Source organism: Aegilops tauschii, chromosome 5 (genome assembly GCF_002575655.3).
Source record: "Aegilops tauschii subsp. strangulata cultivar AL8/78 chromosome 5, Aet v6.0, whole genome shotgun sequence".
Taxonomy (NCBI): Eukaryota; Viridiplantae; Streptophyta; class Magnoliopsida; order Poales; family Poaceae; genus Aegilops; species Aegilops tauschii.
In genome coordinates, this window is record NC_053039.3 from 130,203,494 (window position 1) to 130,275,582 (window position 72,089).

Genomic DNA, 72,089 nt, shown 5'->3' on the forward strand with positions numbered 1-72,089 from the left:
GCACCATTTTCATTAGAGGTCATCTTGATGCCCAAATCTTCGTTGGAAGAGGGCTAGTTGCTGTTAATCTCTGGTTCTTATCAGAACTTGGAGATTTGTCATTTTTGTATCATTTATTCTGTGCATCTTTTGAGCATGAGCTTTACATGTGTTTTGAAGTATGCCATGCCATCTTTCCAGTGGTATAGCCCGTGTATTTTTGTGATCTTTGTGGTGACTAGCACAAGCATGCAAAGTAGGTCCCGTAATAATTCTGATTTCAGGGACAGTGATTTCTCTAAGTCTTTGTCTGCTGTAATTTTGTTGCCATGTAAACTTGATGCTACAGAGAGATCCATGCATATTTTGGAGATGTTCAGTAAGGATGTTTTGTAGCTATATTTTTAGTTGATCCATTCCTGCAATTGTTTGCAATTTTAGAGTACCATAGCATGACTCAATCTTGCTCTACTTTTGCTATAAAATATTTCTGGCAGATTCTTAACATGATTTGCAATCTTGCCAAGCTTATTGTAGTTGATCCATACATGCTATGCAATTGTTCTTGCCATGGATAGCTTCATAAACATGCCATCTTGCTGTATGTATGCTTGGTTTGTCTTCTCTTGCTCTGTAGTGAGTGCATCAAGCTCACAAAGAGGCCTACATATTAACATTTCTGCCATGCTCTGTTTTCTGCTAAGTCTGGAAACCTGATAACGAAACTTGCTATGTTTACCTGCTTGCCATCATATCTTCTGGTCCTTTTTGGCTTATGGTCAGTAAGGTACTTTTGTCATGTGCATTTAGTAGAACACTACCATGCCTTGTTTGGCTATGTTAAGTTCCTGTAGCATGTTGATTTCGTGCTCTCAACATTGCTACCTGATGCTGATTTCTGCCATGTCCAGTTTTTCACTAAGTCTGTGAACCTGTAATCTTTTGCACTTTTGCCATGCTTTTTTGAGCTTGATATGTTGTGAACTAGCCGTAGCTCAGTGTTCATCTTTTTTCAAGCATCTCCTGTAGATTACTGTCATGTGCTTTGTTGCTATATTGGGGTGCTGTAGCATTGTTGCTTGTTGCATTTTAAGTGCTATCTTGCTGTTTATCGCAGATTAGTGTCATTCTTGTTTTGCTTGCCATTTGCAAACCGTGCATCCGATTCCGGTGATCTTTATATCGATTTCGACCGAAATCATCTCATCTTTCCAGTGGCATGCTTGGTTTGCCAAGTTACTGCCATGTTCATCATTTTCCTTCCGGAGCACGCATACGCATCGCATATCACATCTTGCATATCATACATGTTTTGCATCATGTTGCTTGTGCATTTCTCGTGATTGATTGTGGTTCCGTTTGCTTGTGTTCTTGTCTTGGGTAGAGCCGGGAGACGAGTTCGTGAACGAGGAACCTGTCGAGTACGCTTACGAGGATCAAGCTTTCGACAACTCTGAGAATCTTGCAGGCAAGATGACCACCCCTCGAAATCACTTCTATCTTTGCTATGCTAGTTGTTCGCTCTATTGCCATGCTCGCTACCTATCTCTTGCTATATCATGTCTCCTATTTTAGCCATGTCAGCCCCTAACCATCCTTTCCTAGCAAACCGTTGTTTGGCTATGTTACCGCTTTTGCTCAGCCCCTCTTATAGCGTTGCTAGTTGCAGGTGAAGTTGAAGTTTGTTCCATGTTGGAACATGGATATGTTGGGATATCACAGTATCTCTTGTTTAATTAATGCATCTATATATATTTTGGTAAAGGGTGGAAGGCTCGGCCTTATGCCTGGTGTTTTGTTCCACTCTTGCCGCCCTAGTTACTGTTATACCGGGATTATGTTCCTTGAGTTTGCGTTCCTTACAGGGTCGGGTGATTTATGGGACCCCCTTGACAGTTCGCCTTGAATAAAACTCCTCCAGCATGGCCCAACCTTGGTTTTACCAGTTGCTACCTAATCCTTTTCCCCCGGGTTTTCGCGAGCCCGAGGGTCATCTTATTTTAACCCCCCCCCCCCCCCCCCCCGGGCCAGTGCTCCTTCGAGTGTTGGTCCAAACTGAGCAGACTGCGGGGCCACCTCCTGGAAACTCGAGGTCTGGTTTTACTCGTAGGATGTCTCATCCGGTGTGCCCTGAGAACGAGATATGTGCAGCTCCTATCGGGATTTGTCGGCACATTCGGGCGGCTTTGCTGGTCTTGTTTTACCATTGTCGAGATGTCTTGTAAACCGGGATTCCGAGACTGATCGGGTCTTTCCGGGAGAAGGTTTATCCTTCGTTGACCGTGAGAGCTTATGATGGGCTAAGTTGGGACACCCCTGCAGGGTATTATCTTTCGAAAGCCGTGCCCGCGGTTATGAGGCAGATGGGAATTTGTTAATGTCCGGTTGTAGATAACTTGTCACTTGACCCAATTAAAATACACCAAGTGCGTGTGTAGCCGTGATGGTCTCATCTCGGCGGAGTCCGGGAAGTGAACACGGTCTGTGTTATGTATGACGTAAGTAGGTGTTCAGGACCTCTTCTTGGTCATTGCTAGATGACGTTCGTTCCATTGCTTCTCTTCTCGCTCTCATTTGCGTAAGTTAGCCACCATACATGCTTTTGCCGCTGCAGCTCCACCTCTTTGCACCTCTTTGTCCTACAAGCTTAAATAGTCTTGATCTCGCGGGCGTGAGATTGCTGAGTCCTCGTGACTCACAGATACTTCCAAACAGTTGCAGGTGCCGACGATGCCAGTGCAGTCGATGGCGTCGATCTCAAGTGGGAGTTCGACGAGGAACGTGGTCGTTATTATGTGTCTTTTCCTGATGATCAGTAGTGGAGCCCAGTTGGGACGATCGGGGATCTTGCATTTGGGGTTGTCTTATTTTCATCTGGATTTTGACCGTAGTCGGTCTATATGATTGTATTTTGGATGATGAATGATGATATTTATTATGTTTTGTGTGAAGTGGCGATTGTAAGCCAACTCTTTATCCCATTCTTGTTCATTACATGGGATTGTGTGAAGATGACCCTTCTTGCGACAAAACCACTATGCGGTTATGCCTCTAAGTCGTGCCTCGACACGTGGGAGATATAGCCGCATCGTGGGCGTTACAAGTTGGTAATCAGAGCCATCCCCGACTTAGGAGCCCCCTGCTTGATCGAATCGCTGACGTTGTTGAGTCTAGAATAAAAATGTTTTGAGTCTTAGGATTATATATATCGGAGAGTAGGATTCTTTTTACTCCTCGGTCCCTTCGTCGCTCTGGTGAGGTCTCCTGACGTAGAAGTTTTGACTGTTCTCTCCTCAAATTTCACTAAAAAAAAATTTAGGATCACGCGGGTATCTTGGAATCGTTCCGATCGATTTGTGACGAGAACATTGTTCTTGGTGCCTCCTGTCTTTTAGGGGTTGTGGCAGTGTCCCGGGGAGTTGAGCTCCGAGGTGTTGTCGTCACAATTTTATCGTTGCAGTTCTGGAATACCTGAGTTTCGCCGACATCGAAATCTCTTTTATGCAGTTGTTGGTGAGATCACCTCAACGCCACCCAGTACTGGGGCGGGAGTTCGGGAGTATTGCCATAACTTGTATAACGGATGTTTTTCGAAGGTTGAGGTAAACGATTTCCGAAGGTTTCTTGGTTATGTGTTGACGGATGGATACAGCTGGATCTAGGGATTGTTAGTTTGGGTGATATATATTTGTGTCCCCTGTATCCCCTACACCAGATTGCATAACCAGAAAGTTTCAGGAGTTTATAAGTGGGAATTCAAGTAGCCTTAGGATTTCTTTCCGACAGATGCATGATATGAGATTGGGGTTCGACGTCTAGTGGTCCGCCTGTATACGGTTGATTTTACAGTGGTCTCGTTGTGTCTTAAAGAGTCCATGGCTTTGCCGACTCGGGGACGCTTCGTATGTCATGTGCACAGCCTTGTACATGATGGTGCTGTACGATTGAGCCCGTGTGGGCCCCACCACGAAAACTTCGGATGAAATATCTATCATATGTTTGTTCCGGCTTATTCTGCAAGCCAATACTTTGTTTTATTTTGTTCATTCCATATCTTTTTCAAGTGGCTTCTCAACTTATGGAAGTGTGATGATTTACTACGGAATTCATTCGTTCATCTTCGTTCGAATGTTTATTGTGAAGACTATATGTTGCAATTTCTGTCCGTTGATTCTACTTATCTTTTGTCTATCAAGATGCTAACGGATGTCACCCTCTTCAGGATGGCTCCGCCAACGCGTCAGAATCCGGATCGCAATGAAGGGAGTCAAGTGAACCCTCCGCCACCACCTCCACCTCCGGAGGCATGGCAAGCAATCATGGCAGCCACCAACGCCAATGCTCAGATGATTCTGCAACTCTTGCAAGAACGTACTCAAGGGCAAGGCAATCAAGGTCAAGGCAACAATCAGTTTCACTTTGCCACTCTCAACCAGTTTCTCGCAAATCAGCCCAAGTCTTTCAGCTACTGTGCCGAGGCCACGGATGTCGATGATTGGCTCGTGGACATCAACAAGCATTTTGAATGTAGCAATGTCAGGCCTGAGGACTTTGTCAAGTTCGTTTCTTTCCAGCTCAAGGACCAAGCTGCTGATTGGTTTCAACAATACAAAGATTCCAGAGGAGGTCGTGTGATCACTTGGACTGACTTCTGTCGGGACTTCAAAGCGCACCACATTCCACAAAGTGTTGTTGAGAGCAAGCGTGAGGAGTTCCGCAATCTCAAGCAAGGGAACATGTCTGTGTATCAATACAACATTCAGTTTCAGAAACTTGCTCACTTCGCTAAACAAGACGTTCCTGATGAGAAGAGTATGATCTATCACTTCAGAGGTGGCCTTAAAGAGGATCTGCAGTTAGCTCTCGTTCTTGTTGAGCCTACTCACTTTGATCAATTCTACAATATGGCACTGAAGCAAGAGGCTGCCCAGCTCAAGTGTGAGGCTTCTAAGAAAAGAGTCAGGGACGCAGTTCAGTCTTCTTCTTCCTCACTTGTGTCAGCTAAGCAACAGAAGTTCTGGTTGCCTCCTCCTCCTCCTCCGTTTCGTCAACCTTACCAGCAGAAGAACAAAGGTGGCCATGGTTCTTCAAATTCTTCCAACTCTGGTTATCAGAACAAGTCTCAGAATCAAGCTCCAAAGTCCAATGCTCCTTATCACCGTCCACTCTCAGAGGTGACTTGCAACAAATGTCAGCAGAAAGGTCACTATGCTAACAAGTGCTTCAACCAGAGGCGTCTTCCTCCTCCTCCTCCTGTCAGATCTTCCAGCAATGCAGTGGTCAAGCATAATCCAAAGTCTGCTAAGGTGAACATGATGAATGCAGCTCAAGCGGAGGAATCTACTGACGTGATTATGGGTAATCTCTCAGTTAATGATATTCCTGCAAAAGTTCTTTTTGATACTGGTGCATCGCATTCTTTCTTGTCATACCCATTTGCATCGAAGCACAATGTTGACACAGAGATTTTATCCAAAGTTATGCAAGTTGTTTCTCCGGGAAAGCTTTTGTCGTCTAGTTTGGTTGCTCCCGATGTTTCCATCAAGATGGGCGACTATAGATTTCAGTCTTCTCCAATTGTCCTTGGTGACTCGGATATTGATCTTATTCTCGGGATGGACTGGCTTTCTAAGCACAAGGCTCAACTTGATTGTGCTGCCAGAGAAATTCAATTGACACACTCGTCTGAGGATGTGATTGTTTTTGCCGCTCGTAATGAAACCATTCGGTTTTTCTCTCTCAATGAGAAGGGCGAATTGGATGCCATCTCTCAAATTCCAGTCATTTGCGAGTATCAAGATGTCTTTCCAGAAGAGCTTCCGGGTATGCCTCCGCACCGGCCAGTTGAGTTCGTTATCGAACTAGAGCCTGGTACTGTACCCGTTTGCAAGCGTCCATACAAGCTTGGACCAAACGAGCTGAAGGAATTGAAGAAGCAGCTCGATGAACAAGAACGTCTGGGTTTGATCAGACCGAGTTCTTCTCCATGGGGTTGTGGTGTTCTTTTTGTCAAGAAGAAGGATGGCACGGACCGACTTTGTGTCGACTACCGTCCATTGAACAAGAAGACAATCAAGAACAAGTATCCACTTCCCAACATCAATGAGCTATTTGAGCAACTCAAAGGCGCTAAAGTTTTCTCGAAGCTTGACCTTCGTATGGGTTATCATCAGATTCGCATTCGTGAAGAAGATATTCCTAAGACAGCATTCAGAAGAAGCTTTGGTTCTTATGAATATACTGTCGTGTCTTTCGGCCTTGTCAATGCTCCTCCGGTGTTCTCTCGGATGATGAATTTCATCTTCAACCCCTATACCAATGAATTCGTTCTGGTGTATCTCGATGATATCTTGGTCTTCTCCAAGAATAAGCAGGATCATGCCAAACATTTGCGATTGGTGCTCGACAAGCTCAAAGAGTATCAATTCTATGCGAAGTTCGCCAAATGTGAGTTTTGGCTCGATGAAGTTCTTTTCCTTGGTCACATCATCTCTGCCAAAGGCATCGCTGTTAACCCCGAGAAGGTGTCCGCAGTTCTGGATTGGGAACCTCCTCAAAATGTCAAGCAGCTCCGCAGTTTCCTGGGTCTTGCAAGTTATTGCCGAAGATTCGTTGAGAATTTTTCCAAAATTGCAAAGCCTCTTTCCAACCTCCTACAGAAGCATGTGAAGTATGTCTGGTCTCCTGAGTGTGACGTCGCTTTCAACACTCTCAAACAGAAACTAGTCACAGCTCCTGTCTTGACTCCTCCTGATGAATCCAAGCCGTATGAAGTTTTCTGTGATGCTTCTCTCCAAGGTCTCGGTGCTGTGTTAATGCAAGAGAAGAAAGTTGTGGCTTATACCTCTCGGCAGTTGAAGCCCAACGAGAAGAACTACCCCACTCACGATCTTGAGTTGGCGGCAGTTGTCCATGCATTGATTACGTGGAGACATCTCTTGTTGGGGAGACAAGTGGACATTTTCACTGATCACAAGAGTCTCAAGTATATCTTCACTCAGCCCAACCTCAACCTCAGGCAGACTCGATGGGTCGAAATGATTCAAGAGTACAATCCGAGTATCGAATATACTCCAGGCAAGGCAAATGTCATTGCAGATGCTTTAAGCAGGAAAGCTTATTGCAACAGCTTAATCCTCAAGCCTTTCCAACCGGATCTTTGTGAAGCTTTCCGCAAGCTGAATCTCCAAGTTGTTCCTCAAGGCTTTCTTGCCAACCTCATAGTATCTCCTACTTTGGAAGATCAAATTCGTGAGGCACAACTCCTTGATGCCATGGTGAAGAAGGTGAAACGTGGTATCGACAAGGGTCTTTCCAAATACAAGTGCTATCGCATTGATGACAGAGACACTTTGCTCTTCGAGGACCGGATTACGGCGGAGCAGTGGATTGGCAGGTGGTTTGAGCGGCCAGGCAGCATCAGTGGAGGTTACTGGAGTCGTTTCACAGCTAAACGGAGATGGTCTTGGCGTAATGGCGTCGGTCCACGGTGAGGTGACCGCACGGGCTCAACGGCGGCAGAGAGCGCGCTCCGCGCCCTGCGGTTCACGACGAGAGCGGAAGCGTATTCGGGGGAGTGGAAGGCCACGCGGCGGGCTCCGGTGGTTTGGGCGGCGCTGGGTGGCGTCGTCGGCGCCGTGTCTCCCGCTGGCGCCCGCAAAGCCGCCGCCGGCGTCGGTCACGGGGCGGCGCACCTTCTGCTGCTCGTCGCCGACGCCCGCAAGGCGCCAGGCGTTCGTGCGGTGCAGGAACAAGAGGGCGGGGACGAGGAGCAAGGCGACGCAGTGGTACTGGCGAGATCGATTCCCTTCTCTGAAGAAAACGACAGCAAGCCACTGCAGTGTTCTCTGCACTTTCTGAACTTGACATAGACAGTGCACTGCAGGTGTTCGACAGAAGGTTTTGGCTATGAGATAAATTTTTCTGGAGCTGTAACTTGGTGAGATGACCACTCAAAGCACCCAGGGGCTGCCTGATTTTACTTGGAATTTTTGGAGAAGGTTTTGAATGAATTTCACCAAATTTGTCAAATCTGGTCCAAACTTGCAGCAGGTGTAGTTTGAAAATTTTGAACTGAAGACCAGTGGATCTTCATGGTTCTAGGTTGAGGGTTCAAAGGACTAGGAGGGGAAAAAGGTTTGGTGGCAAAAATCAAGACAGAAAGTGGAGTTCCTTTGTAAATCTCCAAGTGCTAGAAAAGAAGGCAGAAATTTATTTGAATAGAATTTGAATGGAAATAATCACATGGGGAGGTTCAACTTGCTGGATTTGATGCAAATCATGATCCAAAGGTGAGGAAGTGGTTAGGAGAGGGGATTTGCACTAATGCCATGGCAAGAAGGAATTGTTGAAAGTGGCAAAGGACTTTCCAAAAGCCATAGTGCAAATTCAAAAAGATTTTCAAAAGTTATTTTCCCAAATGAAAAACATTTTGTCTTGAGTCCAAATGAAAAGCAAGAACTTCCAAGACCAAAGGCAGATCTTGGGTGAATCCAAACAAAACTTTTGCCATAAAGAAAAATATATGAGAGGGAGAGTTCTCTTGAAGAAAAATTTAAATCACTCCCCTCAAGTCAAATAAAATCTTTTGAAAAATCCAAATAAAAACTTGGGTGTCACAGTTCGCCGGGTCAAAGAGATAATACATTCATCTGATAAGATGGATGCCGGCTTTGTGGTCTTAATGTTGGAGCAGAATTGTCGTTTCCTGCCCCTGAAGATGAAACTCGGGCGGCTCAAGCGCGACTGCAATGATATGGGTACGCTGATGGCGGCTCTCGTCAAGTACGCCGACTCTGATAGTACCAAGGACCCCGCGTCAGATGATGAAAGGACAGGGAAGGGAAAGAAGAATGGCAATGGCAAGGGTCCTCAGCATAACCCAGCAAACCAAAGAGGTAACAAGCGTAAGGCTGATGGCAGCATGGAGTTTGTGGCCAATGCCAGCTCACAGGGTAACAACCAGCGACGTAAAGGGAGGCCGCCTCCCCGAGCCGGCGGCTCAGGCCCAACGCTTGAGCAGTTGTTGAATGAGCCTTGTCCAAGGCATGGCTCTAGGGAGAAGCCAGCTACTCATCTATGGAAAGATTGCGCAATCATGAAGGCCTTTAAGAATTCCAATGTCTTTAATGGCAACAGTGGCTCGGGCGGCGGCTCAGGCGCCGGCGGCTTTCATGGCCCGGGCGGCGGCTCAAATTCCAATCCTCAGAATGTTCAAGGGGGCTTTAATCAGCAGTCCGGCCAGGGTCATCAACAGCAACAGGGGGGATACCAGGCCAATCCAAAGCAGCTCAATGGTGGACAGTATCATGTGTTTACCACCAGTCTGTGTAAGCGAGATCAGAAGCTTCATAAGAGGGCTGTGAATGCTGTTGAGCCGGCGGTTCCATGCTATTTAAGATGGTCTGAGCAGCCTATTGTGTGGAGTAGGGAGGATCACCCTCCCCGGGTTGATAATCCGGGTCACTTAGCCCTGGTGGTGGCTCCTCAGGTGGGAGGATATAAATTCACTAAGGTGCTCATGGATGGAGGCAGCAGCATCAACATCCTCTATTATGAGACCTTCCGTCGTATGGGGTTGATTGATAAGAACCTCAGCCAGTCCAATACTGTTTTCCATGGTGTGGTGCCTGGTAAGTCGGCTTATCCAGTTGGTAAGATTGAACTGGAAGTGGCCTTTGGAGATGAATACAACTACAGGGTGGAAAAATTGACCTTTGAGGTGGTCAAGATACGAAGTCCGTATCATGCCATATTTGGGCGGCCGGCTTACGCCAAGTTCATGGCACGGCCGTGTTACGTATACTTACAGCTCAAGATGCCGGGTCACAATGGGACCATTACGGTTCATGGCAGCCGAAAGATAGCCTTGGAGTGTGAGGAAGGTGACGCGGCTTATGCAGAATCTGTTTGTGCAAGAGAGGAGCTGAAGTTTTACAAGGATAATGTCGACCCAACAGATATGACATCTCTGAAAAAGCCGACCACGGAGCATGAGCCGGCAACGAAATTTAAGTCGGCTGATGAGACTAAACTTGTTGATTTCGTCCCAGGTGACTCGTCTCAGCAGTTTAGCATCAGCGCCAATCTGGATCCAAAATAGGAAAGCGCGCTCATCGAGTTCATCCGTGAGAATAGGGACATTTTTGCATGGAAACCTTCTGGCATGCCAGGTGTACCTAGAGAACTCGCTGAGCACACTCTCAATGTGGATCCGAAATTTAAGCCGGTCAGGCAATTCCTTCGGCGGTTTAATGAGGAGAGGCGGAAAGCCATTGGTGAAGAGGTGGCCCGGCTCTTGGCGGCCGGGTTTATTGTTGAAGTCTTTCACCCAGAGTGGTTAGCTAACCCGGTGCTCGTGCTCAAGAAGAATGGTACCTGGCGGATGTGTGTGGACTACACGGACTTAAACAAGGCATGTCCGGCTGATCCTTTTGCCCTCCCCCGTATTGATCAAATCATTGATGCTACGGCGGGTTGCGAGCATTTATGTTTCTTGGATGCTTATTCTGGATACCATCAAATTAAAATGGCAGTTAAAGACCAGGAGAAAACGGCGTTCATCACTCCCTTTGGAGCCTTCTGTTATGTGTCTATGCCTTTTGGTCTCAAGAGTGCACAGGCGACTTATCAGCGTTGCGTGCAGAACTGTCTTCATAACCAGATTGGGCGCAATGTTCATGCCTATGTGGATGATATTGTGGTTAAGTCCAGGGAGAAGGAAACCTTGATAGATGATCTGAGAGAAACCTTTGATAATCTCCGGGTCTACAAGATGATGCTTAACCCGGCCAAGTGTGTTTTTGGTGTTCCTGCAAGCAAGCTCTTGGGTTTTCTGGTTTCCCATAGAGGCATTGAAGCTAACCCAGAGAAGATCAAGGCAATCACCTCTCTGGCTAAGCCGGCGTGTATAAACGACGTCCAGCGCCTGGCGGGTCGTATCGCTGCTTTAAGCCGGTTTATAAGCCGTTTGGGTGAGAAGGCCATGCCACTGTACCAGTTGATGAAGAAAACTGATGACTTTATCTGGAATGATGCTGCTAATGCTGCTTTTGAAGATTTGAAGAGACAGCTGGCTGAGCCCCCAGTCCTTGCTGCTCCAGTTGATAAGGAGCCCTTATTACTGTATGTAGCTGCTAACACACGAGCCGTCAGTGTGGCTGTGGTGGTGGAGCGCAAGGAAGAGGGTAAGGAGTATCCGGTTCAGTGGCCGGTTTATTACGTCAGTGAAGTGCTCATCGAGTCCAAACAGCGGTATCCGCATTGGCAGAAGCTTGTTTATGGTGTGTTTATGGCAAGCCGGAAGCTTAAGCATTATTTCCAAGGTCACCCCATCACTGTGGTTAGTTCTGCTCCCCTTGGAGATATCATCCAAAACAGAGAAGCCACAGGAAGAGTGGCTAAGTGGGCAATAGAGCTCGGGCCTCATGGTCTGAAATACGTACCGCGCACTGCTGTTAAATCTCAAGCTTTGGTGGATTTCATCAATGATTGGACAGAGCTACAAGTGCCTAAAGGAAAGCCAGATAATACCTATTGGACTATTCACTTTGATGGGTCTAGGCAATTGGAGGGCTCGGGGGCTGGAGTTGTATTGGCTTCCCCTAAAGGTGACAAGTTTCATTATGTGCTACGGTTGATGTTTCCTTGTACTAACAATGCGGCTGAGTACGAGGCCTTGCTCCATGGTCTTCGGATGGCTAAGGAGATGAGCTTGAGCCGGGTAAGATGCTTCGGCGACTCAGACTTAGTGGCTCAACAAGTGTCAGGCAAGTGGGATTCCAAGGACCCTCTCATGGCGGCTTATCGCCGTGAAGTTGATGTCATTGCTGGACACTTTCGGGGTTACCAAGTAGAGCACATCGATCGCAGGAAGAACGAGGCGGCTGATGCATTAAGCCGGCTGGGCTCTCAGCGAAAGCCGGTGCCGCCTAATACTTTCTTGGACATCCTGCATAACCCTTTTGTCAAGTTACCTACAGAAGAAGACTTGGCTGTCCCTGACCCGGAGGTACAGTTGGTGGCGGCTCTCCACATCACCCCAGACTGGACAGTACCATACTTGGCATACATGACCCGGGGAGATTTGCCTGAGGACGAAACTCTGGCCAGACAAATAACCCGGCGGTCTAAGTCAATGGTCGTCATCAATGGTGAGCTGCATCGCCGCAGTGTTACTGGAATGTTCCAGCGTGAGGAGGGTCAAGAAATCTTACGTGAGATTCACGAAGGGGATTGTGGCCATCATGCCGGCTCAAAATCCCTTGTGGCCAAGGCTTTTCGTCATGGTTTTTACTGGTTGACGGCTCATGCTGATGCGGAGGACTTGGTCAGTAAATGTGACGGTTGTCAGAGGTTCTCACGACGGGCTCACGTGCCGGCTCAGGAGCTGAGGATGATTCCAATTACCTGGCCATTTGCGGTCTGGGGGCTTGATATGGTTGGGCCTTTTAAAAGGTCCAAGGATAAAAAGACCCACCTTTTGGTGGCATTTGACAAGTTCACAAAGTGGGTTGAGGCAGAGCCAGTTAGCAAGTGTGACGCGGCCACGGCGGTTCAGTTCATGAAAAGGGTGATATTTCGCTTCGGCTTTCCACACAGCATTATAATTGACAATGGTACCAATCTGTCTAAGGGTGCCATGGAGGAGTTTTGTCAACGAGAGCATATTCGACTTGACGTTTCATCAGTGGCTCATCCTCAATCCAATGGTCAAGCTGAGAGAGCTAATCAGGAGATCCTGAAGGGCATTAAGCCCCGGCTTTTGGTCCCTTTGCAACGGACGCCGGGTTGTTGGGTGGAGGAGTTACCCTCCGTGTTATGGAGCATCAACACTACTCCTAACAGGTCTACGGGTTACACGCCTTTCTTCATGGTTTATGGAGCGGAAGCAGTCCTCCCCAGTGACATCCATCATGACTCGCCTCGAGTTGCGGCTTATGTTGAGGCGGATAATGAACAAGCGCGCCAAGATGCTCTTGACTTGTTGGACGAGCAGCGTGACATGGCAGCAGCTCGCTCAGCGATTTACCAACAAGACCTGCGTCGTTATCACAGTCGCCGGGTTAAGTCCGGGGTCTTCCAGGAAGGTGATCTGGTGCTCCGGCTCATCCAAGATCAAACAGATGCACACAAGTTGTCCCCGCCTTGGGAAGGGCCCTTTGTGGTCAGCAAGAACTTGCACAACGGGTCATACTACCTTATTGACGTTCGGGAGCATAAAGATTCACGCAAGTCGGAGGAAGAGACCCGTCGGCCGTGGAACATAGCTCAGCTTCGGCCTTATTACACTTGAGCCACCGGCTCTCATAATGTACATATTTCTATAGCCATGTATATATTATGTTAAATAATAAAGCAGGACCTCTATCCTTTTCTCCTCCAAAGGTAAACGTGTTATTTCCATTACAACATCACATGGTCACTTGGAGGTGGATCCGGCTTATGATCGTATTCGAATCTAGCCGTAAACAATATAATCACCTGGGGGCTTCCTGTTCAAACATAGGTCGTATTCGAACCAAAGAGAACATAGCTGTCGATACCCACTTGATTGGCAAAGTGCCGAGCTCATTGGGGAGTTTTCTTTGATCATATTTGAATCATAGCTCAACCCCCTTTGGGAACCGACGTGGATCGTATTCGAATCAGCGTTGTTAAACAACTCTTAAGGTCATTTGGGGGCTTCCTGTTCAAACATGGGTCGTATTCAAACCAAAGAGAACATAGCTGTCGGTACCCTCTTGATTGGCATCGCCAAAGCCACTGGGGGCTATATGATCGCATTCAAATCTTAGCTTAACCCCTTTGGGACGGTTCTCCGGTCGTATTCGAACCGGAAGCCCCAATGTTTTTGATCTTCTGACTTACAACAAGTTCTGTTGGTCATATCAACAGTGTGCAAGGGCGGCTGTTACTTTGCCGACTTAATTTTGATTCACAACGTTGATAAACACATAGTAAGTATTCTTGATACTGGTAAACCGGAATTGAGATCTTCATCTCATTATTCGGGTTACATAAACCGGAAGCATACTTGAAGGCTTGTAAGTATGCAATCATGGTTACATCAAAGACATAATAGAGAGCCAGTCTTTAGTGACTTTGGTTCATATTTCGGGTTATATATATAAGGTCTATGATTCGCAGTGCAGTAAGCCGCCTAGAGACTTGTGACTTGTTTTCTATGCAGGATGGTTAAAGACAGCTATTCGAGCTTAAGGAAAATAACTGATCAATTATAACCCGGAGGGATAAGAAGAAGAAGCTTCAATGGAGTTAAGCATTCAACACGTGCACGATGGCACGACAAAATTAAGTGTTTATCCTACTCTATTACAAGACTCCCCGAGTCCAAAAGGTGAGGCATTGTTCTAAGGTGCAACCATGAGCCGTCTAAAGATCAAGGTGCTTGTGGAGTCGAAGCTTCCGGCTCATCCCTCTCCGCTCCTCAGGCTGATTCCATGACCTGGAAGGTTGATGATTTCCAGTCAATGCCGCACAAAGCCTCGAATTGAGCCTCGTCATCAATTAACCCGGCCGGGTCAACTTCTGGGGCAAAGGTGTGCTTACGAGTCGGCGGGATCAAGCTGATGGCTTCATAACACGGAGTGGGGATCCTCTGATTTTCTGCGTCGTAGCCCGGCTGGTACTTGGTAAGGTCAGTGTCATTCCCAATTAGGGTGGCCACCGGGCGGACGATCTTCACACAGGCACCAAAGTCTTTTTGGTCGAAGGGGGTGCCGTCTTCCTTCAGGCTGGGGTATCCAAGTGCGATGTCAGCCGGGTCTAGCTCCGGAAGAAAAGCCTTGGCCCGGCTCAAAGCAGCTATCGCTCCGGCTCTTGCAGAGGCCCGTCGTAGCTCTTGGAAACGCTGAGGAAGAACGGCAAGCCGCCGAAGTACATCCGCCAGGTGAGTCGGAACCTCATTGGACAGGGCCACAACGGCCAAGGCGCGTTGTGACCCGGTGTAGAGTTGCTCCACCAAGGTGTACACGGCCTTCAGCTTGGTCAGCACGTTCTGATTGAGGTTGGCGCTTCTGGGACCTGTTTAACAAAGTAAGGTAAGCCGCTAGCAATGATGGGACTTATGAGACATAAAGATTGTAAACTTGTTGGAAGCCTGTAGAATGACTTACCGAAGATTGCGGCGACCATCTGTGACACATGGCGTTTTAAGCCGGAGAGTTCGGCGGTTCTCTCCGTCAGAGCAGCCTCCGCCTGTTCGGCCCGGCTGACCAAAGCAGTTTTCTCCTCAGTCCAAGTCTTCCTTTCGGTTTCAAACTTCTTCTTCAGCTTCTCTTGTGCAGCAACACTGAACTCGAATTTGGCGTTGGCCTTCCGGGTCTCAGTTTCCTGAGTCTTCAGGCGGTTCTTCAGCTCAGAGATTTCAGCTTCAAATTTTTTGCAAGCAGCCTGTACAAATTCCGGGTTATAGCATGAGTGATTGATATGCAACATTAAAGTCCCAAGCACTTTCCAAGCAAAGACACTTGGCACTTGGGGGCTAATGCATATTGAAAGATTCTATTTACAAATTGCCGGTTCATGAAAGTAAGCCGGAAGTTAAGTCTACAACATATTCTATCATAAGTAATAGACTTGGGGGCTAGCATAGTAAGACTGACTATGGAGTAAGCAAGAGATTTGTACCTCAGATTTTTGTTGGATCTGCTTCACCATATCAATCTCCAGATCCCGGCTGTTGTGCACTTGACCAATGTAACCCGAGACAATGTCTCCAATGCTCAAGTTAGCATAATCAGTAATTTCCAATCTAGCCCGGCGGCGCTCTAGCAGCTCTTCCTTGGCAGAGCATCTGGCCAGCACGGTGGGTCTTCCCGGCTCAACGTATTCAGTCCGGGTAATCACCACATCCGGGTCATCGGCCGGTTGAGCTGAGCTGGGGATCTCCGGGTTAGCAGAAGTCTCTGTGATTGGCTCGTCGGTTGGAGCGGTGGCTTCAGGAGCAGAGGCAGCTGGCGGCTCTTGAGCTGAAGCCTCCGATTCAGTCAAGACCGGCTCTTCGACCGGTTTATTCCTCTTCGCTCTCTTGCTGAGCTTTGCTTGAGCGCTGAAAGGACAAAAGGTTAGTACAAAAGCATGAGTAAGATAAGCACAACATAAGATGATCATCATTACCCGGGCGCGGTCTTTGTCGGAGTAAATGGCCACGGGTAGCCTAACCGACTGCCCCTGGTTCTTCCGAAAAAATTATCAGGCCTTCGGGCCTCCAAGCACTCCGAGCATTGGGCCGCCTTCCCTGGCCGGCTACCACTCAAGCCGACTCCCGGAAGGCGACCCAGCCTTACCAACTCCTCCCCAGGACGACTACGGGGTGGCCGACTCCAAGAAGCCGGCCAAGAAGGACGCCGACTCCTAGGAGCCGGCAAAGACCGCAACCACTCCAAACCACTCCCACATAACGGCGACGTGACGGGGTGTGGCCACAGTGCGGCCCACTACCCCCGAAGCCCGAGGCGGGCGTGGCTACAGGAGGCCGTACGGGACGGACGTCTCCCGTGCGGCTCGGCACTGTAGCCATGTTGGCCTCGACGTCACCCACGACCGACTCCCGTACGGCCCGCGGGCGGCGGGCCCCTTCGGCCAGAGAGAGGCGTGAAGGCGGCCCGGCCTTTCCCAGTCGGCCAAGAGCGTAGCCGGCCTCCAGAAGCCGGCTACTCCCTTCCTCGAAGCAGGAGCCCCATTAAGGAGACAAGACGAGGTAAGGCTACAGTGATAGCCCCCGAGGCGGCCCACTGTAGCCACGCTTACCTCGACAAAGCCCTCGTCATCACAGGCGAGGCTACAGTAAGCAGCCGCCGACAAGACCCTAGGCGGTGGGGCTGGCCTGTTGATCAAATAGCCGGCAGCCGGCGGGACCCACTAGCCAGCGGGACCCAGCAGCCAGCGGAGAAGCCGGCGAGCGTAGACACTGACGGCTGGGGCCAGAGCCCAGCCGGATTACCATTGTACCCCCGGGGGGTAGGCCTATATAAACCCCCCGGAGCACCCATGCAAAGGGTGGGCACCCAAGCATAGTTGGCCTCTGAGCATAGAGTTGCCCTCTAAGCATAGCACACACGCCATAGATAGAGAGAAGCAAGAGCTAGCCTTGTTCTTCTTCTCGCTTGATCTCAACAGCTCTAGGAGCGATTGTAGCTACCTTTTATCGATCTAGTGATCATGCGGAGACCCCGCAGAGCAGGACTAGGGGTGTTATCTCCTCGGAGAGCCCCGAACCTGGGTAAGATTCGCCGGCGTGCATGTCTTCGCCTCATCCCGTTTCCAGGCACCGGCGACGTTTTATTGGCTCCCACAATGATAAGCCATCACTTGGCATATGTCGCACCAACCACCCGACATCTGGCGCCCACCGTGGGGCCAGGTGCACCGTCGTCCGGAGACCTGTTCTGGACGGGAACCCTCTTCCTCCCCCGCGAGCGCAGCCAGCCTGCTGCGCCCGATGGCGTTTGCCTCGACGCGCTGCAAGGCGTTGACGACGCCTGCGCAGTGAGCCGCCTCGCCGATCTGCTCGGCGAGACTCGCATCTCCGACGAGCCTGTGTCTGACACAGGCACCGACTACCCCGAGAGTCGCCTCGTCAGCCTCCTCGACCAACTTCACGTCTCCAGTGAGCCTGCTGCGGACATGGAGTCTGTCGGCTCCACCGACCCGATGCTCATCGACTCCGACACCGCGTCGCTTGACGCCTACCCCTCCGACGTGGTGGTCTTCGACGACCCCCTCCCTCAAGCTGACAGCGGCAGCAGCGCTGTCACCGAAGTGCTGGTCATCAGCCACGTCTCCAACTCGGGCAAGAATGCCCGCGACGCTCAGCAAGCGGCGATGCACGACCTCTCCGTCCCCATCCCGGCCGACGCCGACGCCGAGACCCTGGAGGCTCGCCGCCTTGCCCTCATCGCGGAGGGCCAAAAGATAGCCTCGATGAGACGCCTCACCGAGGCCCACCAGCGCGAAGTCGACCGCGCCGCCTTCGGCACGCCGCCGCCTAGCGGCCCGAGCCGAGCCGGCTTCGTCCAGAAGCGCGGCGCAGCCGTTGCCAGCATGCTGGGCGCAGATCGCCCCGTCTACGCCACCCCGCTCGAGAATCTGCGAGCCGCTCAGGCGGCTGCAGAGGAGCTCAATGGGCTGGGAGCCGACGAGCTCCCCTACATGACAAGACGGATCCAGCAGCTGATCGACGCGGCTGCAGAACGGCACGAAGCCGGCGCCCGTGCTGATAGTCATCCCCCGCGCAGGGAGCACGCCGTGACGTCCCGCTCGCCGACTGTGAGCGGCGCGCGCCAGAAGAAAGACAAGGAGCCGGCTGCCAGCCGCAGCCGGACTCGCATCACCATCGAGCACGACGCGGATGGCCGCCCTCGAGCTGTAGAGCACCAAGGAAATCTGCCTCCTCCCCCGCCTCGAAGAGAAAGACGCCTCACCCCGCCGCCTATCACGCACCCGACTCTTAGCGACCGACTCGGCCGCCGAGAAGGAGTCGGCGAGAACGACGCCCGCCATAGGATCGACCGCCTTGCTCGATCCTTGGCATTAGAAGAAGAAGACGATGTCGGCCCGCCATGCTTTGGCCCCCGCATCCGCGACGAGCCCTTCCCCAAAGGGTTCTCGCTCCCCAGAGACACGCCCAAGTACAACGGCTCGGTGAAGCCGGAAGATTGGCTCATCGACTACTCCACGGCCGTCAGCATCGCCAACGGCAATCGGCGCGTCGCCGTGAAGTACGTCCCCCTGATGCTGCAGGGCACGGCGCGCACATGGCTCAACAGCCTCAAGCCCTACAGCATCAACAGTTAGCTGGACTTCACCGAAGTTTTCGTCCGCAACTTCACCAGCACCTACAAGCGGCCTCCCAAGCCTCGCCAGCTCTCCCTCTGCGTCCAGGGGCCCAACGAGTCGACTCGCGACTACCTCACGCGATGGGCCGAGCTCCGCAACTCCTGCGAGGGAGTGCATGAGGTCCAGGCCATCGAGTACTTCACCGCCGGGTGCCGAGAGGGCACCCTCCTCAAGCACCGACTCCTCTGCGACGAGCCGGCTACCCTCGACGAGTTGCTGGTCACCGCCGACAAGTACGCCACTGCCGACTCCTCAATGAAGACCGAGCTCCGAGTGGACGCCTCGGGGAAAGTAGTTGCTCCGGCTCCCAAGACGCCGGCTGGCGACCCTAATCGGCGCCCCTACCAAAACGACCACAAGCGCAAGGGCCCCATGCCGACTTCGTCCAGTCGGCAGGTGGCCACAGTTAAAGACGAGCAGCCCGAAGAGCGGCCCGCTCCCAAGAAGAAGGGTGGCCGGCCGCCCTGGCAGCCGTCTTTCTCCTACGAGCAAGCACTCGATGCTCCCTGCAAGTTCCACAGCGGCGCGAAGCCGTCTAACCACACAACCCGGAAATGCCACTGGCTCACCCGCATCACCAAGGGCGAAGGAATGTTGCCGCCTCCGCCTCCCGGCCCGCCGCCTCCAGCCCCCCAGCAGCCGGCGGCTCGGCCGGCGGTCGGCGCCATCCAAGACGAATTCCCCGAAGAGCACGCCGCCTACGTCGTCTTCACTAGTCAAGCCGACGACAAGCGCAGCCGACGCCGGCTGCACCAAGAAGTGAACGCAGTCGCCTCTAGCACCGCCGAGTTCATGCACTGGTCGGAAAAGCCAATCAGCTGGAGCCAGGCCGACCACCCAGAGGTGATGCCGTCGCCTGGCTCCTATGCTATGGTCTTGGACGTCACCCTTGCGACGGAGAGGCGAGCTGCCAGATTTTCCCGCGTCCTGGTAGACGGCGGAAGCAGTATCAACATATTGTACCGCGATACCATGGACAAGTTGAACATCAAAGCGAAGCAGCTCATGCCGAGCCGCACCGTCTTCCATGGTATCGTACCCGGCCTGTCTTGCTCTCCAATCGGCAAGATCAAAATGGATGTTCTCTTCGGAGACAAGGATCATTTCGCCGGGAAGCAATATGGTTCGAGGTAGTGGATCTGGAGAGCCCCTATCATGCACTACTTGGCCGACCTGCTTTGGCCAAGTTCATGGCTGTGCCCCACTACGCCTACCTGAAGATGAAGATGCCGAGCTCGAAGGGGATCATCACGGTAGCCGGCGACTACAAGAAGTCCATCGAGTGTGCCATGGCCAGCAACCGGCTGGCCGAGTCCCTCGTGGTGGCAGAAGAGAAGAAGATGTTGGAACGGGTTGTGGCCATGGCCGGCAAGCAGCCGGCCTTGTCCCCCAACCCCAAGGATTGTGATGCGCAGGGCTCCTTCCAGCCTACAAAAGAAACGAAGAAGATACCTCTAGACCCGGAGCACCCGGAGAGGTTCGCCGTGATTGGGGCGAACTTGGACAGTAAATAGGAAGGCGAGCTCGTCGACTTCCTCCGTGAGAATCGAGACATCTTTGCATGGTCCCCAAAGGACATGCCGGGTGTCCCGAAGGATTTCGCCGAGCACAAATTACATGTTCGAGATGATGCGAAGCCGGTCAAGCAGCCCCTCCGCCGACTATCAGAAGAGAAGCGAAGAATCGTGGGAGAAGAGATAGCCCGGCTCCTTGCCGCCGGCTTTATCATGGAAGTGTTCTTCCCAGAATGGCTTGCCAACCCAGTTCTGGTTCTGAAGAAGAATAACAAGTGGCGTATGTGTATAGACTACACGAGTTTGAACAAGGCCTGCCCAAAGGATCCGTTTGCTCTGCCACGGATTGATCAAGTGATAGACTCCACAGCCGGATGCGAGCTGTTAAGTTTTTTGGATGCATATTCAGGGTATCATCAGATCAAGTTGGACCCGGCTGACCGCCTGAAGACTGCCTTCATCACACCCTTTGGAGCTTTCTGCTACCTGACAATGACATTCGGCTTGAGAAATGCCGGTGCCACTTTTCAGCGTTGCATGCAGAAATGTCTCTTGAAACAACTCGGCAGAAATGCCCACGTCTATGTAGACGACATTGTGGTGAAGACAGAGAAGCGCGGTACCTTGCTAGAAGACCTGAAAGAAACATTTGCCAACTTGCGCCGATTCCAGATCAAGCTCAACCCCGAGAAGTGCGTGTTCGGAGTGCCAGCCGGCCAGCTGCTAGGCTTCCTGGTCTCCGAACGCGGCATTGAGTGCAACCCCGTCAAGATCAAGGCCATCGAGAGGATGGATATTCCCACCAAGCTGCGAGATGTGCAGAAGTTCACTGGCTGCTTAGCCTCCCTGAATCGTTTTATCAGCCGACTAGGAGAAAAGGCTCTCCCCCTGTACCGACTCATGAAGAATTCCACTCACTTTGAGTGGAATGATCAAGCCGACCAAGCCTTCCATGAGTTGAAGAAAATGTTGACCACTCCGCATGTCCTGGCTGCGCCGACTGAGAAGGAGCCCATGCTCCTCTACATCGCCGCGACTAGCCGAGTCGTCAGCACTGTTCTTGTGGTCCAGCGTCCGGAGGAAGGCCGAGCCCAGCTGGTCCAGAGGCCGGTCTACTACCTCATCGAAGTACTATCCAGCTCAAAGCAAAACTACCCGCACTACCAAAAGATGTGCTATGGGGTGTACTTCGCTGCCAAGAAATTGAAGCCCTACTTCCAAGAGCACCCCATCACGGTCGTATGCACTGCCCCGCTCGCCGAGATCATAGGCAGCCGGGATGCATCCGGCCGGGTGGCCAAATGGGCCATTGCCTTGGCGCCCTACACGATCTTCTATCAACCCCGCACCGCCATCAAGTCGCAAGCATTGGCCGACTTCCTCGTCGACTTGGCCGAGACCCAGTACTTACCGCCGGCTCCCGACTCTACTCCTTGGCGGATGCACTTTGACGGGTCCAAGATGCGCACCGGCTTGGGAGCCGGCATCGTCCTCACCTCTCCCAAAGGCGACAAGCTCAAGTACACGCTGCAGATCCACTTCGCCGCCTCCAACAACGTGGCCGAGTACGAGGCGCTCGTACATGGGCTCCGGCTAGCCAAAGAGCTTGGCATACGCCGGATCCTGTGCTACGGCGACTCCGACTTAGTGGTCCAGCAATCATCTGGCGACTGGGACGCCAAGGACGCGAACATGGCGAGCTACCGTTTTCTCGTCCAACAGATGAGCGGATACTTCGAAGGGTGCGAGTTCCTTCACGTGCCAAGGGCCGACAATGACCAAGCAGATGCCCTAGCACGGATCGGCTCCACCCGACAAGCCATACCGACTGGCGTCTCCCTCCAGCGCCTCCTCAAGCCGTCTCCAGAGTCGGATTCCATCTTCGTACCGCCTGCGCCAGAAACAGCCGGATCCGACTCGAGAAATCCCGCAGGCGGCACGGGGACCTCGACGACTGGCCCGGGGACTGCCGTAGTCGCACCCGGCACGGGGACTTCAGAACCCGGCCCGGGGACTGCAGCAGTCGGCCCGGGGACTACAACGACACAAGAAGCGGTGGCCGACTCCAATTCAACACCCTACCCACCCACCCGAGTCATGGTGGCCACATTAACAGAAGAAGAAGTCACAGCTCCCTCATGGGCCCAGCCCATCCTCAAGTTCCTAGTCAGCAGAGAGCTGCCGGCTGATGAGATCTCAGCAAGACTAGTGCAACGACGAGCCGCAGCATATACAATAATCAAAAGAGAGCTTGTGAAGCGCAGCGTCACTGGAGTCTTCCAGCGTTGTGTCGAGCCAGAAAAAGGAGTGGCAATCCTCAAAGACATCCACCAAGGCGAATGCGGCCATCACGCAGCCTCAAGATCCCTCGTGGCCAAAGCTTTCCGCCACGGTTTCTTCTGGCCGACTGCCTTGGAGGATGCTAAAGCAATAGTCAAGAGCTGCAGAGGATGCCAAGTTTTTAGTTCCAAGCAACACCTGCCGGCTTCTGCACTCAAGACCATTCCCCTCACCTGGCCTTTTGCCGTCTGGGGACTGGACATGGTGGGCCCTTTCAAGACAGCCCGCGGCGGCCTGACACATCTCCTCGTTGTTGTGGACAAGTTCACAAAGTGGATCGAAGCCAAGCCGATTAAGAAGCTGAACGGGCCGACTGCCGTGACATTCATCACCAACATCACTACTCGGTACGGCGTGCCGCACAGCATCATCACCGACAACGGCACGAACTTCGCCAAAGGTGCACTGGCACGTTTCTGCGCGACGCAGGGCATCCGACTGGACTTAGCGTCCGTTGCCCACCCGCAGTCGAACGGCCAGGTCGAGCGGGCAAATGGACTCATCCTCTCCGGCATCAAGCCCCGACTGGTTGTACCACTGGAGCGATCGGCCGGCTGCTGGCTCGAAGAGCTGCCGGCTGTCCTCTGGAGTCTGCACACTACACCCAACAAGTCAACCGGCTTCACTCCATTCTTCCTCGTGTACGGTGCCGAGGCTGTCATCCCAACAGATATCGAGTTCGACTCGCCTCGGATCACCATGTATACGGAGGAGGAAGCCAAAGAAGCAAGAGAAGACGGCGTCGACCTACTGGAAGAAGGCCGGCTGTTAGCCCTCAGCCGGTCCGCCATCTACCAACAAGGGCTGCGCCGCTACTACAACCGCAAGGTCAAGCCAAGATCCTTCCAAGAGGGCGACCTTGTGCTCCGGCTGATCCAGCGAACAGCCGGCCAGCACAAGCTCTCGGCCCCTTGGGAAGGCCCCTTCGTCGTCAGCAAGGCACTCGGCAACGACTCCTACTACTTGATCGACGCGCAAAAACCAAGAGCACGCAAGAGAGACGACTCCGGCAAGGAGTCGGAGCGACCATGGAACGCAAACCTCCTAAGACGATTTTACAGCTGAAAAGCAGTATGTATAACGCTCCCCTTTTGTATTAAGCACAAACCAACAGGCCCCCCGAACAATACTCGGGGACTGCCTTTGTTTATCTATGAATGACTAGTGTCATATCCATGAATGTATTATTACATTTCGAATTTTTGTCCGGCACCGGGTTCGACTAGTCGGCCCGGGGACTGGCCGCCTTGAGCTATATTGCAAGTTTTTCCTAAAAGTCAGAAAAGTAGTGCGCCGGCTCCCAAGTCCTCTCTTGTTGAAAGTCGCAGCTCAAAGAACTGACTGTTCGACTAGCAAGAGAGAAGACAGAAAGGACGCCTGCACGAAAAACGGCTAAGGAACAACTAACCTATATAGCAAAGAGACGGCCTCCAAATATGCCTGTCGGCTGTCAAAGCAGCCGGCTGGCCGGCTTCCTAAAAAACTTAGCTTTAGTCCAGCAGAGCTAAAGTACTTCCCCCTCCCCAATCGGCGAGGCACTCCCCGGCTACAGATTGCAGAGCAACTGTTTGACTGGGGAGGCGGCAACCAAGGGAGGGTGGCAAAGGAAAAAGCAGAAGGACAAAAAGCAAAAGTACAAGGAAAGACCAAACGCATAAGTTATATATACATAAAGCCCCCAACAGGCGGCAACAGGCATAAGTTTGAATACACCCAGTGGGTGGAATTGTGCAGACTTAACCAAACATTGTTCAAAAGTAACAAGACAGGAAAACAAAAGAAAGAAGACTAAGGCACGACATGAAGGCCGAGCTGGTCGGTGAAGGCGGCCTCGCCGGCTGAAGGAGTGGCTGCCTAGCGGGTCTCGGCTTGGCTACCACCTACGGCAGGCGACGCACTCGCGTGCGACGTGGTGCTGGAGGTACGGTCAGGATGAGGCTGGCCGGCTGCTCCACCAGCCGGCTCGGCGTCTTCACCCTCTTCCTCCTCCTCTTCGCCCTCGTCGCTGGAGTCAATCTCCTCCGCCGAGTCCTCGCCGTACGCCGGGTCCAGCACGAACCAATCTTCCGGCTGGGCGACTCCATTGTCGTCCACCTCGGGGGCGAAGACACTGGTGTCGGTGTAGTCGGCGATCGCCGAAGCCCGCCGAATAATGGCCGGCCGCGCCGGCTCCAGCTCCGTGTCGGCTTGCTGCCGCCAGGTAGCCAGCTGCTCCAGGTTCAGGCCGGGATACCAGGCCTTGACGAACTCCAGCGCCCGCCTGGCGCCGGAGCGAGCTGCCGAGGCCTTCCAAGCCTCGAAGCGGCCGACTGCCACCTCCAGCCAGTCGGCGGTCCGACTGGGGGTGCGAGGGACCGCTTGACCGGGCCAGAGGGCGGCCAAGACCTGCGCCCCGGCACGCTGAAGCCGAGGGAGCAGCCGGTGAGCCGGCTGGATGCGAGCCTGGATCGCCAGGAGCTGTTCCTCCAGCGAGCGGCCGGCGGTTGGCGAGATCTCGAAGCCGGCCTGCCTCTTCGCTTGGCGACGGGCCTCGATGGCCTGGTTGGCGGCAGTCGAATAGCCAGGGAAATACTCTGCGCGAAGAAGAAAGGAAGAGAAGAACACCAAAATCAGAAAACAAGCCAAAGTGGCAGATGGCAAGAAAGGACGAAGAGATAGACGGCTTACCGTCAACCAGATCCTCGATCTGGCCATAGCCGGAGAACAGAGTCTGCCTGGCCTCTGCCCAGCCGGCCGCCTCCGTATCGAACTCGGCCTGGAGAGTGGCCTCGCGGTCCTGCGCCGCCTTCAGTGCCGCCTTGTGGCTTTCCTCCTGGTCGGCTAGCTTCTTGACCAGGCGGTCGCGCTCCTGCAGCAAGGCGGCGAGCTCGGCGTCCTTGGCACGAAGAGCAGTCTGGGACTCCCCCAGCTGTGCCCTCAGACTGGCGTTGGCCGCTGCAGAGACGGCAGAAGAAGAAGAACAATAAGAAATCGTCAAGGAAGATCCGAGCGGACTGCTCAGCAGTCGGCCCGAATCTCGGGGACTACACCCAGTGGGTGCGCTGACGCGCCCCCACATGAGATAAAGATCAAGTCACATACCGCGGCTCTCAGTAAGGTCGGCGGTCTTCTGAGTCAGCTCCCGAGCCTGGGAGTTGAAGGCGGCCGCTCGGAGGTTGTGGTAGTCCTGCAAGACGGACAGAAGACCAAAGTGAGAACAAAAACAGCAAAGACAAAACCTCCAAGAAGTTCCAAGCCGCCTGCTCAGCAGCCGACTCGGAACTCGGGGACTACACCCAGTGGGTGCGCTGACGCGCCCCCATGAGAGAAATCAAGATCAAGAAAGAACAAGATGGGAATACTAACCCGGATGGCTGCCCGCGTTGCGAGGAATTCGTCGGTGAACTGCCTCAGCGCCGCGGCTTGGCTTTGGAGCCGGGTCCGGACGTCTTGTGCAGCGATGTTCACCACGGCTGTCCCTCCGCCTGGCGTCCACCCCGAGGTAGCGCTGGCCACCTCCGCGTCTCGGGCCGACGAGCTGGAGCCCACGGCCGGCTGTGGCTCCGACGCAGCCTTCTGCGGCTCCGACGCGGCCTTCCCTGCACGCCGGCTTGGCGGAACCCGGACCGCCACCTCAGCCCCCGCGGCCGGCTCGCCCTCCGCCGACTGTGCGGGCACAGGCTCAGGCTGGCCGCCTTGGGCCGCCCTAGTCGGAGGGGTCGGCTCCGGCGCCTTCTCCAAGATGATGACGTCGTCGCCGCTTCCCCCAGCCCTGGCTGGTTGCTGCTGGCTCCCCCTGGCGAGGGCTCCGTGTCCCCAGGCGCCATGGTGCGCAGGAGGGTGACCATCAGAACCTCCCCTGCCGCCGCCACGGCCTCAGCCTCTGCCTGGGCCTTGGCTGCGGCCTCGGCGAGTGCCTTCGCCGCCTCCTCCTCCCGAGCCGCCTGGGCGGCCGCCGCCTTCCGCGCCTCCGCCTCCCGTGCCTCCTGCTCCTCCCGCGCCTCCCGCGCGTTCCTTTCCGTCGCCTCCTGGAGGTCGGCGCGGGGGTCCACGCGGCGGGTGGTGCTCCCAGAGCCCCTTGGCGACTCGACGACGGAGCCGGCGGCCGCCCGCTCAAGTGACAGCGGAGCTCTGATCGTTGAAGAAGAAGACAAAGGTTCAAGAACCACCAAAGAAAAGAAAGAAAGAGAGTACATAGAGAAAGAGAACTTACGCCGACACGGTCTGCGGCTGCTTCACCACTTTGCGGAAGCGAGCCGCCTTCCCGGCCGCCTCTTCCCGCCTGGTGGCTGCCGCCCCGCCCCTGGGTTTCTTCGTTCGGCTGCCGAACAAATCCTAGGCGGCGCGGTGCTTCTGGCCTCTACCCCGAGCAGGCTGCGCGGCGGAGGAGCCCGCGCCGCGTCCAGATGCCGGCTGGCGACGCGGGACGGCTTCGGCTTCATCCTCGTCCGGCCAGTCGTCGAAGGTAGCAGTGAACCCGGAGCCGCCTGCTTCGTCGCCGGCTGGGCCACTGCCCGGCTCGACGACGTCGTCCAGATGGACCGCCCCCAGTTCGGGGTCCTCCAGGTCGTGTTCGGTCCGGTCGGGGACGAAGCGGCGCTCCACGTCTGACCCGCCGGCCGGCCGAAGCAGAGGGCTCTGTCGAAGAACAAGCCGACTAAGTCAGAGTCGGCCAAGAGATACTCGGCAACAAGGCTGAGAGAGAGAGAGAAAACAGACAAGGGAAGCGTATCGTAGGCGGAGGATTGGCTCGGCTATACGGCTCCTTGCCGAACTGCCAATCTTCAGTGAGTTGGCAGTTTGCGAGGTAATTCACCATGTAGGCGACCTCGTGGCGCGGCATCTCCTTGGTGCACATGCGGCTCGGATCGAGCTGGCCGCTCATCTGACAGATCAGATGAGGCCGGCTCTGGAGCGGAAGAACCCGGCACGTGACGAACGCAGCCAGAAGATCGGGTCCCATTAGGCCCTCCGACTGGACCATCACCCGCAGTCGGGCGATGGCGGCGTTTCCTGCCTACGACAGCGTCACAGCCCGGAAGGACCACTGGGGCAGCCTGCCCGCCGGTGGGCCGGCTACGTAAGCCGGCAGGTTGATGTAGTCGCCCCGCGGCGCGATGTTCCGCACGTAGAAGTATGATTTCTGCCACTTCTTCACCGATTGGATTAGCGTGATGACGGGGAAGGGTTTGTTGGCGCCCGATCTCCGCGACGCGATGAAGGCGCCAGTCTGAGCCGGCACGCCCCGCATGCGCGTGCCCAGCTTCGACTGGAAGAACTCTCCCCAGAGCTCGAGGGTGGGGAGGACGCCGAGGTAGCCCTCGCACAGGGTGACGAAGGCGGACAGCAGCACCACCGCGTTCGGGGTGAGATGGTGCGGCTGGAGCTGATAGAAGTCGAGCCAGGAGCGGAAGAAGGCGCTCACTGGCAGGCCGAAGCCGCGCAAGAAGTGCGAGCGGAAGACCACCCGCTCGCCCTCCTGCGGCCTCGGCGAGATCTCCTTCGCCGGCGCGAGGCGGACCTCCACTTTGTCCGCGCCGGGCAGCCGCCGCGTGTCGCGGAGGAAGTCGACGTGGTCGTCATGGGGAGGCGACGAGGCGCTGTCGCGAGAACGAGCGAGGGAAGAAGACGGTGGAAGTAGGAGGAGCGTGCGAGGGCCTGCCGCCCACCACCTCCCCCTACTTATAGCCTCACGAGGCCGAAGAGGCCGGACGTGGGGGGGAGACGTGGGATTAACTGCACCCACTCCCCCCAAGTCCCGCGATTATTGCGCGTAAATGCGAGCCGAAACTGCCGCACGGAATGTGCGGGCGGTTTCGGGATACAAAGGATCCGCGCCTGGGCTGGGGCGCGGACGTGGCGGGCCCCCTCCCTGCGGCGACGTCCCGTCACGCGCGTGGGCTGGCAGGCTTTCTGGCCACGTGGCTCGCCGACGGCCCGTGGCCGGCCCGCGGCCCGGTGCACGTGCCAGCAGGTTCCCGCCCTCCGACTCCAGAAGATTTCGACTCAGGCGGCGCGCCTGACCAAGGCCGGCTCCCAGCTGCCGGCTTGTCACGATAGGAAGCTGATCGAGCTTCTCAAAACCCCACTCTACCTCGAAGCCCAATCAGCTTCGGGGACTACTGTCGGAGTAAATGGCCACGGGTAGCCTAACCGACTGCCCCTGGTTCTTCCAAAAAAATTATCAGGCCTTCGGGCCTCCAAGCACTCCGAGCATTGGGCCACCTTCCCTGGCCGGCTACCACTCAAGCCGACTCCCGGAAGGCGACCCAGCCTTACCAACTCCTCCCCAGGACGACTACGGGGTGGCCGACTCCAAGAAGCCGGCCAAGAAGGACGCCGACTCCTAGGAGCCGGCAAAGACCGCAACCACTCCAAACCACTCCCACATAACGGCGACGTGACGGGGTGTGGCCACAGTGCGGCCCACTACCCCCGAAGCCCGAGGCGGGCGTGGCTACAGGAGGCCATACGGGACGGACGTCTCCCGTGCGGCTCGGCACTGTAGCCATGTTGGCCTCGACGTCACCCACGACCGACTCCCGTACGGCCCGCGGGCGGCGGACCCCTTCGGCCAGAGAGAGGCGTGAAGGCGGCCCGGCCTTTCCCAGTCGGCCAAGAGCGTAGCCGGCCTCCAGAAGCCGGCTACTCCCTTCCTCGAAGCAGGAGCCCCATTAAGGAGACAAGACGAGGTAAGGCTACAGTGATAGCCCCCGAGGCGGCCCACTGTAGCCACGCTTACCTCGACAAAGCCCTCCTCATCACAGGCGAGGCTACAGTAAGCAGCTGCCGACAAGACCCTAGGCGGTGGGGCTAGCCTGTTGATCAAATAGCCGGCAGCCGGCGGGACCCACTAGCCAGCGGGACCCAGCAGCCAGCGGAGAAGCCGGCGAGCGTAGACACTGACGGCTGGGGCCAGAGCCCAGCCGGATTACCATTGTACCCCCGGGGGGTAGGCCTATATAAACCCCCCGGAGCACCCATGCAAAGGGTGGGCACCCAAGCATAGTTGGCCTCTGAGCATAGAGTTGCCCTCTAAGCATAGCACACACGCCATAGATAGAGAGAAGCAAGAGCTAGCCTTGTTCTTCTTCTCGCTTGATCTCAACAGCTCTAGGAGCGATTGTAGCTACCTTTTATCGATCTAGTGATCATGCGGAGACCCCGCAAAGCAGGACTAGGGGTGTTATCTCCTCGGAGAGCCCCGAACCTGGGTAAGATTCGCCGACGTGCATGTCTTCGCCTCATCCCGTTTCCAGGCACCGGCGACGTTTTATTGGCTCCCACAATGATAAGCCATCCCTTAGCATATGTCGCACCAACCACCCGACAGTCTTGAAAGCCGGCAGGTTAGATTGCATAGAATCACCAGAGGAAGGTGAAGTTTCCTGATAATTTGAATCAGACGAATTGAGCGGTTGACGAGTGACACCCGCTAAAGGATGAAAAGGGTATAGGTTGGAGATAACCTCAGTCCGGCGCTTTCTTGATGCCTTGGGTAAGCCGGAGGAGAGGTCTGCATCCTTGCTGGCCCGGGTTTGCCTCCGGCTCTCATGAATCTGTTGCTTCAAAAGAAATTGAGGATCTTGATAAGCTAAAGGATGCGAAAATCTTACTTTCCGGGTTACTCTTCGGACTTTCAGCCTTGGCAAGGGGTCCGAGTCGGAGGAAAGTATAGTTACCTCTTCAGTTACCGGGTTACTCGCTCCGGTATCATCCTGCGGATAATCAAGTCGATAAGGTGGTTAAAAGACAGACGACAAGCAGAAACAAAAGAAGAGCCTAAAGAATCAGGGGTTACCTCTGACTCGGAGCTGTCATCCAACTGAAGCAGCTCTGGGGCAGTAGGCTTGCTTCCCTTTTTGCGGGGAGCGGCTCTCCTGGCGGCTTTCTTAGCCTTTCTGGCTTTTTTAACCGCCTCATGGTCATATTTGACCTTCCAGAACTTATCATTAGCCTGAAAAATACAATAGAGACTTATTAAGGTTCAGATGAAAACTATCCAAGGGGTAGGTAAGGTGTTCAGGTTAGTGGCTTACCGCTGGAGCCGGGTTAGTTTTGCAGAAGGGGCTTAAGCCGGTCCTCCTGCAGTCTGTCAAGCTCTCATTCAAGAGGGACTTGGTCACGTCGTCAACGACGTCTTCAGGGAGATCGTTGCGGCTGTGCCGCAGAGGGTCATCTTTCCGGCCCGTGTAATCACACATTAAGCCGGAGCGGCGGCTCAAGGGGATCACCCGCCAAGAGATCCAGACCCGGACCAGATCAATGCCGTTGAGACCATTTCCCAGGAGACCCTTAATCTTGTTGATGGTGGGGATCAGAGGTTGACGCTCAGCTTGAGATAACTTATCCGGCAGGGGGTGACTTGGCTCCAGACGCAGGGCACGAAAGCCGGGAAGAGGGCTCTCGTCAGCCGGAGAAGTATCCTGGCAGTAGAACCATGTCTGGTTCCAGTCCTTTGGATGGCTTGGCGGTTCAGCGTAAGGAAAGAGGCAATCTCTCCGGCGTTGAATGGAGATTCCACCAAGTTCCAGGCTCGGCCCGTTGGCGCACTCATTCTGGCGGTTCAGATAAAATAGCTCTCTAAAGAGCAGCAGGCTGGGCTCTTCTCCAAGATAGACTTCGCAGAATACTTGAAAATTGCAAATATTTGACACGGAATTGGGTCCTATGTCTTGCGGCCGCAGATCGAAGAAGTTCAGAACATCCCTAAAGAATTTTGAGCCGGGTGGTGCGAAGCCCCGGCTCATGTGATCAGCAAGTATCACCACCTCACCATCTCTAGGTTGAGGTCTCTCCTCCGACGGGTCAGGGGCACGATAAGACATGACCTCTTTCTTGGGCAGGTAACCCGTCTTCACAAAATCAGCTAACGTGTCCTTAGTAACGTTGGATTTCATCCAATTGCACGTAATGGGTGCCTTGGGAGCTTTGGGCGGCATTGTGAAAGACGGAAGCCTATGACAAAAGGAAATGTCCGGTTCAAATATAAGCCGGAGGAAGTTTACAGTTCAATGTTTAAAATGGCGGCTTATGAAGGGGCCTAAGGACATATGTCTAATTGCGTCGGGTTATCTAAGCCGCTGAGGGCATCGTGAGTAATTCAGGTTGTCTAAAGCCTTATTATAAATGAGCCGGAAATTTCTACAGCGTGTGGCCTCTTTTAAGCCGGAGATATGAGCCGCCGTAGCTAAACAGATGCAATTTTTGACTAAGTGTGGCGCAAACAAGTTTCACAGATCACAGTGATTATTCTGGATCAAACGATCGACTGGAAAGGGAAAATTTCTAGACCTAGAACAGACACAGAAGAATTTCAAGGGTTCGAACCGAGCCTTTATGCAATGAAAAGGGATCTATGTACATTGGGAACGGGTGTGAAACAGCTACCGCAGCAGTTCTGTACAGTCTAAAGATCAAGAAAAGGTGGTAATAATGGAATCTATCAAGAGCTCACGATGAACGGCGACGAACACGGGAAGAACAGCAAAGAACCCTAATGCGGATCTACGGTGGAGAGGTGCGGGGACTTACAGATGCGGAGTTACTGCGGAGGTTCGTCGCGTTTCTCTGGTCACGTCAGGTTGATGCAGCGGCCTGAGTTGGTGAAGACGAGGAAACCCGCGGCGGCGGCGGCGGAGCTCGGGCGGCAGCACAGTGGCGAGAGGAGGAAGAAGATGGAGGCGACGAGTAACTGGAGGCTCATGGGCCGGGCTATTTATAAGGTGAGGCTCATAAGTGGGCGCGAGAAACGAGGAGGCCACGGCGTGATTATCTCGCCACAGAAGCGCCTCGATTTCCGGGATAGCCATTAAAGATAAGATCCGTTGGGATATACAGAGTAAAGAAATGAACTTAGTGGAAGATGACGTCATGGCGGGTTATCAGGAATACAGAAGATGACGTCACGGCGGGTTAAAACCTTCGCACAAATGTAAGCCGGAAGATTTTCTCTCAAAGGGATTGAAGATTGACATGAACCGGTTCAAATCAATCTGGGGCCTAATGTTGGGGATATAACCATTAGAGTCACCCGCCCAGGAGGGGCCGGGTTACGTTATAATGGTCGTCATGCGAAGCCCAATACCAAGCTTGAAGACGGCGGGTTAGATAATGGGCTTAAGACCCGGAGGAGGCTTAAGGCCCGTAGTGATAAACCGCTGTATGGCAAGACTTGTCATGTAAGGCAAGAATAGTTGAGAGTCCGAGCCGGACACTCTTATGAGCCGGCCGGGACTCTGAGAGCCGTTGGGCGTCAACCTCTCTATATAAAGGGGCGACCCGGCGGCGGTTTAGGGACAGGTAAGATCTTGTCGAGAGCCAGGCATAGCGATCAAGCTCCCTGGTCATCGAAACCTTAATCAATACCACCTCAACTGAACGTAGGCTTTTACCTTCACCGTAAGGGGCCGAACCAGTATAACCCTCGTATTCCTTGTCCCGTTTAACCCCTTTAAGCTTCCTAGCTGCGATGGCTCCACGACTAAGTCCTAGCACGAGGACATCTGCCGTGACAATTCCATGATTTGCCTATGATATATCTAGCATGGATAGAGTTGGGAATTACTCGGTCGTTTTCATTGACGGGAAAAGTATGCCTCTCAAAATTTTTATCTCTCAATTTAAGCTTTGAGCTCTGGCACCTCTACGAATCCCTACTTCCCTCTACGAATAGCCTATCTATTTACTTTACGCAATTTTATTTTTATTTGAGTCTCCATCTTCTCTTATAAAGCACCAACTAAGGGGCACTATGATCAAACTTGAGCATTGGATGTAGCTAATATGCGATTGTGTTTCATGAATGGATCAATGAATGAGCATGATGGGCTAGGGATAACTTTCTTTAGTGTTGATATTTTGAAAGACATGGTTGCTTGTTGATATGCTTGAGTATTCAAATCTTCATGTCAAAACTAGACTATTGCTTTGAACCATATAAAAGTCCAAATGTCCATGCTACAAAAGAAAATAATATGTGATGAACATATTAGGCAGCATTCCATATCAAATATCCTATTTTTATCATTTACCTACTCGAGGACAAGTAGGAATTAAGCTTGGGGATGCTGATACGTCTCCAACGTATCTATAATTTTTGCTTGTTCCATGTTGTTATATTATCATTCTTGGATGTTTTACAATCATTTTATAGCAACTTTATATCATTTTTGGGACTAACCTATTGACATAGTGCCCAGTGGTAGTTGTTGTTTTTTTTGCTTGTTTTCTACTTCGCAGAATATCAGTACCAACGGAGTCCAAACACAGCGAAACTTTTTGGAGGATTTTTATGGACCAGAAGACACAACTTGGGCCAAAGAAATACTAGAGGGGAGGCCCGAGGTGGGCACAACCCGCGAGGGCACGCCCAGGAACCCAGGCGCGCCCAGGGGGTTGTGCCCCCCTCGGTGGCCTCCTACACCGCCTCTTCGCCCTATAAATACCCAAATATTCCAGAAACCCTAGGGGAGTTGACGAAAAACAATTCCAGCCGCCGCAAGTTCCAGAACCACGAGATCCAATCTAGACACCATCACGGAGGAGTTCATCATACTCATTGGTGCCTCTTTGATGATGTGTGAGGAGTTCATCATAGACCTACGGGTCTGTAGGCAGTAGCTAGATGGCTTCCTCTCTCTCTCTCTTTTGATTCTCAATACAATGGTCTCTTGGAGATCTATTTGATGTAACTCTTTTTGCGGTGTGTTTGTTGGGGTCCGATGAACTTTGAGTTTATGATTAGATCTATATCCATGAGTATTAATTGAGTCTTATTTTGATCTCTTATATGTATGATTATTATAGTCTCGTATTTCTTCTTCGAATCTTTGGTTTAGTTAGGCCAACTAGATCAATTTTTCTTGCCATGGGAAGAGGTGCTTTGTGATGGGTTCAATCGTGCAGTGTTCTTTCCTAGTGATAAAAGGGGCAGCAAGACACGCATGTATCATTGCTATTAAGGATAACAAGATGTGGGCTATTCCGACATGAATAGATCTTGTCTACATCATGTCATCATTCTTATTGCATTACTCAGTTTCTCCATGAACTTAATACACTAGATGCATGCTGGATAGCGGTCGATGTGTGGAGTAATAGTAGTAGATGTAGGCAGGAGTCGGTATACTAATCTTGGACATGATGCCTATGTATTGATCATTTCCTTGGATATCGTCATAATTATTCGATCTTCTATCAATTGTCCAACAGTAATTTGTTTACCCACCGTGTGTTATTTTCTTGAGAGAAGCCACTAGTGAAATCTATGGCCCCATGGTCTATTCTTTATCATATTTGCTTTGAGATATAGTTTTATTTTCTTTTATTTTCAAATATATTATTCCAAAAACCCAACAATACCTTGCTGCACTTTTTGCTATTTATTTTATTTCACATTTTATCGAGATCTATTTATCCAATCTACGCAATTTTTATCCCGTCAACTTCACAATTTCTGGCATCGTTACCCATAGAGGGATTGACAACCCCTCATAAGCGTCGGGTTGCAAGTATTTGTTCTTTGTGTGCAGGTACCATTTACATAGTGTTTCTTGGTTCTACTAGATTGATACCTTGGTTTCATAACTGAGGGAAATACCTGCCGTAGATGTAATGCATCATCCCTTCCTCTTTGGGGAAATACCGACATAGTTCAAGCGACATCAGCGCTTCACTCCCCGGTAATGGTGCCAGGAAAGAGTCTTGATGACCCAGAAGTATAGGAGATCAATCTTAGTCCTTTTGATAAGTAAGAGTGTCGAACCCAATGAGGAGCAGAAGGAAATGACAAGTGGTTTTCAGCAAGATATTCTCTACAAGTGCTGAAAGTAACTGTGATAGATAGTTTTGTAGCAAGATAATTCATAACAAGTAACAAGTAGCAATAGTAACAAAGGTGCAGCAAGGTGGACCAATCCTTTTTATAGCAAAGGACAAGCCTAAACGTTCTCTTATAATAAGCAAAGCGTTCTCGAGGACACATGGGAATTGTCATCTAGTCACTTTCATCATATTTAGTTGATTCATGTTTGTTATTTTGATAATTTGATATGTGGGTGGACCGGTGCTTGGGTGTTGTTCTTACTTGAAAAATCAACCCACTTATGATTACTCCCTCTCGCAAGCATCCGCAACTACGAAAGAAGAATTAAGATAAATCTAACCATAGCATGAAACATATGGATCCAAATCAACCCCTTACGGAATAACGCATAAACTAGGGTTTAAGCTTCTGTCATCCTAGCAACCCATCATCTACTTATTACTCCACAATGCCTTCCCTTAGGCCCAAGTATAGTGAAGTGTCATGTAGTCGACATTCACATGACACCACTAAAGGAAGCAACAACATACATATCATCAAAATATCGAACGAATACCAACTTCACATGATTATTTATAACAAGACTTCTCCCATGTCCTCAAGAACAAAAGTAACTACTCACCAAATCATATTCATGTTCAAGATCAGAGGGGTATTGAATCTGCTTGAGGATATGAACATTTAATCTTCTGCCCAATAAACCAACCAGCATCAACTACAAGTTGTAATCAACACTACTAGCAACCCACAGGTATCAATCTAAGGTTTTGGGACAAAGATTGAATACAAGAGATGAACTTGGGTTTTGAGATGAGATAGTGCTGGTGAAGATGTTGATGAAGATCGGTCCTCCCAAGATGAGAGGATCGTTGGTGATGTCGATGGCTTCGATTTCCCCCTCCCAGAGGGAAGTATCCCCGGCGGAATAGCTCCGCCGGAGAGCAAAAGTGCTCTTGCCCAGGTTCGCCTCGAGATGGCAGCGCTTCGTCCGGAAAGTCTTCCTCTTATTTTTCTAGGTCAAAACCTCTCATATAGCAGAAGATGGGCACCAGAGGCCAGCTGTGGGACCCATAAGGCATCAGGGCCCACCTGGGGGGTGGTTGCGCCCTGTTGCCTTGTGAGCAGCTGGTAGCCCCCTCTGATATTTCTTTGCTCCAGTATTATTTATATATTCAATAAAAATCTCCTTGAAGTTTCAGGTCATTTGGAGTTATGTAGAATAGGTATCTGTGTTGTAGCTTTTTTCAGGTCCAGAATTCCAGCTGCCGGTAATCTCCCTCTCCATGTAAATCTTGCAAATTAAGAGAAAAAAGGCATTATAATTGCATCATAAGGTGGAATAATGACAAGAAACAATATAAGTAACAGTAGTAAAACATGATGCAAAATGGACGTATCAGGTGGCATCGTTAGTCCCATTGTACCTTCACAAGGGATGCATGCATTGCTAAAGACGTTGAACTCCTCGGAGAATATATAGTAATAGCCATCACATCACTGATGGTCAGCTTATTGTGTGCTAGGCATCTCACTTGAGCAGCAGCATCATCCTTTTGTGAGGAGCTCTTGGGCTGCCAGTTGAAGCGCTTCTTGGGAGGCGCAGGCAAGAAGATCGGAAGACCGGGACATATCGGTTTGTAAAGTGGGACGTTGGCCATACAAAACCACTCGGTGTCCCACGTCTCGGCATCCTCTCTAAGAATACCCGGAAGATAACCGGTCCCTGCAATGCGACATACCTCGACTCCGTCAACTTCATGAATTTTTCCATCTCGGGAATAGGGCATCAAGCAGAAATATTTCCTTCATAGCCCAAAGTGTGCCTCACATCCGAGATACATTCGGCAGAGGTCGACGGCTCCCGCAATGTGTAGGATTGATTTGGGAGCAAGATACATTCGGCAGAGGTCGACGACTCCCACAATGTGTAGGATTGATTTGGGAGTTAGATGGTGTAGTTGGATCCCGTAGAACTCCAGCAGACCCCTAAGAAATGGATGGATAGGCAATCCAAGACCCCGCAAAAGGAATGGGACGAAGCAAGCTCATTCCTCCCCATGTGGAATGGGGTGATTATCTGCATGCGCTCGCCCATCTAGGGATATCAAGCTAGGGTGGGTGGAAGTGAGATCTAAATCCGGCAGATAGCTTGGGTGGCGAGTCGGTCTAGTTGTAGACGGGTGACATAACAACTTCCCCAGTCATCCTTAAGGGCCCGTGGGGGCGCGTTGACAAACCTGGGACGCTTGCCATTGCTGGAGCTCTCGAGCTAGCTTTGAGGAAAAAAATGTGCCATTGTTGTGGCCCTAGCTAGTTACTTAAATACCCGTTAAACCAAGCGAGGGTAGACGCTTCAACATCGAGCCATCAATACGCTTGTTCCCCAAATAGCACGAAGATCAAGAACGATCATAAACAATAATTGAGGGGGGCCACAAGTGGTGGGACCCATGGCGAATCCCCTGATAAAGGTCTTCGTATCACCCGAAGAGAAGGCCACATGGTCCGATGTATGTTGATGCTCGAACCCTTATCGAGGAGGCTGAGGATATTTTGAAGATCTTGAAGCCAAACTTGAACCGATAAGGGAGGAATTTGCCTGCCAAGCCGAAAACGTCAAGTCGAAGATATCGAGCTGAATACAAAGCTCCGAAGATGGAACTACCGTCCTCATATTTGAAGACCAGTTCAAGGGCTACTGACGGTGTTCTGGACTAAGGGGTACTAACATGTACGACCCACAGTCCACGGGCCGAGCTTACGGCCAATCGATCGATACAAGGAAGGACTCCGGAAGCTATGAACCTCGGCGTAATCAAGATGGACACCTCCGAAGACTTGGCGTGTACTCCAAGGATGGATCATTAGCCGGCATGTTGGTAGCTGACCATATGTGTAACCTAGGTACCCCCGATGCATATATAAGCCATGGGGTTTAGTCTTTAGAGGCACGATTACCAACCTTAGGGTTTAGAACTCAATCATACTATCTCGAGGTAGATCATCTTGTACTCTGTACTCCATCACATCAATACAATCAAAGCAGGACGTGGGGTGTTACCTCTTTGAGAGGACTCGAACCTGGGTAAACATCGTCTCCCTTCGACCATGTTACCATTGTTCCTAGACCAACAACTAGGGACCCCCTACCCGAGATCCGCCGGTTTTAGCACTGACACTTGTGTGATTGGGATCAATCTGATGTAATCTTGCGGTGTGTTTGTTGGTACATGATGAATTGCGAGTTTATGATCAGATTGTTCATTGAATCTATTTGAATCTTTTGAAGTTTCTTTGTTGTATAATTAAGTAGCTATGTATGCTTTCCGATCTATTTGTCTTCTCTGGCCAAGATTGATTGGTATATCTTCAAAGGGAGTGGTGCATAGTAGTGGATTCAATCTTGTGGCGATTTCTATATCCTAGACTCCCAGTGACAGAGTGGGGACAAGACACACATTTATATTGTTGCCACTAAGGGTAAAACGACGGGGTTTGATTATGTTGTTTCCTTGGATTGGTCTGTTCCAACCGTTGCATCCATGTAGATGTTCGTCCAATCATCAGACAAAGCAAGATCTTTAAGTTGGTTGTTGTTGTGAGTCCTTACCCTCTTCGTGCTCGACTGACTCTCGATCTCCATTGGATCGTCAACCTCTTCTACTTCAGTCATCTACTCAATTTCTTCTACTTCGGCTACATCCTCTTCGGCCACCTCTTGGGTTACTTGATGATCGAACACTGAATTGTTGGGGAACGTAGTAATTCAAAAATTTCCTACGATCACGCAAGATCTATCTAGGAGAAGCATAGCAACAAGAGGGGAGAGTGTGTCCACGTACCCTCGTAGACCGAAAGCGGAAGCGTTAGGTTAACGCGGTTGATGTCGTCGAATGTCTTCACGATTCAACCGATCCAAGTACCGAACGTATGGCACCTCCGAGTTCTGCACACGTTCAGCTCGATGACGTCCCTCGAACTCTTGATCCAGTAGAGCGTCGAGGAAGTAGATGAGTTCCGTCCGCACAACGGCGTGGCGATGGTGATGATGAAGTTATCCGCGCAGGGCTTCGCCTAAGCACTGCGAGAATATGATCGGAGGCGTAAACTGTGGAGGGGGGCACCGCACACGGCTAGGAAACAATGTTGTGTGTTCTAGCGGTCCCTGAGTGAGTCCTGGACTAAGGGGTCCTCGGGCGTCCGGCCTGTTATCTGTTGGATCGGACTGATGGGCTATGAAGACATGAAGGCCGAAGACTATACCCGTGTCCGGATTGGACTCTACTTGGCGTGGAAGGCAGGCTAGGCGACCAATTATGAAGATTTCCTCCTATGTAACCGACTCCATGTAACCCTAGATCTCTCCGGTGTCTATATAAACCGGAGGGCATAGTCCGGATAGGACAGATTCATGACCATATACTCATAGGCTAGACTTCTAGGGTTTAGCCATTACGATCTCGTGGTAGATCAACTCTTGTAACACTCATATTCATCAAGATCAATCAAGCAGGAAGTAGGGTATTACCTCCATAGAGAGGGCCCGAACCTGGGTAAACATTGTGTCCCCCGTCTCCTGTTACCATCGATCCTAGACGCACAGTACGGGACCCCCTACCCGAGATCCGTTGGTTTTGACACCGACCCCCCCCCCCCACACACACACACACACACATATATATATATATATAGGTGGGAGGGGGAGGAAGCAGCAGGAGGCGCGCCCCAAGTAGGAGGAATCCTACTTGGGGCCTAATCCTATTCGGCCTCCCCCCTTTCCATTTTTTCCGGAGGGAGAAGGAAAGAGGAAGGGGAGAGAAGGAAAGGGGAGGCCGAATTGCCCCCTTCCTTTCTCTCCTCTCTCTTTCCTTTATCCCCCCTATTCGGCCATGTATGGGGCGCACCAGCACACTAGGGGCTGGTCTGTCCCGCCCTAGGCCCAATAAGGCCCATATCTTGGTCGGGGATTCCCGGAACCCCTTTTCGGTGACCCGATACGTACCCGGTACCCCCGAAACACTTCCGATGTCCAAACACTATCATCCTATATATGAATCTTTACCTCTCAACCATTTCGAGACTCCTCGTCATGTCTATGATCTCATCCGGGATTCCGAACAACATTCAGTCATCAAATCACATAACTCATACAATATAAAATCGTCATCGAACGTTAAGCGTGCAGACCCTACGGGTTCGAGAACTGTGTAGACATGACCGAGACACCTCTCCGGTCAATAACCAATAGCGGAACCTGGATGCTCATATTGGCTCCCACGTATTCTACGAAGTTCTTTATCGATCAAACCGCATAACAACATACGTTGTTCCCTTTGTCATCGGTATGTTACTTGCCCGAGATTCGATCGTCGGTATCATCATACCTAGTTCAATCTCGTTACTGGAAAGTCTCTTTACTCATTCCGTAATGCATCATCCCGCAACTAACTCATTAATCACATTGCTTGCAAGGCTTATAGTGATGTGCATTACCGAGAGGGCCCAGGTTACCTCTCCGATACACGGAGTGACAAATCCTAATCTCGATCTATGCCAACCCAACAAACACCTTCGGAGACACCTGTAGAGCATCCTTATAATCACCCAGTTACGTTGTGACATTTGATAGCACACAACGTGTTCCTCCGGTATTCGGGAGTTGCATAATCTCATAGTTAGAGGAACATGTATAAGTCATGAAGAAAGCAATAGCAATAAAACTAAACGATCATAATGCTAAGCTAACGGATGGGTCTTGTCCATCACATCATTCTCTAATGATGTGATCTCGTTCATCAAATGACAACACATGTCTATGGTCAGGAAACTTAACCACCTTTGATTAACGAGCTAGTCTAGTAGAGGCATACTACGGTCACATTGTTTGTCTATGTATTCACACATGTACTAAGTTTCCGGTTAATACAATTCTAGCATGAATAATAAACATTTATCATGATATAAGGAAATATAAATAACAACTTTATTTTTGACTCTAGGGCATATTTCCTTCAGTCTCCCACTTGCACTAGAGTCAGTAATCTAGTTCACATCGTCATGTGATTTAATACCAATAGTTCACATCTTTATGTGATTAGTTCACATCGCCATGTGACTAATACCAAAGGGTTTTACTAGAGTCAATAATCTAGTTCACATCGCTATGTGATTAACACCCAAAGAGTACTAAGGTGTGATCATGTTTTGCTTGTGAGAGAAGCTTAGTCAATGGGTCTGTCACATTCAGAGCCGTATGTATTTTGCGAATTTTCTATGTCTACAATGCTCTGCATGGAGATACTCTAGCTAATTGCTCCCACTTTCAATATGTATCCAGATTGAGACCCAGAGTCATCCGGATCAGTGTAAAAGCTTGCATCAACGCAACTCTTTACGACGAACTGTTTATCACCTCCATAACCAAGAAATATCTCCTTAGTCTTCTAAGGATAATTTTGACCGCTGTCCAGTGATCCACTCCTGGACCAATATCGTACCCCCTTGCGAAATTCATGGAAAGGTACACAATAGGTTAGGTACACAGCATAGCATACTTTATAGAACCTATGACCGAGGCATAGGGAATGACTTCTCATTCTCTTTCTATTTTCTGTCGTGGTCGGGTTTTGAGTCTTTACTCAACTTCACACCTTACAACTCAGGCAAAAACTCCTTCTTTGACTGATCCGTTTTGAACTCCTTCAAAATCTTATCAAGGTATGTACTCATCGAAAGTCTTATCAAGCGTCTTGATATCTTTATAGATCTTGATGCCCAATATGTAAGTAGCTTCACTAAGGTCTTTCATTGAAAATTCTTATTCAAGTACCCTTTTATGCTATCCAGAAATTCTGTATTATTTCCAATCAACAATATGTCATCCACATATAATATCAGAAATGCTACAGAGCTCCCACTCACTTTCTTGTAAATACAGGCTTCTCCAAAAGTCTGCATAAAACCATATGCTTTGATCACACTATCAAAGCATACATTCCAACTCCGAGATGCTTGCACCAGTACATAAATGGATCACTTGAGCTTACACACTTTGTTAGCACCTTTCGGATTGACAAAACCTTCTGGTTGCATCATATACAACTCTTCTTTAAGGAATCCACTAAGGAATGCAGTTTTGACATCCATTTGCCAAATTTCATAAAATGCGGCATTTGCTAACATGATTCGGACAGACTTTAAGCATAGATACGAGTGAGAAACTCTCATCGTAGTCAACACCTTGACCTTGCCAAAAACCTTTTGCGACAATTCGAGCTTTGTAGATAGTAACACTACTACCAGCGTCCGTCTTCCTCTTGAAGCTCCATTTGATCTCAATGGCTCGCCGATCATCGGGCAAGTCAATCAAAGTCCATACTTTGTTCTCATACATGGATCCCATCTCAGATTTCATGGCCTCAAGCCATTTCGCGGAATCTGGGCTCATCATCGCTTCCTCATAGTTCGTAGGTTCATCATGGTCTAGCAACATGACTTCCAGAACAGGATTACCGTACCACTCTGGTGCGGATCGTACTCTGGTTGACCTACGAGGTTCGGTAGTAACTTGATCTGAAGTTTCATGATCATCATCATTAACTTCCTCACTAATTGGTGTAGGCATCACTGGAACTGATTTCAGTGATAAGCTACTTTCTAATTCAAGAGAAGGTAAAATTACCTCATCAAGTTCTACTTTCGTCACACTCACTTCTTTCGAGAGAAACTCCTTCTCTAGAAAGGATCCATTCTTAGCAACGAATATCTTGCCTTCGGATCTGTGATAGAAGGTGTACCCAACAGTCTCCTTTGGGTATCCTATGAAGACACATTTCTCCGATTTGGGTTCGAGCTTATCAGGTTGAAGCTTTTTCATATAAGCATTGCAGCCCCAAAATTTAAGAAACGACAGCTTAGGTTTCTTGCCAAACCACAGTTCATATGGTGTCGTCTCAACGGATTTAGATGGTGCCCTATTTAACGTGAATGCAGTTGTCTCTAATGCATAACCCCGAAACGATAGTGGTAAATCGGTAAGAGACATCATAGATCGTACCATATCCAATAAAGTAAGGTTATGACATTCAGACACACCATTATGCTGTGGTGTTCCAGGTGGCGTGAGTTGTGACTCTTATTCCACATTGTTTTAGATGAAGGCCAAACTCGTAACTCAAATATTCACCTCCACGATCAGATCGTACAAATTTTATTTTCTTGTTATGATGATTTTCCACTTCACTCTGAAATTCTTTGAACTTTTCAAATGTTTCAGACTTATGTTTCATTAAGTAGATATACCCATATTTGCTCAAATCATCTATGAAGGTCAGAAAATAATGATACCCGCCGCGAGCCTCAACACTCATCGGACCGCATACATCGGTATGTATTATTTCCAATAAGTCAGTGGCTCTCTCCATTGTTCCGGAGAACGGAGTCTTAGTTATCTTGCCCATGAGGCATGGTTCGCAAGCATCAAATGATTCATAATCAAGTGATTCCAAAAGTTCTCCACATGGAGTTTCTTCATGCGCTTTACACCAATATGACCTAAACGGCAGTGCCACTAGTATGTTGCACTATCATTATCAACTTTGCATCTTTTGGCATCAATATTATGAATATGTGTATCACTATGATCGAGATTCAATAAACCATTCACTTTGGGTGTATGACCACAGAAGGTTTTATTCATGTAAACAGAATAACAATTATTCTTTGACTTAAATGAATAACTATATTGCAATAAACATGATCCAATCATATTATGCTCAACGCAAACACCAAATAACATTTATTTTAGGTTCAACACTAATCCCGAAGGTAAAGGGAGTGTGTGATGGTGATCTTATCAACCTTGGAATCACTTCCAACACACATCGACACCTCGCCCTCAACTAGTCTCTGTTCATTTTGTAACTCCTGTTTCAAGTTACTAATCATAGCAACTGAACTAGTATCAAATACCCAGGGGCTACTATGAACACTAGTAAAGTACACATCAATAACATGTATATCATATATACTTTTGTTCACTTTGCCATCCTTCTTATCCGCCAAGTATTTGGGGCAGTTCCGCTTCCAGTGACCATTTCCTTTGCAATAGAAGCAATCAGTTTTAGGCTTGGGTCTAGCTTTGGGCTTCTTCATGGGAGTGGCAACTTGCTAGCCATTCTTTTTGAAGTTCCATTTCTTTCCCTTGCCCTTTTACTTGAAACTAGTGGTCTTGTCAATCATCAACACTTGATGCTTTTCTTGATTTCTACCTTCGCCGATTTTAGCATCGCGAAGAGCTCGGGGAATCGTTTTCGTCATCCCTTGCATATTATAGTTCATCACGAAGTTCCAGTAACTTGGTGATAGTGACTAGAGAATTATGTCAATCACTATCTTATCTAGAAGATTAAGTCCCACTTGATTCAAGCGATTTTAGTACTCAGACATTCTGAGCACATGCTCACTGGTTGAGCTATTCTCCTCCATCTTGTAGGCAAAATACTTGTCAGAGGTCTCATACCTGTCGACTCGGCCATGAGTCTGAAATACCAATTTCAACTCTTGGAACATCTCATATGCTCCATGGTGTTTCAAAACATTTTTGAAGTCCCGGCTCTAAGCCGTAAAGCATGGTGCACTAAAATATCAAGTAGTCATCATACCGAGCTTGTCAAACATTCATAACGTCTGCATTTGCTCCTGCAATAGTTCTGTCACCTAGCGGTGCATCAAGGACATAATTCTTCTATGCAGCAATGAGGATAATCCTCAGATCACGAACCTAGTCTGCATCATTGCTACTATCAACTTTCAACTTAGTTTTCTCTAGGAACATATCATAAATAAAACGGGGAAGCAATACGCGAGCTATTGATCAACAACATAGATATGCAAATACTATCAGGACTAAGTTCATGATAAATTTAAGTTCAATTAATCATATTACTTAAGAACTCTCACTTAGATAGACATCCCTCTAGTCATCTAAATGATCACGTGATCCATATCAACTAAACCATGTCTGATCATCACGTGAGATGGAGTAGCTTTCAATGGTGAACATCACTATGTTGATCATATCTACTATATGATTCACGTTCGACCTTTCGGTCTCAGTGTTCCGAGGCCATATCTGCATATGCTAGGCTCGTCAAGTTTAACCCGAGTATTCTGCATGTGCAAAACTGGCTTGCACCCGTTGTATGTGAACATAGAGCTTATCACACCCGATCATCACGTGGTGTCCTAGCACGAAGAACTGTCGCAACGGTGCATACTCAGGGAGAACACTTATATCCTTGAAATTTTAGTAAGGGATCATCTCATAATGCTACCATCGTACTAAGCAAAATAAGATGCATAAAAGATAAACATCACATGCAATCAAAATATGTGACATGATATGGCCATCATCATCTTGTGCCTTTGATCTCCATCTCCAAAGTACCATCATGATCACCATCGTCACCGGCATGACACCATGATCTCCATCATCTTGATCTTTATCAACGTGTCGTCACATGGTCGTCTCGCCAACTATTGCTATCGCATAGCCATAAAGTAAAGCAATTATATGGCGCTTGCATCTTATGCAATAAAGAGACAACCATAAGGCTCCTGCCAGTTGCCGATAACTTTAACAAAACATGATCATCTCATACAACAATTTATATCTCATCACGTCTTGACCATATCACATCACAACATGCCCTGCAAAAACAAGTTAGACGTCCTCTACTTTGTTGTTGCAAGTTTTACGTGGCTGCTACGGGCTTCTAGCAAGAACCGTTCTTACCTACGCATCAAAACCACAACAATTTTTCGTCAAGTGTGTTGTTTTAACCTTCAACAAGGACCGGGCGTAGTCAAACTCGATTCAACTAAAGTTGGAGAAACAGACACCCGCCAGCCACCTATGTGCAAAGCACGTCGGTAGAACCAGTCTCATGAACGCGGTCATGTAATGTCGGTCCGGGCCGCTTCATCCAAAAATACCGCCGAATCAAAGTAAGACGTAGCTGGTAAGTAGTATGACTATTATTGCCCACAACTCTTTGTGTTCTGCTCATGCATATAACATCTACACAAACGTGGCTCTGATACCACTATTGGGGAACGTAGTAATTCAAAAATTTCCTACGATCATGCAAGATCTATTTAGGAGAAGCATAGCAACGACAGGGGAGAGTGTGTCCACGTATCCTCGTAGACCGAAAGCGGAAGCGTTAGGTTAACGCGGTTGATGTAGTCGAACGTCTTCATGATTCAACCGATCCAACTACCGAACGTACGGCACCTCCGAGTTCTGCACACGTTCAGCTCGATGACGTCCCTCGAACTCTTGATCTAGTACAGCGTCGAGGAAGTAGATGAGCTCCGTCAGCACGACGACGTGGCGACGGTGATGATGAAGTTATCACGCAGGGCTTCGCCTAAGCACTGCGAGAATATGACCGGAGGCGTAAACTGTGGAGGGGACACCGCACACGGCTAGGAAACAATGTTGTGTATTCTAGCGGTCCCCACCACATATATATACGTGGGAGGGGAGGGAGCAGAAGGAGGCGCGCCCCAAGTAGGAGGAATCCTACTTGGGGCCTAATCCTATTCGGCCTCCCCCTTTCCATTTTTTCCGGAGGGAGAAGGAAAGAGGAGGGGAGGGGTAGAGAAGGAAAGGGGAGGCCGAATTGCCCCCTTCCTTTCTCTCCTCTCCCTTTCCTTTCTCCCCCTATTCGGCCATGTATGGGGTGCACCAGCCCACTAGGGGCTGGTCTGTCCCGCCCTAGGCCCAATAAGGCCCATATCTTGGCCGGGGGTGCCCGGAACCCCTTTCCGGTAACCCGATACGTACCCGGTACCTCCGAAACACTTCCGATGTCCAAACACTATCGTCCTATATATGAATCTTTACCTCTCAACCATTTCGAGACTCCTCGTCATGTCCGTGATCTCATCCGGGACTCCAAACAACATTCGGTCATCAAATCACATAACTCTTACAATATAAAATCATCGTCGAACGTTAAGCGTGCGGACCCTACGGGTTCGAGAACTATGTAGACATGACAGAGACACCTCTCCAGTCAATAACCAATAGCGGAACCTGGATGCTCATATTGGCTCCCACATATTCTACGAAGATCTTTATCGGTCAAACCGCCTAACAACATACATTGTTCCCTTTGTCATCGGTATGTTACTTGCCCGAGATTCGATCGTCGGTATCATAATACCTAGTTCAATCTCGTTACTGGCAAGTCTCTTTACTCATTCCGTAATGCATCATCCCGCAACTAACTCATTAGTCACATTGCTTGCAAGGCTTATAGTGATGTGCATTACCGAGAGGGACCAGAGATACCTCTCCGATACACGGAGTGACAAATCCTAATCTCGATTGATACGTCTCCAACGTATCTATAATTTTTTATTGTTCCATGCTATATTATATTCTGTTTTGGACATCATTGGGCTTTATTATACACTTTTATATTATTTTTGGGACTAACCTATTAACCGGAGGCCCAGCCCAGAATTGCTGTTTTTTTCCTATTTCAGAGTTTCGCAGAAAAAGAATATCAAACGGAGTCCAAACGGAATGAAACCTTCGGGAACGTGATTTTCGGAACGAACGTGATCCAGAGGACTTGGACCCTACGTCAAGACATCAAACAGGAGGGCACGAGGTAGGGGGCGCGCCTACCCCCCCAAGGCGCGCCCTCCACCCTCGTGGGCCCCCTGTTGCTCCACCGACGTACTCCTTCCTCCTATATATACCTACGTACCCCCAAACTACCAGATACGGAGCCAAAAACCTAATTCCACCGCCGCAACCTTCTGTACCCGTGAGATCCCATCTTGGGGCCTCTTCCGGAGCTCCGCCGGAGGGGGCATCGATCACGGAGGGCTTCTACATCAACACCATAGCATCTCCGATGATGTGTGAGTAGTTTACCTCAGACCTTCGGGTCCATAGTTATTAGCTAGATGGCTTCTTCTCTCTTTTTGGATCTCAATACAATGTTCTCCCCCTCTCTCGTGGAGATCTATTTGATGTATCTTCTCTTGCGGTGTGTTTGTTGAGACCGATGAATTGTGGGTTTATGATCAAGTTTATCTATGAACAATATTTGAATCTTCTCTGAATTCTTTTATGTATGATTGGTTATCTTTGCAAGTCTCTTCAAATTATCAGTTTGGTTTGGCCTACTAGATTGATCTTTCTTGCAATGGGAGAAGTGCTTAGCTTTGGGTTCAATCTTGCGGTGTCCTTTCCCAGTGACAGTAGGGGCAGCAAGGCACGTATTGTATTGTTGTCATCGAGGATAACAAGATGGGGTTTATATCATATTGCATGAGTTTATCCCTCTACATCATGTCATCTTGCTTAAGGCGTTACTCTGTTCTTATGAACTTAATACTCTAGATGCATGCTGGATAGCGGTCGATGTGTGGAGTAATAGTAGTAGATGCAGGCAGGAGTCGGTCTACTTGTCTCGGACGTGATGCCTATATGCATGATCATACCTAGATATTCTCATAACTATGCTCAATTCTGTCAATTGCTCAACAGTAATTTGTTCACCCACCGTAGAATACTTATGCTCTTGAGAGAAGCCACTAGTGAAACCTATGGTCCCCGGGTCTATTTTCCATCATATTAATTTCCCGACAACAAGCTATTTCTGACGCCGTTTTTATTTTACTTTCTTTACTTTGCATCTTTATCATAAAAATACCAGAAATATTATTTTATCATATCTATCAGATCTCACTCTCGTAAGTGACCGTGTAGGGATTGACAACCCCTTATCGAGTTGGTTGCAAGGATTTATTTGTGTGTGTAGGTGCGAGGGACTCGTGCGTGCCCTCCTACTGGATTGATACCTTGGTTCTCAAAAACTGAGGGAAATACTTACGCTACTTTGCTGCATCACCCTTTCCTCTTCAAGGGAAAACCAACGCGGTGCTCAAAAGGTAGCAAGAAGGATTTCTGGCGCCGTTGCCGGGGAGTCTACGCAAAAGTCAACATACCAAGTACCCATCACAAACCCTTATCTCCCGCATTACATTATTTGCCATTTGCCTCTCGTTTTCCTCTCCCCCACTTCACCCTTGCCGTTTTATTCGCCCTCTCTCTTTTTGCCCCTTGCTCCTTCTGTCGTTATGTCTGAAATTGAGGAAATTATTGTCGATATGGACAATAATAATATCATGGAAAATTCTGATGCTCCTGCTGAAGAACCCCCTATCTTACATACAAAAAAATTCCGAATTGGTAGTGGTAATATTATTGGAAAAGGAGTTATCCAAGATTTCTTTACTTGTGCCGGTGCTTTGCCTTCTATGGGTAGTTCTATTCTTCATAGAACTAGTAGTCTTGTGGACGCTATCGCCATGCTTGTAGTTGAACTTGAAAGACAATTTATGCATTTGCATCCTTGCATACAAAGGATTTTCCTAGAATTTTCAAATATTGAGCATTCTTCTATTAAGCGTGCCGCTACTATCTTTTTGGCTCATGAGTTTAGATTTATAATAAAAGAGGCCAAAGAAATCTTTGCGCATTATAGGGTGGACGCTGGCCGTCCTCCCATAGAGGCTATCCTCTTTGATCAAGAAGAAATAATGTGTTTTCAATCTCTAGACTATGTTGCTTTTAATGAAAACCTTAGAAAAGAGGTTCCTACCAATATTCTAGTTGATAGAATTTCTGAACTTAATAATGACTTTGCTATTCGAAATAATGAGCTAGGATATTCTTTCGAATATAGGCTCACAAAGTTCTGTCAAATGAATGCTTATAATGATGAATTGGTTGTGCAATACGAAGGGCCAAAGGAGGAACATATACCTCCTAAAGTTGATCTTGGGGACTTTTGTCCCATTAAATTTAGCCCTTTTGATTACTTTTGCTTGCCTCAAAGAAAACTCGCTGCTGAACGTAGAGAATATGAAATGAGTTTTACTGATCTATCCTATTATTATGACAATACCTAGATCTATCCTTGCTATTAAGCCTAGCTAGGGGCGTTAAACGATAGCGCTTGTTGGGAGGCAACCCAATTTTATTTTTAGTTTTTTGCTTTTTGCTTCTGTTTAGGAATAAATCTTTGATCTAGCCTCTGGTTAGATGTCTTTTATGTTTTAATTAGCGTTTGTGCCAAGTTAAACCTATAGGATCTTCTTGGACGATAGTTATTTGATCTTGCTGAAAATTCCAAAAACTTTCTGTTCACGAAAATAATTGTTAAAAATCACCAGAACGTGATAAAATATTGATCCAATTGCTGCTGATCAATAAACAAATTGTCTAGGTCGTCCTATTTTGGCTGAATTTTTGAAGTTCCAGAAGTTTGCGTTAGTTACAGATTACTACAGACTGTTCTGTTTTTGACAGATTCTGTTTTTCGTGTGTTGTTTGCTTATTTTGACTAGTAAGCCTGCACATGAAAATTCACGTGCATTGAAAAGATAGTCATGTAGTAGCTGTCAAAAATATTTCAAACAAACTTACACTATGATTAAGTTTAAGAAAAACTATAATAAAAAATGTACATTGTTAATGTACCTAAGCATGTTTTTTGACGAAGTCAAGGATGGTCATTCTCATTGTTCCTAGGCTGCTGCTGGCTGTTCATCAAAATTATGAATGCAAAATATACACATGTTTAATAACATTTTGTCCTTTTAAATACCATTGATGAAAAAAACGTATTGAAAAACACAACACTCCTTTGGTTAAATCTCATATGATGTAACCTGAGTACAAAACGACTATGATCTTAAATGACTTGTACATCAGGAGAAGGCAAAGATATATGCCATGTCCAATTGTCCAGAAGCATGAACAAGCTCATTGGAGGAAAAGAAGAAAGATACAACATGCTAATATTACTATTGTGCAATTGGTTCATAGTTTTGTCATGAAGCATATGGTTTGCCTATCAGGACCTATCATCTAGATTTGTGTGTTGCTTACTGGTATTGCCCCGGGCAATATTTTGTGAGTCTTGGTATGTTGAATATGTCCCAATTGTAAATGAAAATAAAGGGCCTGCATCTCCAATACTGTGCACACATGTGATCTATCTTGTGCCTCATTTGCATGAAAGCTCAGTGCCCAACTCCATATTACAAAGGCACAGAGGAATTAGTTCAGTTTGTAGCACAAACCCATCAACTTGAGAATCGCCAACCTGCATATCTAAGGAAATATTATTATGATTTAAAAAACTATTGGTTCGGTTCAGATAAAGGAAACAATAGATGTTGTACCAAATTATTGGTTCGGTTCAAACGCAGCAAACACATAATAGTGCCGCTGATCTGCCATGAACCATGGTATTGAGAGAGGTATCATTCATCTTCCTTTTACCTTTTCCTTTTCTAGAATGAAATAATCCTGGTCTGGACATTTTTTTCACCTACTTCGATTAAGGAAGCAACTCTCTATATGGACTATCATATACTCAAAAGTGTACCTGTAATATATTGAAAATTAAACCTTAAATAAAGCATAAAATATACTAATATAGAAGGCATGTATCAGCTATTAGAAGACAAACTTCAGCAGGTCTGTGCAAGACACCACATCACTTTTACATGCGACGAAACAATAAACACCACTAAAATCGCGTATCATAATCACCTGGAGTGGCATTTTTCTCCTTAGGTGGCAAACAAAATATCAAGACTTAGTACTCTGTAACAGATTTCGTACTTAGAAGAAAATGCCAAGATTTAGTAATCGTGTACGTGCAAATGCATGTATCAAATACTGTACAAAATTTTATTGTATGTGTAAAATAAAAAATGCCCATATTCAATTTTCAAGCTAATAATATTGTGTAGAGATCATAATAAAACAAGTATATCCTATTTGAAACTGTTACTGCACACCGAAACGTCAAAGCAAAAGACATGTTTTCATTTATCGTCTATGTTTGGACACACCATGTTTAATACATGCTGCAAAAATATATTTCGAGGCAAGAAATTCAAATTTTGTGTGTATATACAGCTTCATCCATACTGCAAAATCACCGAGGTCTTCACTTGATTCCATGTAACCAACAGCTACAAGAAAATAGTTACATTGTCTTGTGAAAGCATGTGAAATAAATCTAGTTGTATGAAGAAAACAGGTACCAATAATAAACTACATGGGTGCAAGTTTTCAGTGGAAACTATAACACAAATAGTTTTTTCTTTTGCTAGTAGCAACATGAATCAAAGCTAAGAAGACCGCAAAGATCAAAGGACCTCACTGTGATTCAAAAAGTCACTGGATTGTATATCGCCTTTTCAATATTTGCAACCGAAAGTTGAGAGCATTTCTCAAATGCGGCTCCCATATGCTTCTGTACAAAGGACAAGTAAGAATTTTGATCCCAATCAATATTTGAAAACAATGGCAGGACATCAGAGAATGATAATAAAGTTCCAAGCATCCCATATAGCATGAGAAAAAAGAAGATAGGGTGCTGCTTAACCTGATTTTCCAGTAATATGTTTTTTGTCCCCATGATGTTATATCCAAAGTGAGTTCCTGAGCCACAAAATGGTAACCCCTGTTATCATGTATTGTGAACATATAAAAGTTCCATCCATGTATAACTCCGAGCAAAAGCAGTTTGTATGACATGTTTGGACAAAGCTCTAACAAGCACCGCATGCTCAACACACTAAGCCGGTGAGACAACAGAACGAAATCAACTTACCCATTAAATAGATAGAGTAGGTCATCCACACTGTATAGACTTACCAAATCAACTTAACAACTTACGAAATCGACACCACGCTTTGAGGACCATCTGCCCTGTATGGATAGCTTTGGCGCAGGTCGTCCAGTACACACAGCTTTGGCGCAAGTTACTATAAACATATGTAAAAACAGCCCTGATCACCGTTGATACAAGATTCTTAATTAGATCCATCTGAATTATCTTGCTCAGTAGTTCTTAGAATACAAGACACTTATAATAAAACAAGTAGTACTCCTAGTTCCTTTGGTGATTCGAATCCTCACGAGTTGCAGAGATCAGATTTAGAAAAGTAGCATTGAGGAAGGAGCTGCAGCGTTCCCACGTCCAGGCTGGGAAGAGCCAAAAAACCAGAAATCAAAGATTACTTGCAAGAAGAACAACATTATCCAACGCCACCATACATCACAAATCATAAGCTAAATAATACATGGATACGCCTGCTTTACCCTCTAGACGGTGGTCTCAATCGGTGTATCCCTTTCATGGGCGGAAACTGGTCTTGCCCTGGGATCTCTGTGAGCCACGCATAACCGCGTCCACCGCGGTCGCGCCATCGCCGGACGGCAGGGACGCACCGGTTGAGGCAACAGCTACAGCAAACCAGGTCGGCCGGCCGCAGTGGTGAATTCAGCATGGCGTCTCCCCTCACCTGAACGTCGGGGCAGCGGCATGGACTGGGGCAAAGCAGCCGCGCATCAGCAGGAGAGCGGAGGAGGGAACTTACTGGCTTGTCTACCTCTCAATCAGGTCGGCGGCCACGCGGTCGATGGGGGAGGGAGGCGTCGGCGTACCTGCGGCAGCAGAGGAGGAGAGGCAGGCGCGCGACGGGCGGTGGCTCCGCGGCTCCGGCTCTCCCGTGGCGAAGGGCGGCGACCTGGGGCGGCTCTCCCCCGGCGCGCGACGGGCTGCGACTTGCCGGCGACTCCCGCAGCGAAGGGCGGCGACCTGCGACGGGGATCCCTCGGTGCGCGACGGGCGGCGGCTCCGGCTCTCCCGCGGCGAAGGGCGGCGACCTGCGGCGGGGCTCCCCCGGCGGGGCGGCTCCCGGGGTTTCTCCATTTGATCATTTGCACCCCCGAGAGGCTACCCGGTGGGGCCCGGAGCCACTGTCATTGAGACAATCACAGGGTAAATCATCCAACCCTTGTATAGTGGGGCAAATCATCCAATCCCCCGGGGGCTCCTGTGGCTAAGGATGGGGTGAGAGAGGCCGTGCGTTCGTGTGCGGGCAGCGGGTTTTTTTTTACGACGGGCAGTTCTAGTGGGGTAATGCATGGTTGGTAGCGTTACACACCGGATGATTAAGAGCCATTAGATGTTGATGATGAATGGATGTGATTGTTTGGATCTGCCCCTCTCTTCCTTTTATAGTGGTAATAGATAGATGAATTTATGGCTAGTAAAAGAGCTTATAAACCATAGTGAAGTTGGAATACAGTAGGTTTAACATAAATATAAATAAAGAATGAGTTCATTACAGTACCTTGAAGTGGTCTTTTGTTTTTTCTTTCGCTAACAGAGCTCACGAGATTTTCTGTTAAGTTTTGTGTTGTGAAGTTTTCAAGTTTTGGGTAAAAGATTTGATGGATTATGGAATAAGGAGTGACAAGAGCCTAAGTTTGGGGATGCCCATGGCACCCCAAAATAATCTAAGGACAACTAAAAGCCAAAGCTGGGATGCCCCGGAAGGCATCCCTCTTTCGTCTACTTCCATCAGTAACTTTACTTGGAGCTATATTTTTATTCACCACATGATATGTGTTTTGTTTGGAGCGTCTTGTATGATTTGAGTCTTTGCTTTTTAGTTTACCACAATCATCCTTGTTGTACACACCTTTTGAGAGAGACACACTTGATTCGGAAATTGTTAGAATACTCTATGTGCCTCACTTATATCTTTTGAGTTATATAGTTTTTGCTCTAGTGCTTCACTTATATCTTTTAGAGCACGGTGGTGGATTTGTTTTATAGAAACTATTGTTCTCTCATGCTTCACTTAGATTATTTTGAGAGTCCTACAAAACAGCATGGTAGTTTGCTTTAACAATAATAGGCATTCAAGATTAGTAAAGAAGAAAAAAGAAAAATTCTTATGAGTGTGTTGAATACTATGAGAAGTTTGATGCTTGATAATTGTTTTGAGATATGAAGATGGTGATATTAGAGTCATGCTAGTTGAGTAGTTTTGAATTTGAGAAATACTTGTGTTAAAGTTTGTGATTCCCGTAGCATGCACGTATGGTGAACCGTTATGTGATGAAGTCAGAGCATGATTTATTTATTGATTGTCTTCCTTATGAGTGGCGGTCGGGGACGAGCGATGGTATTTTCCTACCAATCTATCCCCCTAAGAGCATGCGCGTAATACTTTGCTTTGATAACTTGTAGATTTTTGCAATAAGTATATGAGTTCTTTATGACTAATGTTGAGTCCATGGATTATATGCACTCTCACCCTTCCACCATTGCTAGCCTCTCTAATACCGCCCACCTTTCGTTGGTATCATACACCCACCATATACCTTCCTCAAAACAGCCACCATACCTACCTATTATGGCATTTCCATAGCCATTCCGAGATATATTGCCATGCAACTTACCACCGTTCCGTTTACTATGACACGCTCCATCATTGTCATATTGCTTCGCATGATCATGTAGTTGACATTGTATTTGTGGCAAAGCCACCGTTCATAATTCTTTCATACATGTCACTCTTGATTCATTGCATATCTCAGTACACCGCCGGAGGCATTCACATAGAGTCATATTTTGTTCTAAGTATTGAGTTGTAATTGTTGAGTTGTAAGTAAATAAAAGTGTGATGATCATCATTTTTAGAGCATTGTCCCAAGTGAGGAAAGGATGATGGAGACTATGATTCCCCCACAAGTCGGGATGAGACTCCAGACAAAAAAAGAGGCCATAAAAAAAGGCCCAAATAAAAAAATGAATAAGAGAAAAAGAGAGAAGGGACCATGTTACTATCCTTTTACCACACTTGTGCTTCAAAGTAGCACCATGATCTTCATGATAGAGAGTCTCCTATGATATCACTTTCATATACTAGTGGGAATTTTTTATTATAGAACTTGGCTTGTATATTCCAATGATGGGCTTCCTCAAAATGCCCTAGGTCTTCGTGAGCAAGCGAGTTGGATGCACACCCACTTAGTTTCTTTTGTTGAGCTTTCATATACTTATAGCTCTAGTGCATCCGTTGCATGGCAATCCCTACTCACTCACATCGATATCTATTGATGGGCATCTCCATAGCACGTTGATACGCCTAGTTGATGTGAGACTATCTTCTCCTTTTTGTCTTCTCCACAACCACCATTCTATTCCACATATAGTGATATGTCCATGGCTCACGCTCATGTATTGCGTAAGATTGAAAAAGTTTGAGAACGTCAAAAGTATGAAACAATTGCTTGGCTTGTCATCGGGGTTGTGCATGATTTAAATATTTTATGTGGTGAAGATAGAGCATAGCCAGACTATATGATTTTGTATGGATAACTTTCTTTGGCCATGTTATTTTGAGAAGACATAATTGCTTAGTTAGTATGCTTGAAGTATTATTATTTTTATGTCAATATTAAACTTTTTGTCTTGAATCTTTCGGATCTGAATATTCATACCACAATTAAGAAGAATTACATTAAAATTATGCCAAGTAGCATTCCACATCAAAAATTCTGTTTTTATCATTTACCTACTCGAGGACGAGTAGGAATTAAGCTTGGGGATGCTTGATATGTCTCCTACGTATCTATAATTTTTTATTGTTCCATGCTATATTATATTCTGTTTTGGACATTATTGGGCTTTATTATACACTTTTATATTATTTTTGAGACTAACCTATTAACCGGAGGCCCAGCCCAGAATTGCTGTTTTTTGCCTATTTCAGAGTTTCGCAGAAAAAGAATATCAAACGGAGTCCAAACGGAATGAAACCTTCGGGAACGTGATTTTCGGAACGAACGTGATCCAGAGGACTTGGACCCTACGTCAAGACATCAAACAGGAGGGCACGAGGTAGGGGGGCGCGCCTACCCCCCCCCCCTCCCAGGGCACGCCATCCACCCTCGTGGGCCCCCTGTTGCTCCACCGACGTACTCCTTCCTCCTATATATACCTACGTACCCCCAAACTACCAGATACGGAGCCAAAAACCTAATTCCACCGCCGCAACCTTCTGTACCCGTGAGATCCCATCTTGGGGCCTGTTTTGGAGCTCCGCCGGAGGGGGCATCAATCACGGAGGGCTTCTACATCAACATCATAGCCTCTCCGATGATGTGTGAGTAGTTTACCTCAGACCTTCGGGTCCATAGTTATTAGCTAGATGGCTTCTTCTCTCTTTTTGAATCTCAATACAATGTTCTCCCCCTCTCTCGTGGAGATCTATTCGATGTAATCTTCTTTTGCGGTTTGTTTGTTGAGACCGATGAATTGTGGGTTTATGATCAAGTTTATCTATGAACAATATTTGAATCTTCTCTGAATTCTTTTATGTATGATTGGTTATCTTTGCAAGTCTCTTCGAATTATCAGTTTGGTTTGGCCTACTAGATTGATCTTTCTTGCAATGGGAGAAGTGCTTAGCTTTGGGTTCAATCTTGCGGTGTCCTTTCCCAGTGACAGTAGGGGCAGCAAGGCACGTATTGTATTGTTGTCATCGAGGATAACAAGATGGGGTTTATATCATATTGCATGAGTTTATCCCTCTACATCATGTCATATTGCTTAAGGCGTTACTTTGTTCTTATGAACTTAATACTCTAGATGCATGCTGGATAGCGGTCGATGTGTGGAGTAATAGTAGTAGATGCAGGCAGGAGTCGGTCTACTTGTCTCGGACGTGATGCCTATATCATACCTAGATATTCTCATAACTATGCTCAATTCTGTCAATTGCTCAACAGTAATTTGTTCACCCACCGTAATATTTATGCTCATGAGAGAAGCCACTAGTGAAACCTATGGCCCCCGGGTCTATTTTCCATCATATTAATTTCCCGTCAACAAGCTATTTCTGACGTTGTTTTTATTTTACTTTCTTTACTTTGCATCTTTATCATAAAAATACCAGAAATATTATCTTATCATATCTATCAGATCTCACTCTCGTAAGTGACCGTGTAGGGATTGACAACCCCTTATCGTGTTGGCTGCGAGGATTTATTTGTGTGTGTAGGTGTGAGGGACTCGTGCGTGGCCTCCTACTGGATTGATACCTTGGTTCTCAAAAACTGAGGGAAATACTTACGCTACTTTGTTGCATCACCCTTTCCTCTTCAAGGGAAAACCAACGCAGTGCTCAAGAGGTAGCATCGATCTATCCCAACCCAACAAACACCTTCGGAGACACCTGTAGAGCATCTTTATAATCACCCAGTTACGTTCTGACGTTTGATAGCACACAGGTGTTCCTCCGGTATTTGGGAGTTGCATAATCTCATAGTCAGAGGAACATGTATAAGTCATGAAGAAAGCAATAGCAATATAACTAAACAATCATAATGCTAAGCTAACGGATGGGTCTTGTCCATCACATCATTCTCTAATGATGTGATCCCGTTCATCAAATGACAACACATGTCTATGGTCAGGAAACTTAACCATCTTTGATTAACGAGCTAGTCTAGTAGAGGCATACTAGGGACACATTGTTTGTCTATGTATTCACACATGTACTAAGTTTCCGGTTAATACAATTCTAGCATGAATAATAAACATTTACATGATATAAGGAAATATAAATAACAATTTTATTATTGCATGTAGGGCATATTTCCTTCATGAATCATAATTGAGATCTTCAAGGCCACGCGTATGAGACGACTCCAAAGATGCCAAGAATTCAGTCGTGTTTATCTCCGCATTGCGACAATAACATTAAAAAACTCCATCATCCATCGACCGCCAACAATAAACGCCAATTTCACAGGCCGAAATTGTCGGCGTTCTGGGAACGGGGGTCCTCAGACTTGCCTGCCTGCGACCCACGGCGTGGCTCCACCAGCGGCCTGGTACGGCCCATCTTCGCCAGCAAACACTCAAGACCCTCGCGAGGGGCCAAGCCTCGCGAGGCGGACGACACAAAACCTCCTCAGGGGCGGCCTCACTAGGCTGGCTCGTGAGGGGCGGAGAAATCAAGGCAAGGGGCGCCTCGTGAGGTTCCCGTGACGTGAGCCGTGATGACCAAGGCCAGGCGGGCGCCAGCGGGCGCAGAGTACCCGTTGCCTCTTTGGTGCTAAAAGGGGCAAGCGCAGGCGAGGAGTCCCGAGGCATCAGGCAAAGGTTTCCATATCGGTGCAACGAGACCAAGACCAGCAGGACGGCAGGACGGAGGTCATCGCGGAGCCCACGACGGCGTCACCACCAGAGCCTTTGGTAGGCGAAGACCACCTTTTGTCAGGATAGCTTGTACTAGTTGTCCCCCTTCAAATTAGCCGTTGTGGGATCCCTTCCCACCTAATATTTGGGGAGAGGACCCGGGCCTCTATAAATAGGACTTGTCGGTGTCAAAACCGGCGGATCTTGGGTAGGGCGTCCCGAACTGTGTGTCTAGGATCGATGGTTACAGGAGACGGGGGACACGATGTTTACCCAGGTTCGGGCCCTCTCTATGGAGGTAATACCCTACTTCCTGCTTGATTGATCTTGATGAATATGAGTATTACAAGAGTTGATCTACCACGAGATCGTAATGGCTAAACCCTAGAAGTCTAGCTTGTATGACTATGGTCATGAATATCTGCCATCCAGACTACGCCCTCCGGTTTATATAGACACCGGAGGGATCTAGGGTTACATAGGGTCAGTTACATAAGAAGGAATCTTCATAACTGATCGCCAAGCTTGCCTTCCACGTCAAGGAGAGTCCAATCCGGACACGGGTACAGTCTTTGGCCTTCACGTCTTCACAGCCCCTCAGTTCGGCCCATGGATAACAGGCCGGATGCCCGAGGACCCCTTAGTCCAGGACTCCCTCAGTAGTCCCTGAACCTGGCTTCAATGACGAGGAGTCCAGCGCGCAGATTGTCTTCGGCATTGCAAGGCGGGTTCCCCTCCTTCCGAACTCCAAGATAGTCTTCGGACGCAATAATAGTATCCGGACTTGCCATACACACCATGCACAACCACAGAGAAAATATAATTTTACACGAGTTCCATGCGCTGACAACTTTTCATAGCACGACATCACGTCTGACCGGTCATAATTCCAAACCATTTTTGTGTCCGACGCCCCACGTCCCGAGACGCGGTTGCCATTGGCACGTCTTGTCAAAGCAGAGATCGTGTCCCCGTATCGCGGGATTCTCATCAATGCGGGCATGGTTAACCCAACCGTGCCGTTTATACGGCCCTTGGGAATAGGCGAATTCTAAGGCAAGTGGGGAGGCGTTCAATATTCACTGCCTTTATAAGAGGATAAGGATTCCCTCTTCCTCTCTCACGCCTTCTCTCTGTCTCCGCCCTTCCAATCTCGAGCTCCAGCGCCCAAGTTCTCATCTCCTTTCCACTCAAGCTAGCACTCAACCATGTCCGGATCCGGAGGTCAGGGCAAGTGGATGGTCTCCTCCGTCAAGGAGGAGGACATTACTGAGCTTTGGGCGGCCAGATATTTGGCGAAGGAAATCGCCCACCGCCTGCCGGCCGAGGGACAAATCGTCCCCACGCCGAAGCCCAACGAGAGGGTGGTTTTTATTCCTCATTTCTTCCACGGACTAGGGTTCCCACTCCACCCTTTCGTCCGCGGGCTGATGTATTACTACGGGATAGATTTCCACGATCTGTCCCCAAACTCCTTCCTCAACATTTCGGCGTTTATCGTCGTGTGTGAGGCCTTCCTCCGTATTCAACCCCACTTCGGGCTATGTCTCAAAGTCTTCAACGTAAAGCCGAAGGTGGTGGATGGCGGAGTGCGGGGGATCCATGGTGAGTAAGCTGTCCAACGTCTCCTGGCCGAAAGGCACTTTCATGGAGACAGTAAAGGAGTGGCAGAAACAATGGTTCTATATCACAGAACCCCGCGGCACCACCTGGGCCGCAGCTGCCGAATTCCGCTCCGGTGCTCCCACGTGACTCACCTCCTGGGTCGAGAAGAGTCCGAACTAGTGTTCACCCGATGAGTTGATAGCGCTGCAGACGCGTGTTCAGAGTATGATAGACAAGAACATCAAGCTTGTCGATGTAATCCAGGTGATGCTAGTTCGCTGGATCCTCCCGTGTCAGCGCAGAAGTCGCCCTCTGTGGGAGTTTAATCCGAAGAAACACCCAACCCTGGAGAGGCTCTTCGAAACCACTCACGAAGGTGCCTGGAAGTTGCTCTTTAAGGGCAACGAGAAACCGCCGGCCACGGATTCAGACCGTGGTCACGATTGTAAACACCTCGCCAGCGAGGTATGTTATTTTTTGCGTATCCCCAACTTAATTGTTTCGAAGATGATGCCTGAATTTATCATTGCTTTTTCAGGATTGGATGGAGAGGGCGAAGCGGATCCAATGTCCGGCTCCGCTGCCTGAAGAACCGGTCATCCCGCGTCTGGCGAAGATGCTCGTGCCGGCGCCATATAAGGCATCGGAGAAGAAGGCCAAGAAGAAGGCCAAGGGGGCCAAAAGTGGCCCCCGTCACAAGGGCACTTCGGACGTGACGTCCGAAGACAAGGAAGCCCATTCCTCCATCCTTGAGGACGACGACGAGGAAGAGGAGGAGGAGGTGGAGAAGAACCCTCCCCCTAAGGAGAAGAAGAGGGGGGCCTCCACGAATCTGGAGGTGGGAACGCCCAAGAAGGGGAAGGGCGCCCCTGTGGTCAACACCGCATGGGACATTGACAGCAGTCCGGAGCGACGCCTCCGTACTAAGCCTCGGGCCGCATCGTAAGTACTATGACTTTCGTACATAAGTATACCCGGCCCCTCCTTTTTATTGTTTTGGCGTGGTTAATTGTGCCATTGCAGTCCGGCCCGTGGCAGCATCCAACGATCCTCATCTGGAGGTTCGTTGGATCCGGCGGAAATGGCCAGTATGTCACCGCCGCCCGCTTATTCCCCTGAGGCCAAGGACGACACCGAAGTGTTGTCCCGGAGGACCGCTCCGAGCCGGGGAGGGGCTCAGGACACTGTCCAGGAGGCGCCGCAGGGCGAGACCTCCGCTGCCGGACACATAGGGGAGCAGATCCCCATGGAGACTCGCGAAGAGGGATGTATTCAGTTCGGCCCTCAGCCGAATACGATTCCGGGGACCAATACGGCCCCGGAATCCGGCGCGCACCTTCCTTCGAAGGAGGGGGTGCGCCAATTCCACCGATGGCCCCTGTCCAACCAGGGGTGCCGGATAACCTGATGGAGGCGCTAAGAGGCGCCTCCATAGTGGACGAGCACAGTGTCCTTATGGGTACGGTGATCGAGAAGGTTTAGTCCGTCAAGAGTGGACTAAACAAGGCCTGCAACAATCTATTGACAGGTTTTGAGGTAAGTCACGTAGAAAGAGAACACCCCATGCTGACAGTAGCCCCTGAGACACTGTCCGATATTTGGAAAGAAAGGCCGGACAGAGGATCAATCCTTTGCAGGAGACTAATTTGATATTTATGAATAAGCAGGCGTCACTGTTGGCCACGACCTCGCATGCTGCCGAAGTCTCTGAACTGAAGCAGAGGTTGGAGCGGACCGAGAACAAGCTCGGCGAGGTGAAGATTCAGCTCTGCGAGAAGCAAGGTGAGTAACGACTTGCTGTGTATTCGGGAAGAGTAAGTGGTGAGTATTGACCGGAGTGTCATAATATATGTAGGGGCGGCGTCCGAGGTTGAGGCCCTGAAAAATGCCTTGACCGAGGTCGAAGGGAAGGTCCAGTAGCAAGCCGCCCGTAAGAAGCTCAAGGCCCGGGTCGACGAGATCCAGCAGGAGCTCCAAGACGCGGTTAAGAAGTGTGAGGCTTTGGAGCGCGAAGCATCAGTTCGAGAGACCAAACTTACCAAAGCTCGCCAGAGCGCGGAGGCCGCACGGAATGAAGCCCGGGGCGCTCTCCAGGAGATCCAAGAGGCCAAGAAGATCGCAGCGGGTAAGACTTTTAACATGCAAAGCAAGTATGCGGAGAAGAAGTACCTTTTACTAACCCGGGTTCGGAGTTGCCTAGGGGCCTTTGCGAATCTGCCACACAGCGTGTCCGATGCTGCGGAGTCCTTCCGAGCCGGAGAAGGGAATTCCACGGAGAAGCTGTTCTGGTCGCAGTATGTTGTGCCAGAACATCTGGTGCCCTTTGCCGATCAACTGAAACAGTTGGTCGAGCTGCACAGGGTGGCCGAACTGGCCATGAAGGATTTAATAATCTGGCTTTGTCCAGCCGAAGCTATACCTAGCAGTTATTTTGGCCTCGTGAAGCGGGTGATGGAGGCTTGTCCGCGGCTAGACATCGTCAAGCGATCAGTCTGCATCGAAGGTGCCCGCATGGCCTTCGCTCGTTGCAAGATGTGGTGGGCGAAGATGGACGCCGTCGAGGTGGCCAAGGGGCCACCGGAGGGCAAGGAGCACCGCACACCCGAGCGATATTTTGCGGATGTCCTGGAGGGGTCTCGACTTGCAGCAGCGCAGTGCGGGCAGGACATTATTTTCGAATGAAGACATTCGTTTTTTGTCTTTGCCTTGTATGATGAAAACAAATCCGGTTTGTAATATAATGTTTGTTATGTTTTGATTGTTTCCTCCTGTGCGGCCGTGTTGTATGAAATCTGAGGATTGGCTAGTCGTTGGCTTCTGCCCTCATGTAGGTAGTACGGAGGTGTTCGGGATGGAATCTAAACAATCTTGATCCAATTATATGGTCCTTGAAGGAGTTGTTTAGCGCAACGAACCAGGCAATTAGACTATGCGGCTTAAACGCCCTCACTTAGCCATAGGAGTTTTATAATAAAACATAGGCGTAGCCCCTGGTATACAAGCCAGAGTGCTGCCAGCGTCTGATCGGGAAGTATCGATCCTTCGCGGAATGCGGAAAGAATCTTCAATGATTTGAGACCTCCGAACAGCTGACCGGCTCTCGCCGCATCATGACAGTCAGTTTTTGGCTTTCTCTACTGAGGTGCCCATCTGGTCGAAGCCAGGGCACAATCGCAGTAGTTCTCCCTTTACTACCCTAACCGATGTAGCGGAACGTAGGGTAGCAAGCACAGGAGCCGGGCAACCCAACTATTGACCAAAGACATGATTCGGAGCCAATGCGTATAATGCTAAATTCGGGGTGCTGAACCTATCTTTAAGGAGTGTTCGGACTTTGTTGCCGTATTATGGGGCGATGAAAAGCCCCTGGCGAATATGAAACGTACCAAAATGCACGGGTACGAGGATATAAGTAATTAATAGCAACGGGAAACAGAAAAAAAGCAGAGGTAGTATCTGGGGCCCCTTGACTTGGGCCGTAAACTGTTTCCATTATAGTTGGGTTAATGCGTCAAAGCACATTTATACAAATAATGCGATAAGCAACCGGCTATTTAACATGCCAGAACTAGAGGAGAGCTGCATTTGGGTACTGAAAAACGGGTAGAGTAGTCGTTGGATTGTCCTCTAGGGCTTCCCCTGTATTCTTGTGCTCTCCGCCAATCTGTTGTACTTGTCCTTTGATAGGACCAGTAATCAGGCCATCGGAGGAGGCCTGTATAAAAGATATCTGAAAAAAGGGAAAAAGGAAAAAAGGAAATAGTAAAGATACCAGTGAGTCCGGGATCGGTGTAGCCGAACTACAAGCTAGGTGTGCCTCCGTCGACGCCCATGGGATTTTGAGTGCGTAATTATGTACGCGTGGTGCGGATGCGGCTACCTCATCAGGACCGGGACGGAGGCCGAATTGCTAGTCGAGCTCTTGACGAGCCGAACCGTCCTGTTGCAGTGTGGTCCGGACTCTCTTAGTGATGTCCAGGGGCTCAGCAGCCGGATTACGGTTCTGCTTGAAAAGGCCGCTCTATACCTCTGCTGCTAGGGCGGCTGTGTGCTCCTCTTTTTGGAGGGAGTGTTCAGTGTTGCCATTGACTGTTATGACGCCACGTGGACCGGGCATCTTGAGCTTGAGATAAGCATAGTGTGGTACTGCGTTGAATCTAGCAAACACGGTTCGTCCGAGCAGTGCGTGGTAGCCGCTGCGAAAAGGGACGATATCGAAGATTAACTCTTCGCTTCGGAAGTTATCCAGAGAACCGAAGACCACCTTCAGCGTGATTGAGCCCGTACTACGGGCCTCTACGCCTGGTATGACTCCTTTAAAGGCAGCCTTTGTGGGTTTGATTCGTGAGGGATTAATGCCCATCTTCCGCACTGTATCCTGATAGAGCAAGTTGAGGCTACTACCACCGTCCATTAGGACTCGTGTTAGGTGAAATCCGTCGATGATTGGGTCGAGGACCAGTGCGGCCGAACCGCCATGGCGGATACTAGTTGGGTGATCTCGACGATCGAAGGTGATCGGGAATGACGACCACGGATTGAATTTTGGGGCGACTGGCTCTACCGCGTAGACGTCCCTGAGTGCTCGCTTACGCTCCCTTTTGGGGATGTGTGTAGCGTATATCATGTTCACTGTTTTGACTTGAGGGGGAAATTTCTTCTGCCCCCCAGTGTTCGGCTGCCGGGGTCTTCGTCCTCGTCTTCACTTTGTGATCCCTTTTCTTTGTTCTCGGCATTTAACTTGCCAGCCTGTTTGAAAACCCAACAATCTCTGTTGGTATGATTGGCTTGTTTGTCTGGGGTGCCATGTATCTGGCACGGGCGATCGAGTATGCGGTCCAGGCTGGATGGTCCCTCATTGTTCCTTTTGTAGGGCTTCTTCTGTTGGCCGCACTTGGAGCCGCTGAATCCAACGTTAACTGTGGTGTCATCGGTGTTATCGCCATTGCTTCGGCGTTTGTGCCTATTACGCTGGAGCTTGCCGATGTTGTTCTTGGCCTCGGAGGGGCCTGCCTCGTTGGCTGTGTTTTTGCTACAAGCCAGCCAGCTGTCCTCACCCGCGCAAAAGCGGGTCATGAGTGCTGTGAGGGCTGCCATGGATTTCGGCTTTTCTTGGCCGAGGTGGCGGGCGAGCCATTCATCACAGATGCTGTGTTTGAAGGCTGCTAGGGCTTCGGCATCCGGACAGTCAACGATCTGGTTCTTTTTGGTTAGGAACCTAGTCCAGAATTTTCTGGCTGATTCTCCGGGTTGTTGGACTATATGACTTAAGTCATCGGCATCTGGTGGCCGGACATAAGTACCTTGGAAGTTGTCAAGAAAAGCTTCTTCCAAGTCCTCCCAGCTGCTGATAGAATTTTCAGGCAGGCTATTTAGCCAGTGTCTAGCTGGCCCTTTTAATTTTAGTGGGAGGTATTTGATGGCGTGGAGATCGTCTCCTCGGGCCATATGGATGTGGAGAATAAAATCTTCGATCCACACTACGGGATCGGTTGTTCCGTCGTATGATTCAGTATTGACGGGCTTGAACCCCTCGGGGAATTCGTGATCCAGTACTTCATCTGTGAAGCAGAGAGGGTGTGCGGCGCCTCTATATCAGGCCGCGTCACGGCGCACCTCCGATGAAGTCCGTCTGCGGTTATCGGCCCGGGCGTGACTAGGTTTGTCACGTCCGAATAGGTAGCCGTCATCCCGAGTCGGGAAGCGTCCTCGCGATCCGTAGATTGATCTGGTGTGTCCTGCTCTACTGTCCAGATCCTGCCGAAGGTCATATGTATGGTCCCGAGCTGTTCTGTCCCTGTTTTTACGAGGCGGTGGGGCGGGCTGTTGTTCGGCCTGAGTTGTCGTTTTATCCCGACCGCGGGGTGGTCGGTCCGCCGCACTATCCCGACCACGTGGTGCTCGGTCCGTGATACGTCTCCAACGTATCTGTAATTTTTGATTGTTCCATGCTATTATAGTATCCATCTTGGATGTTTTATGGGCTTTACTATGCACTTTTATATTACTTTTGGGACTAACCTATTAACCCAGAGCCCAGTGCCAGTTCCTGTTTTTTCCCTTGTTTCAGTGTTTCGAAGAAAAGGAATATCAAACGTAGTCGAAATGGAATGAAACCTTCGGGAACGTGATTTTTGGAACGAAAGCAATCCAGGGGACTTGGAGTGCACGTCAGGGAATAAACGAGGAGAGCACGAGGCAGGGGGGCGCGCCCACCCCCCTGGGCGCGCCCTCCACCCTCGTGGGCCCCTCGTGGCTCCCCTGACGTACTTCTTTGTCCTATATATACCAATATACCCTAAAACCTTCGGAGAACAGGATAGATCGGGAGTTCCGCCGCCGCAAGCCTCTGTAGCCACAAAAAACCAATCGGGACCCTGTTCCGGCACCCTGCCAGAGGGGGCATCCCTCACTGGTGGCCATCTTCATCATCCCGACGCTCTCCATGACGAGGAGGGAGTAGTTCACCCTCGGGGCTGAGGGTATGTACCAGTAGCTATGTGTTTGATCTCTCTCTCTCTCTCTCGTGTTCTTGATTCAGGACGATCTTGATGTATCGCGAGCTTTGCTATTATAGTTGGATCTTATGATGTTTCTCCCCCTCTACTCTCTTGTAATGGATTGAGTTTTCCCTTTGAAGTTATCTTATCGGATTGAGTCTTTAAGGATTTGAGAACACTTGATGTATGTCTTGCCGTGCTTATCTGTGGTGACAATGGGATATCACGTGATCCACTTGATGTATGTTTTGGTGATCAACTTGCGGGTTCCGCCCATGAACCTATGCATAGGGGTTGGCACACGTTTTCGTCTTGACTCTCCGGTAGAAACTTTGGGGCACTCTTTGAAGTACTTTGTGTTGGTTTGAATAGATGAATCTGAGATTGTGTGACGCATATCGTATAATCATACCCACGGATACTTGAGGTGACATTGGAGTATCTAGGTGACATTAGGGTTTTTGTTGATTTGTGTCTTAAGGTGTTATTCTAGTACGAACTCTTGAATAGATCGATCCGAAAGAATAACTTTGAGGTGGTTTCGTACCCTACCATAATCTCTTCGTTTGTTCTCCGCTATTAGTTACTTTGGAGTGACTCTTTGTTGCATGTTGAGGGATAGTTATATGATCCAATTATGTTATTATTGTTGAGAGAACTTGCACTAGTGAAAGTATGAACCCTAGGCCTTGTTTCCTACCATTGCAATACCGTTTACACTCACTTTTACCACTTGTTACCTTGCTGTTTTTATATTTTCAGATTACAAAAACTTATATCTACCATCCATATTGCACTTGTATCACCATCTCTTCGCCGAACTAGTTCACCTATACAATTTACCATTGTATTGGGTGTGTTGGGGACACAAGAGACTCTTTGTTATTTGGTTGCAGGGTTGCTTGAGAGAGACCATCTTCATCCTACGCCTCCCACGGATTGATAAACCTTAGGTCATCCACTTGAGGGAAATTTGCTACTGTCCTACAAACCTCTGCACTTGGAGGCCCAACAACATCTACAAGAAGAAGGTTGTGTAGTAGACATCAGTCCGCAGCACTATCCCGACCACGTGGTGGTCGGTCCGCATTGCGTGAGGGAAGTATGGGATCTGGTGCCTCCTCATCGAACTGAGGTAGCAGTCTACACTTTGGGTAACTCTTGGCTGGGCGCTTGAGGCCGTATTCTTCGCCTGCCAGGACATCGGTCCATCTGTCAATGAGTAGGTCTTGATCGACTTGGAGCTGCTGCTGCTTTTTCTTCAGGCTTCTTGCAGTAGCTATTAGCTGGCGCTTGAAGCGCTCCTGCTCGAGGGGTGCCTCAGGCATGATGAAATCCTCGCTGCCGAGGCTCTCCTCATTCTCGGAGACTGGACGATAACTATCGTCATCCGGGTCATTGGGCATGGCCTGTTTATCAGGGTTATCTTGCCCGTTGTCTTGTTCCTCCTGTTCGGATGGAGCTCCAACAGGGTCTTCATTGTTTTCGGCGTCGCCCGAAGTACTATTTTGTCCGGTGCCGGTGTTGCCATCTTTTGAGCGACGAGGCTTAGAACGGTGTTTAGGGCGCCGGCGCTTGGACTGTGTCTTAGAAGGTTTATTCGCAACTGGATCTTCTTTGTCATCGTCGCTAACTTTTTTAGGTGTGTCGACCATGTACACATCGTACAAAGAGGTGGCCGTCCAACGTCCAGTGAATGGCGGGTCTTGCCCTTGCTCCTTGTCGGCACCGTCGTCCATACCGTCGATGTCTTCAGAGCCATAATCAAGCACGTTGGTTAAGTCATCGATAGTGGCTATGAAGTGGGTGGCGGGTGGGAAGCAAAATTCCCCATCATCAGCCTCTAGCTCGAACCGAACATAGTTCGGCTGTGAGTCCGTCTCCAAGGACAGATTCTTCAAAGAGTTTAGCACATCACCCAAAGGTGAGTGCTGGAAGATGTCTGCGGCGCTGAATTCGAAAATCGATAACCGATCCAGCTCGGTGTCCGCAGGCGTACATGGTCCGGAACTTATAACCGGAGACGAGTCCGGAGTTCCGTTGACGCAAATATTCCCTGGTGCTGAGTCTGTGTGCGGCTCCAACGCTGCGGGCTCTGTGGCTTCGGATGGTGCAATCTGCTCCGGACCTACGGCCGTAGCAGTTACAGGAACCATCTCCTGAATCTGGTCCGATGACAGATTCAAGTCATGTTCATCGGAGCGAGGGGGAGCGATCGCCGCGGTCTCAAATCCATTGAAGATCAAGTCTCCACGGATATCCGAGACGTAGTTCAAGCTTCCAAATCTGACCTGATGGCCAGGGGCGTAGCTATCGATCTGCTCCAGATGGTCAAGCGAGTTGACCCGCAGTACGAAGCCGCCGAATACGAAAATCTGTCCCGGGAGGAAGGTTTCTCCTTGGACAGCGTCACTATGGACGATTGAAGGGGCCATCGAACCTTTCGTCGACGGCATAGTGGAACTCTCAATTAAAGCACCAATGTCGGTGTCAAATCCGGCGGATCTCGGGTAGGGGGTCCCGAACTGTGCGTCTAGGATCGATGGTTACAGGAGACGGGGGACACGATGTTTACCCAGGTTCGGGCCCTCTCTATGGAGGTAATACCCTACTTCCTGCTTGATTGATCTTGATGAATATGAGTACTACAAGAGTTGATCTACCACGAGATCGTAATGGCTAAACCCTAGAAGTCTAGCCTGTATGACTATGGTCAGGAATATCTGCCATCCGGACTACGCCTTCCGGTTTATATAGACACCGGAGGGATCTAGGGTTACATAGGGTCGGTTACATAAGAAGGAATCTTCATAACTGATTGCCAAGCTTGCCTTCCACGCCAAGGAGAGTCCAATCCGGACACGGGTACAGTCTTCGGCCTTCACGTCTTCACAGCCCCTCAGTCCGGCCCATGGATAACAGGTCGGACGCCCGAGGACCCCTTAATCCAGGACTCCCTCAGGACTAGCCACCATAGTAGGGGGCAACTCATCTTGAATCGGATCCATTCCATCCTCGCACACACAAGCTCATCGAGCCCAAGAACACCTCTCCTCAAGAGGCTGTTCTTCCCTTGTACTTGTTTATCCTCAGCCTACAAGGCAATCCACCACACCACACTGGAGTAGGGTATTACACCACATCGGTCGCCCGAACCAGTATAAACCCTGTGTCCCTTGTTCTTCAGGTTCGACGTGCAGAGGTTTGAGATCATGGTGAGTGTGTGAGCTAGGGGAGGGAGAGATCTTCGTGCGCACCCCAGTGTTCGAACCTTAAGGGTTTTGCCGGAACCTGAAATCCGACATTTGGCACGCCAGGTAGGGGTCTGGCTGAAGCTTTCCTTCCGTCGATCCACACTCCACCGCCTCCGTGCCTTGTCCCCATGGCTGGCGTTGCTCCTCCGGCTGGGATGATGGACGCCCACGACGGCGCCAAGGGGCTCGGAGTCTTTGCCCCCGCCTTGCGACGGGTATAATGGCTGCCCAAGTTCAAGCCGGAGATGTCGCCGCGTTACGACGGCGCGGCGGACCCGTCGGCCTTCCTGTTGGCATATGAAGAGGCCGTCCTGAAGGCTGGGGGCGACGACAAGGTCATGGACAACTCGCTTTCCATTGCCCTCGCTGGGGCACCACGTGCCTGGATGCTCACCCTCCCAGGATCCTCAGTGGCATCTTGGGAGGATCTGCGCGGCTTCTTCGTCGCACGCTTCGCGGCACCGGCGCCCCTCGCCGTCGTAGCCCTCCTCGGCGGCTCGCAAGCACCGCCCTCGGACCGTCACACCAAGCAGTTCTTTCGCCAGATCGGCGCCGCTTCCGTGCAGCAAGGAGCTCCCCCGGGTTGGGCGGCGCCCAAAGCCGACCTCACCTTCGACTCGGGAGATCACCCCATCACCACTGTCGGCTCGGGCGTGCTCCCAATGCTTTGCACGCCCACCATCTGCAACGTAGCTATCACCAAGACCCTCATCGACGGCGGCGCCGGCCTCAACATGCTCTCCGTGGAGGCGTTTAGCCTTCTTCACGTACCACTCGAACGGCTCCGCCCCAGCAAGCCCTTCTCTGGGGTCGGCGGCGGCTCCGCTAGCCCCCTGGGGCAGATCCGCCTTCCTGTGACCTTCGGCACTCGCGACAACTACCGCACCGAGCTGATCAACTTCGACATCGCCCGCATTGGCCTCCCGTACAACGCCATCCTTGGGTACCCGGCTCTGGCTTAGTTTATGGCGGCGACCCATCCGGCATACAACCTCATGAAGATGCCCGGGAGCAAGGACGTCCTCACCATAGTTGGGGACACCAAGGAGGCTCTGGCGGCGCTCAAGCTTGCCCTCAAAACCGTCGCGGCGGTGCGACCGGCCGACGAGGCCACC

General features: G+C 49.5%; 1 long non-coding RNA gene across 3 annotated transcripts; it reads right to left on the reverse strand.

Moving 5' to 3' along the window:
- Window positions 1–51,216: 51,216 nt before the first annotated feature.
- Window positions 51,217–54,386, reverse strand: LOC109735024 (uncharacterized). 3 transcript variants are annotated; one of them, XR_012184339.1, is made up of 7 exons: window positions 54,059–54,386; window positions 53,714–53,941; window positions 53,267–53,596; window positions 52,995–53,050; window positions 52,770–52,862; window positions 51,878–51,983; window positions 51,217–51,706 (listed from the first exon to the last, which is right to left on the reverse strand). It is a non-coding gene; the product is annotated as an uncharacterized lncRNA (long non-coding RNA). The 3 variants fall into 3 exon arrangements; XR_012184340.1 differs by having other exon boundaries at window positions 51,217–51,698; window positions 54,059–54,381; XR_012184341.1 differs by having other exon boundaries at window positions 51,217–51,698; window positions 51,778–51,983; window positions 54,059–54,381.
- Between the last annotated feature and the right edge of the window lie 17,703 nt (window positions 54,387–72,089).